Raw genomic sequence first — 72089 nt, forward strand, 5'->3', positions numbered from 1 at the left:
TGAATAAGAAAGTATTTATATAACACATTATTTGAAAGATTATTATTAGACTACTTCTATGTAATCCAGATATGTAGTAGTCATTGAAAAGTATGTTGTTAGGTAAGTAATTACAATTGAAAGCCATTACCAAGTACTTACTTTTTAGTCTTGACATGTTGTTTTCGAACTTTGTTTTTAACACAAACGATAAAATTTTTTTTGTCTCCCCGTGTTAATATAATGACTTAAAATGCTATTGTGTAAGTAAATTTTAGCATATTAACCCCTTACTTTTCAATGTAGGTTTTTGCTGGGGAGGTTAAAACTTTATTTTAAAGTCGAGAGATTAGACTAATATAAAAGATTTTCCAACTGATGGATTCTTCGATCTGTTATAAGGTTTCAGATATGACCATAATGGGAACACGATATCTCAAAGATCTGATGTGATGGGGATGTTCCAGATTCGGATTTAGCGCAGCACAATATTTTGGAAAAAATCATCGTCATCATCATTACAGAACATCAATTTATGATAAATAAATCCTCTAATTACTCTCAAATTCTGTAAATTTCAGTCCAAAATAGATCCTTATAATTTCTATATGATAATAATACTATTGCTAATGAAGCGCCATTAGGGACAGAAAATGCATTACGATTTCCTAGTGTTAAATGTTAATACTTGTGTTTGTGATACACAAAAATATTGGTGCTTCCGTCTTTGTATCCCTAGTCGGTCTATCATTTCTGTTTCGAAACAGATAAGTAGAATCGAATTTTAAAGTTTTGTAAGGATAGAACGTAGAATGTTCATATCCCCTTATTACCAAAGTCATTAGGTTCATTCATAATAATTTATAATTTTTATACAATATAAGTTCTTGAAAAGTTTGATAAATGATCCTGAATACGATCCTAATAATTTTAATTGTCAAGATAAAATTCAACACGAATTATAATCATTCGATCCATAATGGATCGACAATTAAGGAATTAGTAATTTGTAATTACTAATTAGTAATTTGTACTGAACCTGGTCCACGTTACCGGAACTTAAGTTAGCCAGTATTTCTCTCCATGTAATGGTAGGGCGTTTCATAAATTCCTCTATTATTAACAAATGAATCAGATTCTAAATTGAAAAAAAAAGTTCTGATTTTTTTTAGAAAATTGTTTTTTCACTATATCACGCTAAGGTCACTGTCATTTAAATTCGAATGAACAACAACAGATCCATACAAGCACTATTTAAATCACAAAAATTTACTGATAACATGATTATTATAATCTATTAATTAATACGTGCCTTCTGCAGCGAAACCCATTAAATTACGTTGAAGATTTAAAAACTGACAAATGAGCCCCTAAGTAGTAATGGTCATTAGTTGGAAAGTTTTTAATATTTTAATGAAAAATATATGCGATAGGGTAATTAGAAGTCACTGCGATGGCCCCTAAGAAGAAAAAGCTCAAAGCTGCACAAATACTTAGACCCTACCAACTTGTGGGTATGTACTACGTAGACAAATTTGTTTTTAACGGTTTATCTGTGTCGTATTCGGGGTTCATAATAGTCACAGTTTTTGAATTCGCTTTCTGCGGTTGCTTCAGTAGGTTTATTCATCGTTTGTTGTCATTTCTTTTATTTCACTTCACAAGTGTTTGTTGTTTTTATTTATATATTTTTGATTTTTAATAAATATTTTTGTTTTTTGTCAAGTTTTGTTGGAGGAAAAAGTTTTTGTTAAAAGTAACATTAGAGTGCAAATTCAGTTTAAACATTCACTTCGTTTGATCAAGTACACAATCTATAGAAGAGCCCGCCATGACTGCCAATTCAGCCGATAGTGTTTTCGTTGCCCGTTCAGAGGGTATTTCTGCCGAAGGTGTCCGTGATCAGTATGCTGATGGTAAAGCCGCCAAAGTTTGGGAAATTTTCATTGGTGACAAAAATTCCCGTACCGATAATTACAAACAGTTTTTGATCAATTTATTGAAGTCTAAGAATTGTAAACGTATTTTGGATGTAGCCTGTGGTACTGGGTAAGTAACTATTAAAATAACAATAAGGAAAAAATTGTATTTAAAAAATTCTTTCTAAATATTGGAAAAATAATTTACTAGAGTTTTGTATTGAAATTTAAACAAATTTGTATAAACATATTATTTGCCCTTTTAGAATTGTTTAACGATTTCAATATTTTTAATTAATTTAATTGATTTAATTAATATATCATTTGAAGGATTTATGAAATTCTCACTTAGTTTGCTAAACAGAAATACATTTTGCCAGTATTATTATCCTAGACAGCAATCCAGCGTAATCCAAAGATCCGGCAACCTCATGACCAGTTTCCTAACTGATTTACCTCGGAACGGAACGTAGACACTAACTGAACTTTTAGTTCTGCTAAGTTTAATCATTTAAAGGATTTTCATTAATTTTAAACTTTAGATTAAATAACGAATTTATTCATTTATTTATTTGTTTTTGTAATAACTTAAAATTTTGAACTTTTTACAGTGTTGACTCCATTATGCTATTGGAGGAAGGCTTTGAAGTTGTTTCGGTAGATGCCTCTGACAAAATGTTGAAATATGCTTTGAAGGAACGCTGGAACCGTCGTAAGGAAGCCGCCTTCGATAAGTGGAGTAAGTATAATTTGTAGATATTTTATTTTAATAAATTTTAATTAACTTTATATTTTACATATTATTTTATAGTTATTGAAGAAGCCAATTGGTTGACTCTCTATGACGAAATCAAGGATATTGTTCAGACTGGCTTCGATGCTGTCGTTTGCTTGGGCAACTCATTCGCCCATTTAATGGACTCATCTCCCCAGCAAGTGTTGCATAAACAAGCCATTAAAAACTTTGAAAAGTGCTTGAAACCCGGTGGTATGCTTTTGATTGATCACCGTAATTATGATAACATTTTGGAAACCGGTTCAACCCCCGCTAAGAGTATTTATTATAATGTAAGTTGATAAAAAGTAAAAATATTTATGATTTTTATTTTGTTAGTAAACAAGTCATTCATCCTTCTCTAACTTACTACGATTTGATAAGAATTATGTTGCGCTATTATGTTGAAAGTGCTAATATCATAATCTAATCAAATTCTTAGTCGAAAGTACAATCTGAAAGCCTAACTATTTGGTTTGGATACCACTATTATCTATCTATAAAAAGTACTTTCAAATGTCTCTTTAACCTTTACAAATTGTCAACCGATTAACCCAGATTTACTATCACTTTCAATATATCTTGACGTCAATACTCTATATAGAAGAAGAATTTTTTTTGCAAAAATAAATTACCTTCTAAACAATAAAGATAGTGTGAGTGACCTCTATACTAACCTTTTCCTTAATTATTTTGTTTTTTAAACCAAATAATACCCATATGCTTCAAAATATATTTCAAAAACTGGCACAAACTGGTAAATAATTAATATAAATTTGATAAAGCCACAAAGTAAATTCATAAATATTTTGAATGTACATTCATCATATGTGCGATTTTTTCGAAATCCCTTCTTATCAATCAGTGACATTGACCTTTAGTAGAAAACTCATAGGAAGAATCATGCAATTATTGGAACATGCTATAAAATTAAGTTTATTTTTCTTATAATAACATATGATAAAGACTCACGTTTTCTTTATAATCTCGTTTTTATAGATTTTTTTTATTATGTTATATTAATCTTATTATTGTCAATATTATAATTTCAGACAAGCCATACCGCTGATATTAAGACTTCCGTATTATTCTATTGCGGCAAACCAGCTATGGTTACCATGGACTATTTGATTGCTGCCAACAATTTGAGCAGTGAATTCCGTTTGTCCTACTATCCTCATGAATTGAAAAAATTCACTGAAATCCTTAAGGAAATTTTTGGTGCCCATGCGGAACATCAATTGTTTGGGGATTTCAAAGATCTTAGTGTTGTTAAAAATCCCGCCTTTTATATTCATTTAATTGAAAAGAATTTAAATTAGATTTAGTTTATAGTTTATTTAAGTAATCTCAAAGTCAAAATAAGTAGATAAATATGTTAAATTAAATAAATTGTTGTTATTTTAAATATGTATGTAAATGTGTACTTTTTATGTAGTAATCGTAAAAAACGGGGAGGATTTAAATAATTTTGTAAAAAAGAATGTGAAAATATTTATATGAAAATGAAAATTCATATCACGGACCAGGTTTATAATGTATCATCGGGCTAACAAATGTGTCTAAAATTTCACTTGATTGAAATCTGCAGTATGTATATTTGATATCAGTGGGCCCATTCGAGGTTTATTCGTTATTTTAAAGTTTATGCTAATATTCTAATAATTTTTATACTAATAACACAGGCCAAAAGCTTTGGAAAAACTTTTTAAATCAATCTGACTCGATACCACGTATTTTTAGCTACTGAAACAATTTTCTCGCAAAATGGTATTAAATATTTAGTTGATATATTACGGACATTTTATATACATAGTTACTAGCTATACCCAGTGTGCTTCGCTACACTCATCGTAATGGAATAAAATAAATATAATTATTGTAAATATATACAAGTATATCTGCACTATCAAAAAGTCCCCTTTTAGAGAACTCTTTAAGTTTAATTTTATGATTCTAGTCTCAATATTACAGAAATTAAAAAAAAAAAAACAGTTAAAGAACGAAAAAGTACCAGACAGTGCCTTTTTATAGATTTTTATTAAATCAGAATGACGCATGTTTAATTTTCAACCAGAAACCAAACAAATCACATACAGATTTTTATACAATCAGGAAGCTGCGTGTCCGATTTTATGTTTTTACGTTCAATATTATAGAAAATTCGAAAAGAATTAGAAAAGGAACAAAAAAGATACTGGTACCTTTTTAAATGTTTATTCAATTATGTTTACATATGTTTATATATTAAATATTTTAGAAACCTCAAAAGTTGAAGTACGAAAAAGTACCAATAGACCTATTTTATTTAATTTCATGTTCCTAAGTTCAATATTATAGAAAATTCAAAAAGTACCAGTTAAAGAACGAAAAAGTACCAGAAAATATTCCAGTTTAAATTTTCAATCACTCAAGTCTCTGATTGCTTAGTTTTATGTTTCAAAGTACCAAAAGACCTATTTTATTTAATTTCATGTTCCTAAGTTCATTATAATAGAAAACTCAAAAAGTACCAGTTGAAGAACGAAAAATTACCAAAGGGCCCGCTTTTATGAATTCTCATTAACTCCGGGATCCACATGCTTAATTTCATGTTTCTAGGATCAATATTATAAAAAACACAAAAAGAACCTTTTGAAAAACGAAAAAGTACCAAAAAGTCCCCTTTTATAGATTATAATTTACTCCGGGCTCTACATGTTTATTTTTATGATTCTGTATTTAATTTTATAGAAAACTCAAAAAGTACCAGTCGAAGTACGATAAAGTACCAAATTTCTTATAGATTCTTATTTATTCCAGGCTCTAAATGCTTAATTTGATGTTTCTAGGTTCAATTTTTGTAGAAAACTCAAAAAGTACCAGTCGAAGAAAGAAAAAGTACCAAAAAGTCCTCTTTTATAGATTCTCATTTACTCCGTGTTCTACATGCTTAATTTCATGTTTCTAGGTTCAATATTATAGAAAATTCAAAAAGTACATTTTGAAGAACGAAAAATTACCGAAAAGTCCTCACTTAATCCGGGCTCTACATGTTTAATTTCATGTTTCTAGGTTCAATATTATAGAAAATTTAGAAAGTACCTTTTGTAGAACGAAAAAGTGCCAAAAAGTCCCCTTTTTTAGGTTCTCACTTAGTCCTGGCTCTACATTTCACGTTTCTAGGTTCAATATTATACAAAAATTCAAAAAGTACCTTTAGAAGAACGAAAAAGTACCAAAAAGTCCTTTTTTATAGATTCTCATTTACTACGGTTCTAAATACTTAATTTCATGTTTTTAGGTTAAATTTTATAGAAAACTCAAAAAGTACCAATCGAAGGACGAAAAAGTACTAAAAAGTGCACTTTTATAGATTCTCATTTAATCATGTTTCTAGGTTTATTTTAAAGAAAACTCAAAAAGTACCTTTGTAGAACGAAAAAGTAAAAAAAAGTCCCTTTATTATTAATTTCTTGTTTCGATTTCAATATCATAGAAACCTCAAAAAGTACCAGTTGGAGAATGAAAAAGTACCAAAAAATATCATTTGGTACCGGTTTTCCAAATAACACCCCATTAGAATATTTTAGTCTTTCTAGATCTAATAAATTCATTGTGTCATCATTGTGTTTGAATAAAATCAAATTTCCCGTTTTTACCCCTTTTGGTACTATTTTCCTCACCATTAACGAAATAAAAATTCTGTTCCAAAAAGTTGCAACACCGTATTGGGAGCCCGTACCAAGTACCAAAAATAGGTACAATTTTCACCCCTTAAACGTCCGAGTATCCAAAAAGTACTAAATTCGTATTTTTATTTTTTCGTTAGGTTATGAGGAGTCAAAAATATTTTTTGTAGAATATTTTAGTCTTTCTAGATCTAATAAATTCATTGTGTCATCATTGTGTTTGAATAAAATCAAATTTCCCGTTTTTACCCCTTTTGGTACTATTTTCCTCACCATTAACGAAATAAAAATTCTGTTCCAAAAAGTTGCAACACCGTATTGGGAGCCCGTACCAAGTACCAAAAATAGGTACAATTTTCACCCCTTAAACGTCCGAGTATCCAAAAAGTACTAAATTCGTATTTTTATTTTTTCGTTAGGTTATGAGGAGTCAAAAATATTTTTTGTATGTTCATTGGTTTAAAAGATACATGGGGTGCAAAAAAAGTACCAAAATACAGTTTTTACCCGTTAATTCCCTAAAGGGGCCGAATTTTAAAAAAGTACCAGACACCTGTCCGCTTATTTTTTAAATGAACGACGATAAGTTTTAAACTGTTTTTGTGTCTTTTATAGTTTAGGAGATATGAGGTTACCGAATTTACCCGTTTTTACCCTTTTTTACCCCCTAAACATTCGAATTTACAAAAATCCCGTCTTAGTTGATCTATTTAGTGGGAGACCAACATCCAGTCCAAATTTCAACTCTTTAGCTTCAACCGTTTAGGCTGTGCGATCAGTCAGTCAGTCAGTCAGTCATTAACGTTAGAATTTTATATATTTATATAGATAGCAAGTAAGAAACTATAGTCAGGCGTGGCCGACCATATGATACCCTACACCAATTTCGAATATTAAATGTGATTCATTTTCAATAATAAAGCATTTATGTTGAATCTTACATAGGTTCCAAATAACCCAGCGAAAAATCTTAAAATTTTGGTAATGAGTAATCTAGATAATGAAGTTATTTAATACATTACCTGGTAATGAGTAGTTGTTATCAATTACATTACTTAATTTTTTTGAATGGAATTTGTAGGCAATTATCTAGAGAATCAGTCCAATTATCTAAAGCATCTATCCAAAGTTTGTGTTTCGAATCATAGTTGATATCCGTATTTTTAAAAGACGTAGAAATAACTTGTTAATGGAGCACTGAGTAAGCGGAAAGAGTAAGTAAGTAAGCACATTTGTACCCAGTTATTTTTTGAACCTCGTCGAACAAAAATAATCAGTTATTCACCCCAAAAGTAAGTACTTTCATATTGCTCCAATATTACTTGCCTGCTTACCGGGTAAGTAAAGTTTTTCCTGGGAATGTCTGTTCATGTACGGCTATATGCTGACTAGAAGAAATTAAAGATCCTATTTCAGTTTCCAAAGAAGAGTATGTGACAAATTATAACATACAAGGTGACCGTATCGAATCAGAAAGTGATTTTGAACCGACTGATATATTTAAGGACAAATATTTTTCCTGTTACAAACTTCAGCACATTGTGCCTAGTAGTAGTATACTAGACGTAGTTAAGAAAAAATGACCCAAATTGGAAGATCCGGTTGTATGGGGACTAGGGCAAAAATTGGTCCGATCGTTTTAAAATTTAATGTCGGGATTTATGTTTATATAAAACTTATTTGTGCCTGATTGTTTATTAATGAATTGTGGACGTTCAAATAACTTTCTGAAGGGGACTTTGTATAGGGGCTAGGGTCAAATGAGGCAAGATCATTACTAAAATTGGCAGGATTATATCAAACTTAGTCATTCAAGTCCTTTTCTGAAGGGGCTAGGGCTAGTGCCCGTTCTTGAAGAAAATCGCTAGCCAATTAATGTAGATATAGTAGGTCATTTAACATAATTATGAGGTCAAAAGCCTTATTCGGGGGTACGGTATGTATGTATGGGGGCTAGGAGAAATAATGGACCGATTTCAGCCATTTGCAATAGCGTTCGTACAGACAGACGGACGGACGGACATAGCTTAATCAACTCATAAAGTAATTCTGAGCCGATTAGTATACTTTAATATTTTTGGGTGTTACAAACATCAGCACAAACGCATAATTTAGATTTTTTTTTAATATTTCTTAATTAAGGGTTTTTGACACTAAATGATCTGAAGAATTTGTAATAACCGATTTTTTTTACCGATGTTTGTGTTTTATATCTTATTGGAATGATAATTGAATATATATGAAGATATTTCAATTATTTGGTGCTAAAATCCAAAATATTGCCATTTTCGGGATCAGGAGATAATAGTAGTATAAGTGACAATTATTTAAAAAGTTTTTTTTTTCATGGTAGTCCTGTGTAATCTATTAAATTGAATACCATAAAAATTTAATTCAAACAAAATCAAATTATTACGGATTTAAGTTTGATTATAGTGATTTGAAAGTTATTTGGGATAACTTTCAAATCACTATAATCAAACTATTACAAATTATCCAACAATTATGGATATTAAATCATGTCGTATTGTTTATTACCAAATTATAATAAATATTTATTACTTCTTTCATAAAATGTTTTCATACTATTATATGTAAATCCTTATAGTTAGCAGAGTTCATTGAGCTATGCCCGGCTGTCCTTATATATGTATGTTCCATCCTAATTTGACTGAACCATACGTACACTGTTTGGGATAGAAACAAATTCTAGTTTATAAAATAATATAAATTTTAGTTAAACTAACAGTGTGAAATTGATTATTCTTTGTTTCTATTTCGTTTTAGTGTTTTTCTTTTGATATAATTTACAAACCACACAAGCTTTTTAATATACAGAGGTATAAGGGATTTTTTATTGTTGCGTTTATATGTTTTTATTTAATGTTTCTTCCATATAAGAAATTTTTAAATATATACTTTATATTATATATATATATATATATATTATAGTAATTAAATTTAATTTCGGTAAGATTTGTTTATTTATTTTCAACCACCCATAATCGCTTCTCAATTCATGTCTCCATATCCAAATTTATTCAAAACTTATAATGTCATGCAATAGTTGATTTGAAAACTTGATAATCAAATAGTTAAATGACTAATTTAGTATCAAGTATTTGTTAAGTATGGCACCAAAAAATAATGCAATTATTGTTATTTCCACCAAAGAATCCATGTTTGTTTTTATATAATTTGAGAATTTTGTATAGATTTTTGATAACTTTGTTTGTAGTGTAGATGACATTTTTGACCCAATTAATCTTTTTGGATTTATGTTTGTTTTTCTAATTCAATTTTTAATCTTCAAAATAAAATTTTCGGTCAGCAACAATCCATGGAAGAGAAAAATGTCACTCGAACTGGGGTTGGTATTAAACTAATTCAATAAAGTACACACAAGTAATTGATTAAAATAAAACGCAAGACTTAATTAACTTTGTATTGGGCTTTGTCGAATGTTTTGGTCACTACAATATTATTTTCAGATCCAAATTAAAATTTATATTGAAAGTAGGGTATCTACAAAGGAGAACCCATAGAAAATTTTGAGGAGAATACTCATATACAAATATACCTTAGAAATATACATACATATGTATGTCTATATATACCCTGCCAGCAATTTTGTAGTCGACTACGAGAAAAATTCACTTCTAGTTTACTTTTATAGACTGACTATAAGCTAACTGCAATGTAATGCAGAGCTGTCCCGAAATTTTGTATTTGGCAACGTAAAGAACCGACTTTTAAATACTAACTACAAGCTAACTATAATGTAATGCAGAAGTGCCTCAAAATTATCTGGAGAGAATTAATTGTATTTCAACATGTTTTCTCTTGTTTCTCTATTATTATGATTTTATTTCTTAACTTTAGTAGACTGACTATAAACGAACAGCAATGTAATGCAGAAATGTTCCAAAATTTTGTATTTATTAACGTAAACAACCGACTTTTAAAGACTAGCTACAAGCTAACTATCATATAATGCGGGAGTACCCCAAAATTACCTGGAGAGCATTTTGTTTCGACATGTTTTCTCATGTTTCTTTATTATTTGGAATTTTGTTTTACATTTTTGTCATTTTCTTCTATACGTTGTGAAATTAGAGTCAGTAAATTGGAAAAATTAATTATATTAATTATATCTGCAACTAACTTTAAGTTAGTTAACAAAGAGTTACGTTTAAGCAAATTTTTTAGTAACTAACTTTAAGCTAGTTGAAAAGTCATGCAGAGTCGGACAATTGACTACTGCGTAGGACATCGCCATGTTAAAATAGTCAGTTGGCTCCATTAAAAATAATCCAAGAATCAACCATAACTAGTTGATGAAAAAGTCGGCTTTTAATACATTTAAAGTTAGTTGAGTTGCTGGCAGGGTTGACATACTTACATACATATTATGTATATATCGTTTTAAATGCAAATTTTCTTAGCTTGAGCCAATACAATAATATACATAAACTAGTTCTCGCAAAAAAGTATTGTATGGTTTTAAATTTACTCTCTAATATATAACAATTTACCTCAAATATATTCACTTTCAGAATGTAAATCCACGTTTTAAGAATGTTCACAATGTAAACGATAAAATATATTGAGATTTTTAGAGCGGGAACGACTTTTTTGTAAATTTTACAGACAAAACGACTTTATAAGCGAACTCTATGATTCATTAGATATAACGTACATTAATGAATAAGTCGAAGAATTTAGGTTTAAATGAATTGAAATTTTATAACACCCTCGATCAAGGTGCAATGTTCAACCAATAGTTTTGTATTTTCGAGAAAACATTGTTTTTGTAATTAAAATATATATGGTACTAACATTTTTATTATGTACATAATTAACAGATGTAGATTAATGTTATCACTTATATGTATGTACATATCGATCAAGTCTTGCAAGAAAAAGTAAAGGATGAAATTCATCAGAAATGCACCATTAACAGACTTCCAATAGCAATATCCGTCCATATGTTGAAAATACCATAGGGCAAGATCGGTTCACGATTTTACCTGACCCTATACAAGTGGAACCCGGAACACAGCTAGTTTTATAACTAGCGAAATATCTCTATAAAATTTGATGAAGGTCAATCCATAATATATCCTATCTCCCATATAAGGTTCCCCTCTCTCTACCAAGTTTTATGAGATTGTGTCCTAATTGAGCCTATCTCCCTTAAAAGACCCCTTCAGAAAATAACCTTAAAGCTAATTGGTAGCTTAAAGATCTCAGCATATTGATGAAATTTGGCATAAGCAAGCTTTATATAAAATAACTTATCTACCAAATGTTTTGACGATCGGTCCATAGTTGACCCCACCTCTCTCATATCTGGCTTAAAAAAGACAGTATAGCTATGAAATGTAACATAACCGAATTTTATAGCACAAAATTTTACCATCAGTAAATGATTTTAACGATTTTAACGTTATATATTTTTCTTCTATCTTCTATATATATACAAATTAATGTATGTATGTTTGTTTGGACATTATAGACCGCTAACTGAACCGAATCTTAAATACCCTCCACCAGCTACTTTTATATTAATACTTTTCTAATTGATCAAATATTTGTAGAAATAAGTTTTCTCATATCTTAAATAGAAAAATCCCTAGATTCAAACAGCTCAAATCTATTACAATTCCAAGATTTATTGAACATTACCAACGCTTGGCGATTTTTATTAATTTGCATGTATGCATGTGTGTGAAAGATTTAAGGATTTTCAAAATACATATATATAATTTTGTTCTACACAAATTGATAATGCAACTAGTTAAATACGGTTTTTGGGACAGGACCTAGTATAGGAGATATGACCAATTATAGACCGATCGTAAAAAATTCTTTAAGCAAAACTTCTGGACATGAAAGCTATATTTCAGTAAAATTTTGTATCTATATCGTAATTTAGTAATAAGTAATGTGTGTTATGAACCGATCGTGCAAAAATCTTGAAATAGAAATTTTATATCAATAGCTTTATTTGGTAATGAGTAATGTGCATTTAAGAGATTTTCGAAAGAGGACCTTGTATGGGAGCTATGTCCAATTGTGTATATAAAAACAAAATTTCAAAATTCTGTATCTTGCATGGGAGCTATGACCAAGGATAGACCGATAGCAAAAAAATTTCACAGTAATATTTCTGTTCATTTGAGCAATACTTGTACAAAATTTTATATGGATATCTTAATTTAGTAATGAGTTGTGTGCGTTTAAGTGATTTTCGGGAAGGGACCTTGTATGGGAGCTACGACCAATTATAGACCGATCGGAAAAAAATTTCACGGTAATATTTCTGTATGTGAGAGCAATACTTGTACCGAACTATATATGGATATTTTAATTTAGTAATGAGTGACATGCGTTTAAGTAATTTTCGGGAGGGGACCTTGTATGGAAGCTATGACCAATTATGGACCGATCGGAAAAAAATTCCACAGTAATATTTCTTTATATGTGAGCAATACCTGTACCAAATTTCATGTTAATATCTTAATTTAGTAATGAGTTATGTGCGTTTAAGTGATTTTCGGGTGGGGGCCTTGAGTGGGAGCTATGACCAATTATGAACCAATCGGAAAAAAATTTTAGAGTAATATTTTTGTGCATATGAACAATACTTGTACCAAATTTTATATAGATAACTTGATTTAGAAATGAATTATTTGCGTTTAAGTTATTTCGGGAGGGGACCTTGTATGGGAGCTATGTCCAATTATGGACCGATCCAGAAAATTTTTGCTCTGAATGAATTCTATTGACATAAGATTTTAATTTGTAAAATTTTGTAAAGATTTCGACTTTGTGACAGAAGTTATTAACAAAAAACCCATTTTCCGGGAATATGTACTTTTGTATGGGAGGTATATGAAATTGTGGACCGATTCTGTCAATTTTCAGCAGAAGCCAAGCTCTTGTGTAGAAACGAATGTATGCTGATTTTCATGGAATTATCTTTCATAGTTTTCGAGAAAATTACATCAGAATGTGTAAAAAATGCTTATTTTTTTCGAGGTTGTTTTAAATTTTGATTCATAACTTTTCCCGGTGTGAACCGATTTTGCTCGTTTTCAATACCAAACTGCCTAGGACAATAATGTGAATTTCGTTAATTTTTGTTGCTTCGTGTTAACGTGAGAATGTTTTATACAGACAGACAGACAGACAGACAGACAGACAGACGGACGGACATAGCTAAATCGACTCAGAATTTCATAAGGTCCTAGAATATATATACTTTGTTGGGTCTCAGATGAATATTTCTTGGTGTTACACACGGAATGACAAAGTTATATATACCCTCTATCACCACTGATGGTGGTGGAGGGTATAATAAGAGAAGGGGCTTATCTGAGAAACTTTAAGAGCTAGAATCCTGAAATTTTGCACGAACAACTTTAACGTGCATGTAAACATTTGGGTAATAAATTATCAGATTAGCCATAGGATTTAAATACAAAAATTGGTATATCTGGGAAACTATTGGAGCAAGAATCCTCAAATTTTGCATGGCCAACATTGAAAAACAAAAATTAATATATCTGGGAATCTGGCTTTAGGTCTCACGTATAAATTGATATTTTTGTGAACATTTAGGTAATAAATTGGCAAAATAGCCATAGGGCGTGTGAAACCTCCCATATGAAAAAATTCGTATACAGTAGGGTGATCGATTATTCGATTTTTTCCAAAAACGGGTTTTTGAATTTTTCTAATAGTAGACATTTGAAAAAAAACGGTTGATATTTTTTAAATTCAGAAAAAACGGTTAACCGGTTTTTCATTATAAATAACAAAATCTATTTCTATTTGAAAAATTTAGGTTTATGTTTAAATTTGAATGATAAAACATGGCCCGAACGTATTTTTAACAGTTTAAAAAATTATAATTTAGTTCTAGTTTTTTGATTTACATTATTTCTTTAATGTAAAAATTGGAAAAAAGTGGGACCCTTTTGTTAAACATTGTAATCCTAGCTTATTCTACATCCCTGTTTAAACAATTTTCATAGGCATTCCAACACTTGCATAATATTTTTGCCGCAAATTAATTATTGTAATAGGAATATAATCTTAAGATTGATACAATTTTATCAATCAGTTATTCCAATAAATTTAAAAAAAATTAATTTATTAGGAAAATCAAAAAAGTTTAACCAAAGGTGCGCTTGAAAAATATAATCTAGTTCCTGGACTCCAATATTTTAGACTAGCTGTATTATTCTTTACTTCAGAATTAAATTTAAGTAATCTTTGAATACAAAGCAAATAAAAGTATTCGAAAACAGTTTTTAAAAAGTAAAAAAAACGGGTTATTCGATATTCGAAAAATCAACATTTAGAAAAAAAAACGACACTGGTAAAGCAGAAAAAACTGGTTTTAAAGCCGGTTGAAAAACCGAGGCGATCACCCTAGTATACAGCAACATTTATACATGTAGTTTTAGAATCAATATATATATTTGGTTGAATATATTAAAATTTTTCTTCGCAAATTTGAACATTTGGAGAAAAATGGTCAAACTATTAAAAGTGGACATGGCACCTTTCATACGAAGTAAAAATTCTGTATAAATTTATGAGAGCTTGGTACATAATTAAAACAATCCCTGTTTGAAGGTCTTATTTCAACAATCACCCCGATTAGAAAAGTTTTTTTTTTAATATCACAAATTGTTACAATAAATTAATACATTTGATTAGATTTCTTAATTAATAATTAAAATATTAAGATTTGCGATCAAAATTAAACAGTTCGTTTGTGCATGCTAAGCAATGGTACATTCTTCAATTTCAAAGTAATATCTTCGACAAATTCTAAATCTTCATATTTAAATTCGGTTGTAAAACTATAATTTCTTAACAATTTGGCCAGTGACACCTTAGTCGATAACAGAGCATATCGCCAGCCTAAAAGTAGTAATATGTTAATAATGTTGATCAAATATGTGACGAATTCACTTACCAATACAGTTCCGTATGCCTTTGGTAAAGGGAATATATGCATAAGGGTGTTTACCCTCCATATTCGAAGGTAAAAAGTTGTAGGGATTAAATAAATGAGCCTCTGTTCCCCATATGTCTACTCGTCGATGCATATGAAAAATATCTATTGCTATTTGTACTCCTTTCGGTAAAATAACACCATTCGATAGACGAACTTCTTGAGACGTTTGTCGTGATACGATTGGTACTGGAGTCATTACACGCATAGTCTCATTAAGTACCATATCCATATAAATCATATCTTGAGTATTGCTGTAGCTAACTTCAAAATCTCCCTGATCGGGAAAGATTGAGAGGAGTTCTTCAAAAACTTTTTCTTGATAATTGGGAAACATGGCCAATAACATCAAAGTGTAGGCAATCGTATTGGCTGTCGTTTCAAAAGCCTTAAAAAATTACGGAATAAAATATTTTTTTGATCAATTAATATTAAATTCTAGTTAATTAATTTTTTTTAAATAAAATCATCTTACTCCAAAAACAATAACATTTGATTCATCTTCAACATTTTGCCAGGAGAAAATTCCACGCCTCATTAAATCTATGGCCAGATCAATAAATATATTTTTGGTACCGCTATCAGCATTATTATATACTCTAGACAATTTTTGATCAATAAGCTACAAAGAATGAAAATATTTAGGTGTAAAAAAAATTTTATGAATATTTAACTGCCTGTGACTCCAAATACCTTTCTTATAAATTTACGAATTTTCTTTTTGGCTCCATGATATGGTTCATAAATTCCCAAAAGCTTGCGTACAACACTACAACGTAGCCAGGGTGAGAAGCACATTTCTGTCATATTCTCTAAAACACTAGTTAAATATTATAAATCTCTTTTCATATTGGATCTATTATTATGTTGCCAAATAAAAAAAACTCACCATTGATAGCTGGACAATAGATCTGTATTCGATTCATTCGATTCCTGTGACACACTTTTTCCCATAGTTGTTTCTACAAAACAATTCATTAAATACCAGTAAATTCAAACAGATTTATACACCTACTAGTTGCTATATCCAGCGTAAATTCCTGTAGTATTTCCATCAAATCTACAGATTCCTTGGATTTCATCTGATCAATAGTTTTTAGTAATTTATTTATTTCCACATTGAATATCGGTATAAAACTTAACAAAACTTTATGACCAAATGCGGGATTTAATAATTTTCGATGAACACTCCACTCCGGATCTGTTGGATACATGATACAGTGATTGTAACATTTAAAATATTATTTCTACTGACCTTTTAAACTAAATAGCCCTTTACCAGTTCCATCATCTAACGCATCATAAATCACACCTTTGTTGATACAATAACGTGATGTCAGAATGTCTTGAACAATGGCCGGCTCACTAACAACCAGAAAAGGATATGGACCCAACCATGAAAATAATATTGAACCATATTTTCTGGTTTCTTTATTAAATGTCGAAAGTATATCTAAATGTTTGAAATACATGTTGTAATATAAATATAACACCACCTAATATGATTTTTATACCCTACAACATTGTAGTGGGGAGGGTATTATGCATTTTTGCTGACGTTTGTAACGCATAGAAATATTGGCTCTATACCCCCTTAAAGTATATCAATCGGCTTAGAACAATTTTCTGAGTCCGTCCGTCCGCCTGTTTATCCATATTTTCAGGGTGAATTTTACGATAAACTGGTTGTGAGAAACATTCGAGAAATAAATAGTAAATCTTTTACATTTAACATGATAATGACCCTGTCCTATCTTAGATGACACTCAGTCGAATTGAGTTGCAGGTCATGAAAGCAGTCTGTGAAATAAAATTGTCAACGGATGCGCTATTAATAGAACAGAACATATTCCTAAAAGGATATTCACATTCTCCTGACTGCGATACCAAACACGATCTATGAATGGTCAATATTCCGAACTAGAGTGGACCACTATTACTACTAGCAAAATATTCAAAATTTTGAGACCCATTTCGAAAAGATTGCTAAAATTTTATTTGGAACATATTGTACCGAAATCAAGATTTAAAAATACCATAACGTTTAACATCCCTCTTTGATAGTTTGATGTGGTTTCATTTCCCTATTTTAAGAAGAAAAATAGACAAAGATCTGATCTGAATGGAATACCGCGGCAGGTCCCATAATACAACATAGACATGAGTGCATCCTGTGTAAAAAAATTGTCAATGGATTGTCCTTGAAGAAAACTATTTCGTAAAAGAATATTTATATTCCCCTGCCAGCAGTATCAAACATAATCAATAAATGATCGATTTAAAAAATCAGTACTCTGAAAGTCCACCATAAATACTAGAAAAATATCAGAAAAGTTCTGGCCTCTTGACTCGCCTGTCCCTTAAACAAATTCGTAAAGGTATCTTAAAGGCATACACTATATGATTGGACGCAAGTCAGATAGAATAGACGAATAGTTATTTCAGATGTTGTTTTATCGAAGTAGAATCGGTACAGCTGTGAGACTGTCTCGCTCTATAGAGCGCATATTGATTTTGATAGAAGAAGCGAATGGTTATGTCTGGGATCATATTTTACTTAATGGTATCACAGTAAACCAATTGGCTTCCGAGTATTCTCGCTGAACAACTTTGTTAAGCATTTATGAGTATGGGAGGTGACTACGACATTAAAAAACTTATTTACAGTCGCTCCAAGCCAAACCCGGACATTTTAGTAAACTAAATTTAATCCCAAATATTGTGAAATTGGAATAGTAAAAAAACAATTGTTGTTCGATTTATCATTTTTGATCCTTTTTGAGACATTATGACTGCCATAAGACAACTTTATTTATAAAATGTAGTATGCCATCTGAAAGTCCATTCTGTCAACTTTAAAAGGTTTAACATCTGACCCATCTCGCACACCCAGTACTAAAGTGACTTAACTTAAAATTTTATTTTTGCGTTATTATATTCTTTAAGCCTTAAGTTTATACTTGAAAAACGTTGTCTTTCTTTATGTTCCAGAATTTGTTAAAAATTTGTTCCCTTTTCTGAAAAAAATGAGTTTAGTCATTTTTGTACTGGATGTGCGATATCTTCTTTCTTCTTCAAGATACATATCTTTATAACGAACTAAAATATTGGATCCACACATACCTGTGGATTTCTAATCGACTCAAAACTTTCTGATTTGATTTAACGATGTCTGTTCGTCCGGTAACTTCAACGGATGATATCTCATAAGTACCTCTTGCAGCAGGTTTTCAAATAATTCAAAAAAAAAAAAAAAAAAATTGTATAGGAAAAAATTTAAAATGTTTTATAAAATAAAATTCAGCTTTTGTCAACTGTTGTATCAAGCATTAGGTGAAGATATCTCGAAGAAGAATGATGATATGTCAGATATTAAGCCTTTATTGTCCCAAAAAGGGCCAAAAATGGTGTTTTGGATATGTGATCACATGTGATGGAGAAATTCTGAAGACAGATTCGGATTCAGCGCGTTAAACATTTTTCGGTCTGTTTAATTTAAACCAACTTATTAATAAACGTTTTTTATGTCATTCATAACGAGCATGTGTGAAAAGAAATACAACTAAAAGGCCTTTATTTTATTGTTATGTTTTACTCATTTTACGTTTTAAATACATGCATATTATGTACATATTTTATCACATAATTTTTTTCACATAAAACACACCTTCTCTACGCATTAAATGGATACCCATACCGATTAGAGGATAACCCATTGGTCCCGGAATTTTTAACATTAACGCATAGAATTTTCGGCGAATCCATAGCCAATAAATCCACAGAACAAGAATTAAACAAACAAATAAATACGGAATATTCATATTTGAACGTTGTGTATAAATGTCGCGCACTTTGCAAACTATTTTACTGTGTTTTGATTGATTGATTTTTATATAAAAATTAATAATTATTAATATGAGACACGAGCAAATTCGTTCGTGCCACCAAATTTACATGAAAATGTTAATAGACTAAATTAATGGGTTTTGTGATTTATCACATCAGAAATATTCGTTAACGTACATACAAACATTGATATTAAAATCAAGGAATTGCTAAGTATTACAACTACACATATAATTCTTTTTCTTTTTAATTCCACCTTTGTTTACTTAGTCATTGTTTTCGGAATTAAAAAGTGTACGTAATTGCATTTAGCGATTTTCATAGAATTTAAATGCCAAATTTCCGTTATTTGGAATTAATGTTAATTTTATTCGAAATCAACTTCCTTCTTTAAAGCAATGATCTTCTATTAAACTTTTATATAGTTATGTACTTCCGAACAATCAAATACATTAAGATAGTCCATTACAAATCTTGAATAAATCAGAAATTATATTTGAATAAAATTTAGAATTCCGTTGCTTCCTTATTAGTAAATTTATGAAAACATTAAAGCTACATCCCAACAGTCCTTAAAACTAACTGATCTTTCATAGCTCAAAAAATTGTGCAAAGGACTTTAGATAGCTATTTCTTCAATCTTTCGCAAAAACGTTTTTAAATTTTATTATCATTTACATATGTCTAGCCTACTATCCAATAATACTAACATAGGTGCAAATTTGATACAAATAGGAAGACATCGATTTTGAAAGTTGGGACACTTGAATCGAAATTGGCCATATATTAAAGAGAGATATTTGAACATTTAAGATAATTATGAACTCAAAAACCTTATTCGGGGGATACGATTGTATGGGGGCTATTTGTAGTAATGGACCGATTTCAACCATTTTCAAAAGGTCAAGAGATGAGTATGTGTCAAAATTCATCAAATTATGTTGAAAATTGCAACCTGTGCACTACAAATATCAGCACAAATGCATAATATCCTCCTCCACTACTTTAAGGATGTAGGGCATAATTACCCTACGGAATCAACGTTTGTAAAAACTTTACCACCCACAATTTTCTCGTAATATTACATTAAAAATTTTATGTAATTATAAAAATTAACTTACGTTTAAAGGTTAATTCGTTTTTTTCGATGTCATTATAAATATACATAGGTTTTTAAAATATATGTATGTATATCTCTCAAGTTTCATTTAAAGCGGTTGAAAACGGGTTCATAACAAATTTACAATGTTGCATAATTGAACTCCGACCTTTACAATTTTTTGGATTGCATTATTATACCCACCATCAAAAAAGATGGGGGGTATATTGATTTTGTCATTCCGTTTGTAACACATCGAAATATTGGTCATAGACCCACAAAAGTATATATATTCTGGGTCCTCATTAAATTTTAGGACGATCTAGCCATGTCTTTCCGTCTGTCTGTCTGTTGAAAGCACGATAGAGTCCGAATGGAAAGAGCTAGAGGGTTGAAATTTCACATAAATATTTTTATAGGTAAGGTTTGTTTGGTATTGAAAATGGGCAATATCGGTCCACGTTTTCGGATAGCCCCCATACAAGTGGCCCCTCGAAAAGCAGCTTTAACAGCCATAACTTGTTTAAAAATACGAATATAGCGATGAAATTCGACATAAGTAAGTTTCTTGTGATCCAAAATCACTATGCAAAATTTTATGAGGATCGGTCCATAATTGACCCTACCCTCCATATAAGGTCCCCTTCAGAAAATGACTTTAACGCTCATTACTGGCTTAAAAATACTAGTATATAGATGAAATTCGACATAAGTAAGTTTCATATGAGCCAAAATCTATCTAAAAAATTTTATGTTGATCGGTCCATGATTGACCCTACCCCCCATATAAGGTCCCCTTCAGAAAATGACTGCAACGCTCATTAATGGCTTAAAAATACTAGTGTAGCGATGAAATTCGACACAAATAAATTTAATACGAACCAAATTCTGTCTACCAAATTTTATAAGGATCGACCCATAATTGACCCTACCTCTCTATATAAGGTCCCCTTGAAATTCGACATATGTTTCATTCGATTCAAACGAGGTATGATGGTGGTGGTGGTATATAAGATGGTGGTATATAAGATTCGGCATAGCCGAATATAACACTCTTCCTTGTTAGTTTTTACTAAAACTTTGGATATTGTTTCCAATTGCTTTGAATTTTATATTTTGAAAAGTCTTGTAGGTTGAAATCGCAAATCTTCTTACGATTGCGCACTAAAGAACATCTACTTATTATACAATATCCAATCAAAATCGCCAATATTAGGCGAAATTTGATTGTCATTGTTGCATTATTACATTGACTACATTGTAGATCAATATTACTAATTAGATAATTTGTATGCAATTGAAATGCTTCGTACTAAGCTAAATGCGTGAATTATTACGTGGGTCATGATGATTTTTATGCAAATTATTTACGTATTTTCAACAATATTATTCACATTCTTATGAATTAGGCTTACGCATATATATAAGCCTATGTAAATCTATAAGGAAAAACTATTTTTGATTTGCACGAAATTTGTGGCGCTAAAAATTTGTACCAAATAGGAAGACTAAGGTTGCAAATAAGAAGAATAAGGTTATAAACAACGTTATAACTTTATAACGATTAAAAGTGGATACCAGTATTTATTAGGGTGATCGACTCGATTTTTCAACCGGTTTTAAAACCGGTTTTTTCTGCTTTACCAGTGTCGGTTTTTTCTTAATGTTGATTTTTCGAATATAGAATAACCCGGTTTTTTCACTTTTTAAAATCCGGTTTCGAATACTTTTATTTGCTTTGTATTCAAAGATTATTTAAATAAAATTTTTAAGTAAATAGTTATACAGCCCGTCTAAATTTTAAAAATATTCGAGTCGAGGAACTAGAGTATATTTTTCTACAGCTCTTTTGGTTAAACTTTTTTGACTTTCCTAATGAATTAAAAATTATTTGTAAAATGGATAACTGTTTGATAAAATTTAGCAATCTTAAGATTATATTCCAATTACAATAATTAATTTACGGCTGAAATTTTATGGAAGTGTTGGAATGCCTATGCAAATTTCCTAAACAGGGCTTTTAAAATAAGCTAGGATTACATGTTTAACAGAAGTGTCCCACTTTTTACCTAATTTTTTTATATTAAAGAAATAATGTAAATCAGACGACTAGATCTAAAGTTATAATCTTTTAAACTGTTAAAAATCATTTCGGGCCATGTTTTATTAATCAAATTTAAACATAAACATTAAGTTTTTCAAATTAAAATATTTTTTTTTTAATTGTAATGAAAAACCGGTTAACCGGTTTTTTCTGAATTTGAAAAATATCAACCGGTTTTTTTTAATGTCAACTATTCGAACTATTCGAAAACCGGTTTTTGGAAGAAAAAAATAGTTTAATATATGTATCAAAATCAGTATAAACTACGATAACATTGAATTTATAAGAAAACTATTTTTGTGCGATACCAATATAATGATATAAAATAAAATAGCAGTTACGACAATGTGAGAGTCGTTCTATAGTTGGATTCAGGTATTAGTTCTTCAATGTATAATATTTTTATCAAAATTGACACCTTCAGAACAAGTTCTAGGGAAGTTTTACACCTTCATAGAACTACTACTAAAACTACACATGTAATTATTTTTGCTTTAATTTTTAAAGATTTTCAATTACTGCAACATAACGTCTTTACTTACTTTTAAGTACGCTTATAATGACTTACATATAATCAGATATGTAAGAAAAAAAATTAAATCGAAATAACTTATTTAAGTAGTTATTTGTGAGCGAGCGTGTTAGATACTTGAATCCAAAGTCATCACTGTGTAAAAGTAATGAGTTAAAATGCTAATGAATTAATAGTGAAAAGCTTTTATAGCTTTTAAATTAATTTCTTTTCAATGTAAGTTTTTGCTAGACCGACGCATTGAAGAGCTTCTTTTTTTAGATATAAACGTTATTTCTTTACAAAAGTAACTGCTCAATGTGATATATTATATGAAACCCTTCCAGTTCTAAGGAGAAAGAATCAAAATTACTTGTGTAGAAGAGCAGAAGATGCTCTGTATACGGCCCTGTGCTGGGCTCAGCCGAGTAGCTGTCACAAGAAAGACAAGTATGTATATTGTATATTTCACAAGAAGTATTTATCGGCAAGAAATTGCCAGTGACATACAGAGTTATGTACTTAGATGTAATTCTTGAAGAGAATTAAAATGCAGACACCACATACAGGATACAATCAATAAGGCACATAAGTGCTGGGCGCTATGTTGGAGAATCATAGGCATGAAATGGGGTCTTAGTTCTACTATGATACATTGGCTTCATAAAACTATAATTAGACCAATTCTAGCTTATACTTCTTTGGACAAAAAGTATAATATCAAACTACTACAGGGAATTCAGAGTACATTCTGCTTGGGTATAAGTGGTGCCATGAGTACTGTGTCAACCATGGCTATGTAAACATTGCTAGATATTCCACCCTTTGAAATATAGAGATATAAGATGTGAGGCAACACTTAGAGCCGAACGCCTCATAACTTTAGGCGAACTGGCGAAAAGCGGTGCACTGATTGAAAATTTTTTAGGAATGACGTTCAGGAAAAAGAGTTTCTGAACATCGGACGATAATGCATTCAGTGAACACTATATAAGGTTTTTGTATGAAAAGGAGGGCACAATAGCCCCGTTAGTGGCCTAGGTGTATTTCTTCAGATTTGATCATGCAAAATGCATGAAAAATTTTTTTTTTTATTTTAAAATTTAAATTGATCAAAATTGATTTTTAACCGGATTCAGGAAGTTGTTTCAGATCAAAAAAATAATTAACAGAACAATAATTTTAAAAAGTTCTACAAATTTTAAGGTTGGCTATCGAAATAGTGATATCTATCTATCTAGCTATCTATCTATCTATCTATCTATCTATCTATCTATCTATCTATCTATCTATCTATCTATCTATCTATCTATCTATCTATCTATCTATCTATCTATCTATCTATCTATCTATCTATCTATCTATCTATCTATCTATCTATCTATCTATCTATTCTATCTATCTATCTATCTATCTATCTATCTATCTATCTATCTATCTATCTATCTATCTATCTATCTATCTATCTATCTATCTATCTATCTATCTATCTATCTATCTATCTATCTATCTATCTATCTATCTATCTATCTATCTATCTATCTATCTATCTATCTATCTATCTATCTATCTATCTATCTATCTATCTATCTATCTATCTATCTATCTATCTAAAAATGGAAACCCAAATTCCATTCATTACCTTATGACTATTTCAAAATGCGTTTCGACCTTGAAAATTTATCATGATAAATTTTATCTTATTAATAGCAAATATTTATCGAATTTTATAAACAGAGCATACGAAATAAAATATTCTCCTTTTTTTTCTCACAAAAACATTATTTATTTAAAAATTCTTACTAATAATTACTATTTAGTTAAAACTGTCTTTAAAAAAGTTTGTTAATCAATAACAAATAAATCAATTATTTTATATAATTTGTATTTGTATCTCAACGTCGAATTGCTTGTTAAATGTGTCTATTTATCTGTTGGTAAACTTATGAGTAAAATAATTTTATTAGAAAAAAATTAAAATTAATAATTATTCAACTAAATACAATTAAGTGAAGTAGATGGTAACAACGTACTACAATAAGTCCGAGTTTTGTATTTTAGAAATTTTTTAAAAAATCTATAAATCAAAAATTAAATTTTATTAATGAACACATTCATTATAGGTGGGCAATGCATCTGTTAGAGATTCTGCAAGAAAGAAAAAGAAAATAAAAATACATATTTATCTTTAAATAGTATAAAACATTACAAACTTACAGATATATAAGTATAAATGAACATTTACCTTAAACTTTATATTAATTGAAGAAGCATTTTAAAAATTTATTTTTTTACATTTAGAAATATTTACAAAGCAACTACATTAATCAAAATATTATTAAGCATATTACATATATAAGTAAGCATTTTGTTTTTAATTTTATTAATATGTTTAAATTGTTTATATTAAAAACATTATTACAATTATTTACATTAAAATGGATTAGTAAATGAGAATAATTTACACACTCATTCGTATTTATTTAAAAAATAATTATGCAAAAGCAATATTAATACATATAAGAATAAAAATTGTTTTCTTAAAATAAATACAAATACATACATACATACATTCATATATTTACAATAAATTTGATCTAAGATATTTATTAATTAAAAAAATCAACAGTCATTAATTGCTAAATAAAACCAAAACCAATTAAATAAGAATTTATTTTTTTTAATTAACTTCAGTTAAGTAAAACCCTAAATAAAATTTTTTAAAAAATAAAATATATTAGCTAATATTCAGGTAGGTCACAGAATTCCAATCTGTATTATTTCCGTATTGTTTGCCTCCTCAGAAAATAAAAAATTCTTACGGAATGAAACCACTTTCAGTTTTTAAAGTGGAATTAAAATTTGTATGGATTGAAAAAATTTTTCATAGTTTTTATAATAAAAACTTTTACTAAAAACATGGTTCTTGTTTTGATTAGTTAAAAAGTAATTCTGTGAAAATTAACGAAATAATTCGGAATTTGGGGAAGCTAAAACAAAAACGTGAGAATGATAATAATAAGGAATTGAAATCATTCCGATCGAAATGTGTGACGTATCTGATTCATATTCAAAATTTTTAAAAGTTTAGGAATACGATATGGAAATCTTTATTTTTGAATTCTCGGGAGTGTTATTGTGTATTTCGATTCGAAAGAACAAATTTTTGAAAGTCAATTTCTTACAATTTTTAATGATTTTTTTTTCTAAATGAGTTTCAAAATAATCTTCTAAGATGACAAATTAATATGATGTTTTATAAACATTTTGTAAAATAAAAATTTATTTATGAATAAGGCCTTAAATGTATTACCCTTCAAACTTACGTTATCCAACATATAATGGTAAAAACCTAATTTTTAATACTTATTGAAATGGTTTCTTCAGTAAAAGAATCCCCAAAAGTATTACTTATTTAGGTACATACACTTAACGAAATTCGTTACTATTCTATAGGAGTATAAAATTTAAAATATTTAAAAAAAATATATTTCAGAAATTTTCAATAAAATTTAAATATATAATTACAGTGGCGGTAAAAATAATTGCAATTATAACAAAGGCCGACAAATTTTTAACCCAAAGACCAAATTGTACTTTTTTAAATTTCAAGAAACGATGTCTTAAATATCAGGCGTGATAGTCAAAATCTGAGATCAGATTTGGATTCAGTCTCAGGGTTTCATCAATATAATATTTCAAATTAATAGTTAAAGTCTTTTTTTATTTCATATTTCGTTTTTTTTTTTTTCAATGTTTGAATTCAAGTATGGGTAATTTCAAAAAATTTCGAACAAAATAGTGGGATTTTGAACATGACCCTTTCCGATTTCGCTGAAATTCGGTACATACATTCTTCGTGTAAATACGAAATTTTAAGTTTCCAAAATTTCTAAATTCTTTTCGGTGTTCAAAGTTCATATTTATTAGGACTTTCTTCAACAAGCATTAAATTTGACATCGTATATTTTCTAAATTATCTATCCGATTTTAATCGTTTTGTACCCTAATGAAAGCCTATATCTTTTAGTTTAACCATAATTTATTTGGAGAACTTTCGTAGTTATACAAAGAAAGTGTGTACAAAATTTCATTAAAATGGGAAAAAGTTCGAAAATTTTTGAAATATCCCGAATATTTTATTTTCATTAGCCCAATTCACAATAGTGTGTATTAACACTGTAAAATGTATGCAATTGTGATGATTATTTTCTAGTAAATGTGAGCGACTTTATCTGCTTATATTTACAACATTTGTAAAACTCAACCAAATTTCACAGCTGATTGCAGGCTTTTTGCTTAAAATCCATAAAAAAAAATTAATTTCAAAACGTTTCATCGCAAGTAATAATTCAGTGCAAAAATTATTTTCTCTTTTTGCGTTTAATCAGCATTTCGAACAAGCACAATCAACTCTCAAGGTCTCTCGGCTTCAATCCGGACATACAGACGGACGGACAGACAGACGGATATGGCTTAATCGTCTCCGCTATCTATAAGGATCCAGAATATAGGTATATACTTTATAAGGTCGGAAAATTATATTGAGGAAATTACAAACGGAGCGAAAATCAGGACCAAACCGAAATAATCAAAACAAGCAAGAAAGTTAGTCGGCCTTGGCCGACCACGTGTAAGAGGGATTTATTATTATAAAAACGTTGGTTATGTTGAATTTCATCGTTAAAGTTAATTATGGACGTTTAATTCATTTTCCAAGGGGGAGTTTGTATCTTGGCTAGGTTTAAAAGAGACCCGATCATTATAAAAATCAGCAGTATCATTTACGCTTATATAGAATTTTTGAAGAGATGTTAGTATATTTGACGGGTGTATGAGACAAAATCTGTGGGCCCGGTTGTATGGGGGCTCGGCAAAATAATGTACCGATTTCAACCACTCTCTTTGGGCAGAAAAACACGTATGTTACAAAATTCATTTTGAAAATTACTATCTGCACCTTGCGCATGGACAGCCAGAAGGACGGACAATTCTTAATCGACTCCGAATTATTTCGTTTCTTTCCATTTCTGTATTATTCGGTTCTATTCAGAGTTCAAAATTTTGGTAATTTTGTTTCAGGTTAGAAAGTTCAGGATCTTCATAGCCAAACCAAATGACAACTTTGATTTTGCCACAAATGTTTTTAACTGTATCCATCCTTCTTAATTTGTATCACCCATTTCACTTATTTTGAAAACTAAAAAATTCTGAAAGCTTCAGGAACATTATTACTTCGATTAAGTACTTAGAACATGCGGATCCATTCATGCTCTATTTAGGAAGTTAATAGAAAAATGTACACTACTGTTAACAATATTTCATAGTCACGTTTATACGAATTTCATCAAGTGTATGTTTGATGAATTACAATCTTAATAAATCGAATATTTGTACTGACGCTGTTGTCTTTGCGTTAATGATGCGTTACTTGTACTCGGTTGGGAGTTACAATAAGCATTCGGTTCATAATCAGCATGAACAAGCGTTTTTGACATGCAATCATTGTTTGAAATTAAAGCGGTATAAGCATTTACATTTATATCATTGTTAGTATTATGCACATTTTCATTAATATCATTATTATTATTATTAGAATTAAAATTATCACTACAACAAGTTCTACAATTGGAGCTATTGCAACTAACACTAGTGTGGGAAGCGCAAGCAGATTGTTTAGAGACATTAAAATAGTCAAGAGTAGAAAGGAAGCGTTTAAAGGCGGTAGATAGTTTTATGTCAATACCTGAATCAGCCAAACGAGCTTTTCCATTTGTAGTCGTTGATTCGTTAGTGTTGGACTGTCGATGCTCTACAGATCCATTGCCATTGACAGTGACTTTGGAATGTCCATTCATTAAAGGCACTATTTGTTTGGATTCTAAATCATAAAATAATTAAAAATTTGTATGTTAAACATCTAGAGTATTTGTATTATACTTACCAATATTTTTTTCCACATCTTCATCTTCTTCGCTGCCAGTTGTACCATTTCCAGATTTGTTTATTGCAACAGTTCCGTTCTTTCCTTTCAAGGGAGATTCATCTTTAACAAAACGCATTAAGAATAAGATGGCAGAGCCCACAATTGGTGGTATGCCAGCCAATATGAGCGGCAGTGTATACGATCCCAATTCATCGTAAATTCTTCCGGCTATTGGAGGACCCACTGTGAGGGGTATTGAACTTAAGCCTAATAGGAAGCCAATAGCTTGTGTGGCACCAGATGGACCACATATTTCGTAGGCAATGGGTCCCAGCAGTGATATGAAACAGCCGTCGAATAGGCCCATTACTAAACTAAAGACGATTAACAGAATGTATGAACTGGTAAGCGGCAGTAACAGGGTCACCACACCAATACACACTAGTGACAACTGTTGTAGATAAATTCGATTTACACCAGGAAGATCTGCTATGGCTCCAAATATCAGTCGTCCAAGGCCGGAAGTAATGCCAATACACATCACCGGTAGATTTTCACTTTTTCCCGGAAAAACAGTCTGTACAAATTTCATCATATGTACGTAGGGTACGAAATAACCAAAGAGGGCCAGTGGTACACACAAAGCCCATATGACGTACTTCTTTTTCTTCCAGATATCAACGTTTATAATGGATCTCAACAGCATGTTTGCCTTTGAACGTCCTGGTTTATTCTTTGGCGGTTCTGGTGGTGGATGCAGTGGTTTGTATACAAATGAACAGATGATTATAAAAGCAGAAATCAGACTCATTATTCTCAAGGTTACTTCAAGGCCATAGCCTTTTATTAAATAGTCTAGGCCAGGCGGCAGTATGACGGTGAATACACTGGATCCCGCAGTAACAAATCCACTCACTTTGCCTAAGTAACGCTTAAAATAATGTCCTAATATGGCCAGTGTTGGAGTGTAGGCTAGGGCAGCGCCAAAACCAAACATTATACCGTAGGTGATGTAAAGAGCACCAATATTTTCAGTAGAAAATGAAGAAAGCAATAGCCCACCAGAGGATAACAGACCACCGATTAGTGTTGTCAAACGTAGACCAATCTTGTCCGTTAAGCAGCCGGCTACTGGTGATAAAAGGAATGTTGTACCAATTGTTAGAGAACCAACAAGTGCTATAATAGAATATAAGATAAAATAACATTTATATTAGAGTTTTTAAAATTTATGGTCTATATACTATTATTAATTAATTTTTAGGCTTTAATTTCAAATTTGAAATTGTAAGAATTAGAAGACGCGCGGGTGCTTAGCCAGTTTTTCTACCGAGCGTATCACCAGATGACGAATAGGTGGTAGCAATGGACAACCAACCATATCCCAGATATAGTTTTACATAAGTTGATAGAGGTCTATCATCTTAGAATCTTGTATTACCTGCGGACCAAAATTTAGATACGGGTTCCTCTAAAACAAAAAAAACATCTATGAACAAAAGAGTACTACGATTGTGACTTCCGACGCAGACAAAGCGCCAAGTATATAGCATTTAATTGGAAGAAATGTAGAATGGAATAAGAGGAACGTAATGGGAGATAGCTCGAAGCCTTTAGTTGAGGGGTTCGACCCTGAATCCTCAGATGATAATAACAACACCATCATACCAAATCCCATAAAGGATGAAGTAGAGCTAATGGTAAAGGTTTACTGAACCTAAAACAAGTTGAAGAAGATGCTTTGCGATCACTTCTAAAATCAAACGACTACGTCAAGAAGGTATTTTTTATGTATATAAAAGCTGGAATCAACGAATTGATTCATAATTAACATACATATGTATCGTAAGAGTACATATGTATGTTAATTGTGTCCGGCGGACCTTTATATAGGATCTAGCTGAAATCGTGAGTAGGATCGGTCTACTATCAACTGCGGTTGAACTTAGCCAGACCTTTTTAGAAATAAGAACACACTTTTATGGACCCACATTTGGATGTATGTATTACGAACTGGATGACCATAAAAATTTATTGTGAGAAAAATTGCGTTTTGGTTTAAGAATCGAAGAAGAATCAGATTTCGTGTGAAAACAGCGTTTAATATTAAAAAGTTGGTTAGAGTTCGTCTAAACATGGCAAATTTTGTAGCAAATGACTTTTGACATTAGGGGAGGTATCAATTAGAAGTCTAGTATTTCAGACATTTTAATTTATATTATTAATCCAATATAACATTCTTGTTAGTTCTTCGTTGGCATTCAAAAAATGTTTTGGTGCTAATTAAATTGGATTCGTTATTCTACAACCGATTTAGTGTATTGACATATGTAAGTAATCTTTAATTAATGTTTTTTTTTTCTATGAACCTAATTTCACATCAATCAAAAGAATTGAAAACCTCATATACGCACAAATCGTGTTATTAATATTTCTAACAAAGTATGTTTCTTTTGTAATTAAAGATCTGAAAAAAAGTAAAGAACTCATTACGAATTCAAAATATTTGTATGGTTTACAAAAAGACAAATCGTTATTATTAGCACCATTAGTCGTAACCACAGTTGGCCATGTCATCAATTGTTTAAAGCCGACAAATAACAAATCGCATTCAATAGAGACGTTACCAATTAAGAAGAAAATTTTTTTTAGATGTTAAATTAATTTAAAAACAGAACAAAATATAAAACAAATATAAAGAGCATTAGATTAGACCAGTGGCTCCCAAGGTTCCATTTAATTCAAAGTATAAATTATTTTTCCCCAATGAATTTTCATTCAGACAACTGAATGAATCCCGGTACAATATATTAGAATTTTCATTCAAAAAAGTATTTTTTTCTAAGAATGGTTAAAACAAAATAACATTTTCGGGATATCTGATCCCATTTTCAACGTTGTTGAAAATCTGTTCGAGATTTCTCGTGCTATGAACCATATTTTAAAAGGAAACGACAATAATTCTCTCAAAAACATCGGTATACAGATAAAAATTTAAGTTTTGAAACAAAATAACATGAGACATGCTACAGACAAGTTTGGGAACTACTGTACTAGACAGTCTGCAAACAAATGCTGAAGGCAAAATTCATCACTGGGTCCAAAACAAATCAAAATAATGCGCAACAGCACGGCACCACATTTGTAGCAAACGCACTCACTGCGCGCAATTAATTTAATTATCGTTTGCCGCTGTTTCTTCTATTGTCTTTAAGATTTTGCATGTAATCGGTTGAAGTCAGTATGTCAGCTAAGATTTACTTACTCTCAAAATGATTGTGGCAAGTGTGCAATTAACAAATATTTTCTGAAATAAATATATTTACAATTGAATTATGTTTACAACACATGAGATTTGATTTATACTCGTAATCACAATCAAATAAACTTTGGCGCTTTCATTTATTATTTAGAAGCATTTTGACAAGAGTTTTTAGAGCATTTAAAACTTATTCAATTGAAAGGAAAATGTTTTAATTAATTCTAATTTCTGTATGCGTTAAGTGTGCGTTCACAAAATATATTTATTTTATTTAATGATCTTTCTTCTGCAACATGATAAGAAGAACAATATAAATAAATAATTTTATTTACAAATTAAAAGATTGCATCTTTTAACTTGTATTCATCTTCTATGGCCTAAAAACACAGAATTTAACTGAACAATCAGAACACCTAGAAATCCATACGTCTAACATGGAAGTGTGATGAGTTCATCATAACGTTTGTTTTATGTCGAAATGTAACTGATATTGACATGCATTTCATATAAATATTACATTTAATTTAGCAATGACAATGTAGGAAATACAAAATTCTACTTTGCCACTTCGATTTATACAATTGTTGAAATTTGTAGCTGACGGTGCATAAAATTTAAAAAATGTTAAACACAAAGGTTTGTGCAATGTATGCACTTTTTGTATTGCCCCTGAGATTCTTGATCATGTTACATATTTGTTTTCAATTTTAATAAATCAGAATGCTACACAGAGAACACAGATTAGTTGAGGCAAGAAAATTTTTATTCTATTTTTTATATATTTTTCATTTTTCTTAGCTAAATTCATGTCAGATCATCAATATTTATACCCTACACCACTTTAGTGGGGAGGCTATGCCGAATTTTAAATACCCTCGACCTATAAGCTACTTTTTATGAAAACCCATCTCAATATTTTGAGAACGTATTTCATAAATTGTGAAAGTTTACATTTTGCCTCCGTGATGAGGGTGCTACCGTTTAATAATTGCTTTATACATCTATGGAGCTAATATTGATCAAGCCCATAACAAATTTATGGATCTTTTATGGGAGATATGACCAATTATTGGCCAATCTGAACAACATTTCGCAGAAATCGATGTCGGATTTTATCCTTATATACTTACTATATGTAAATGAAAATGAAAGTGACTTAAGGAAGTGGACTCTATATGGGAGACAAGACCAATTATGGGCCTATCCATAAAAAAATCGGAGTGATTTGTATATACAAAAAACTTTTTTATGTGGAAATTATGCGTTTTTCGGAAGTGGATCTTTTTAGACCAATTATAAACCGATCCGGAAAAAAATTGGTAGAGTCACACATATATGTATGCACATAACATATCGCCACCTAAAACGCAAACGGCCCTATCTAACATTTTTAAAATTATTGAAATTGGAAAGTTTTTTTCTATCATCGCGATTTATTTGTAGTAAATAAACAAATTGTTTAATAGTGAAACCTATCAGTTATTATGATAGTTGACAATGGCGTATATAAAAATGGATAAATTGGATTTTGTACCTTTAATATTTACATGTTTTTGAAGATAGGGCCTTTTGTTTTTTTGTCAATCGCTAATTTTGGTCGGAGAAGTCCAATCACTTTAAACACATTCATCGCGAATTATATACCGGTATCTTCGTAATGAAATATGTGCGTTTACGTAGTTATCGAAAGTGGACCTTATACGAGAGCTATGCCCAATTATGGACCGGTCCAAAAAATATTTCTCAGAGTGATATATGTATACACAGAACATATTTATGTCGAATATCATTCGAATATCTTTTTCTTAAATAGTTATGTGCATTTAAGTGATTCTCGAAAGAGGGCCTTCTATTTGAGCTATGACCAATTATGGACCGATCCAAAAAGATCGGTTGTCAGAGTGGTTTATGTGTACTTGACATTTCTGACTTAATTTTTGCACCGATATCTTCATTCAGTAATGAAGTATGTGCACTTAAGTGATTGTCGGAAGTGAACTTTATATGAGAGCTATGATCAATTATGGACCGATACAGATCTACGTTGGTAATATGGTTTCTGTCTATATTATATACATATATATGTGCAAAATATTTTTGGTAAAATTATTAACGATAAATCCGTTTTCGAGAATATTGATAGTTTTGATTTTGAACATAATCCCTGGGCGAAAAAAATTGCGTGTGACAAAATATATCGAATTATCTTCGGTGATTTCTGAGTAAACTGCTCGAGAATTAGGAAAAAACTTTTTTTGAGGTAGTCTGAAATTTTTATACCCTACACCACTTTAGTGGGGAGGGTATATTGGATTTGTGCTGATGTTTGTAACATACATAAAATATTCGTCCTAGACCCACCTTAAAGTATACCAATCGGCTCAGAATCGTTTTCTGAGTCGATTAAACTATGTCCGTCCGTCCGTCCGTCTGGCTGGCTGGCTGTCCATGTAAACCTTGTGCGCAAGGTACAGGTCGTAATTTTCAAGATGATTGGATGAAATTTGGCACGCACGTTTTATTTGACCCAAGGACGAAGCCTATTGAAAATGGTTAAAATCGGTCCATTATTTCACCTAGCCCCATAGAACAGAACCCCCCGAAAAGGGCTTCTGAGCTCATAATTATGTTAAATATACAGATATATCGATAAAATACGGCAAAACTAAGTTTTATAGAAGTCTTGATAACCCTGCCAAATTTCATAAAGATCGGGCCCCATTTGACCCTAGCTCCCATACAAAGTCCCCTTCAGAAAATTACTTGAATGTCAAAAATTAACTTATAAACACAAATATCGCGATGAAATTCAGCACAAAAAAATGTTATATAAATATAAATATATTCACAAAATTGTATCGGGCTTGGTCCATATTTGCACCTAGCCCCTATATAAAGCCTGTTTCTGAAAATTATTTTTTCATCCATAAATTGCTTAAATGTATCGGAACAAGGTAATCTATATATATAAAAGAGTAGCGTTACTGACCGACTGATCCATCATCGCACAGCCCAAATGGCTGAACATAGAATCATGAAATTTTGACAGTAGATGTGTTTTTGGTTATGTAGATTCACAAAGGAGGGACTTTTGGAAATTTGTATATTTAGAGGTAAAAAACGGGTAAAACAGGTTTTCTTAATTATCTCACACAATATTAGAGATACAAGAAAAAATTTAAATGCACCTGTATCTACTCTTAAAATGAGCAGATGGGTGTCTGGTACTTTTTTGAAATACGTACTTTTAAGGTGAAAATGTGTAACAAAGGCGATTTTGGTACCTTTTTTGGCCCTTTATAACTTTTTAACAAATAAACTTAATAAAATATTTTGGATATATCTTCCAAAATTATGAGACACCTGTTTCGTACTTTTTATACCCTACACCACTTTAGTGGGGAGGCTATATTGGGTTTGTGCTGATGCTTGTAACACACAAAAAAATTATACTCACTTTAAAGTATACCAATCGGCTTAGAATCATTTTCTGAGTCGATTATGCCATGTCCGTCCTTCTGGCTGTCCATGTAAACCATGTGCGCAAGGTATAGGTCGCAATTTTCAAGATAATTGGATAAAATTTGGCACATTCGCTCAAGGACGAAGCCTATTGAAAATGGTTAAAATCGGCCCATTATTTCACATAGCCCCCATACAACAGAACCCCCGAAAAGGGCCTTTAAGCTCATAAATGTATTAGGTTAGGTGATGTTGTGTCAGTTGTGCCAACGATTGAATGCAATTGTATTAAATATACATGTATATCTATAAAAGGCAAAATTAAGTTTTATTCAAGACTATATGACCTTGCCAAATTTCATGAAGATCGGACCTTATTAGACTCTAGCTCCCATACAAATTCCCCTTCAGAAAATGTTTTGAATGTCCAAAATTAACTTATAAACATTAATATAGCGATAAAATTCGGTATAACTAATCTTTATATAAACATAAATTCATGTCACAAGAAACGGTCCTTAAATGGACCCGAACCCCCCGAAAAGGGCTTCTGAGCTCATAATTATGCTAAATATACAGATATATCGATAAAATATGGCACAACTAATTTTTATTGAAGTCTTGATGACCCTGCCAAATCGGGCCCCATTTGACCCTAGCTCCCATTAGGGTGATCTACTCGATTTTTCAACCGGTTTTAAAACCGGTTTTTTCTGCTTTACCAGTGTCGGTTTTTTCTTAATGTTGATTTTTCGAATATCGAATAACCCGGTTTTTTCACTTTTTAAAAACCGGTTTCGAATACTTTTATTTGCTTTGTATTCAAAGATTATTTAAATGAAATTTTTAAGTAAATAATAATACAGCCCGTCTAAATTTTAAAAATATTCGAGTCGAGGAACTAGCGTATATTTTTCTACAGCTCCTTTGGTTAAACTTCTTTAATTTTCCTAATTAATTAAAAAAATTTATTTGTAAAATTGATAACTGTTTGATAAAATTTTATCAATCTTAAGATTATATCCCAATTACAATAATTAATTTACGGCTGAAATTTTATGGAAGTGTTGGAATGCCTATGCAAATTTCCTAAACAGGGCTTTTAAAATAAGCTAGGATTACATAGTACCTTATGTCCCACTTTTTTCCTAATTTTTTTTATATTAAAGAAATAATGTAAATCAGACGACTAGATCTAAAGTTATAATCTTTTAAACTGTTAAAAATCATTTCGGGCCATGTTTTATTAATGAAATTTAAACATAAACATTAAGTTTTTTGAATTAAAATATATTTTTTTTATTTATAATGAAAAACCGGTTAACCGGTTTTTTCTGTATTTGAAAAATATCAACCGGTTTTTTTTAAATGTCAACTATTCGAACTATTCGAAAACCGGTTTTTGGAAAATGTCGAATAATCGATCACCCTAGCTCCCATACAAAGTCCCCTTCAGAAAATTACTTGAATGTCGCAAATTAACTTATAAACACAAATATCGCGATGAAATTCAGCACAATAAAATATTATGTAAATATAAATATATTGAAAAAATTTTACCGGGCTTGGTCCATATTTGCCCCTAGCCCCCATATAAGGCCTCTTTCAGAAAATTAGTTTTTCATCCATAAATTGCATAAATGTATCGGAACAACGGAATATTGAAGATAAATGCTTTATTATGAAAAATAAATCACATTTAATATTCATAACTGGTGTAGGGTATCATATGGTCGGCCACGCCCGACTATACTTTCTTACTTGTTATTCTTTACGTTATGAACCGAATTTATTGATTATAATACCAATATGTTTTGAATAAGTTTGTTTAATTTGGTTGATTTCCATTGCTTAGTTTTAACGTGAGCATGTTTTAGGCAGTCAGACGGGCATAACTAAAGCGACCCAGAATTTCATAAGGATCCGGAATATACATATACATATGTATACTTTGTTGGGTCGCAGATTAATATTTACACACGGAATAACAAACTTATATACCCTCTATCATCACTAATGGTGGTAAAGGGTATAAAAATACAATAATAATAAAAACTTTGAAGAGAGTACTAGCTCAGACAAGAAAATTATCGAAATCCGTAAATTTGCAACCAAATTTTAAATAAAACAAGTAAGAGTGTTATATTCGGCTATGCCGAATCTTATATACCCACCATCAAACCTCGTTTGACTCTAATGAAACTTACTTATGTCGAATTTCATCTATATACTCGTATTTTTTAGGCCAGTTATAAGGGTTAAAGAAATTTTCTGAAGGGGACCTTATATAGGGGGGTAGGGTCAATTATGGGTCGATCCTCATAAAATTTGGTAGACAGAATTTGGTTCATATTAAATCTATGTCGAATTTCATCGCTACACTCGTATTTTTAAGCCATTAATGAGCGTTGCAGTCACTTTCTGAAGGGGACCTTATATGGGGGGTAGGGTCAATCATGGACCGATCCTCATAAAATTTTGCATAGTGATTTTTGATCATAAGAAACTTACTTATGTCGAATTTCATATATTCGTATTTTTAAACAAGTTATGGTTGTTAAAGCTGCTTTTCGAGAGGCCACTTGTATGGGGGCTATCCGAAAACGTGGAAAACGTTGCCCAATCAATACCAAACAAACCTTACCTATAAGAAATATTTATGTCAAATTTCAACCCTCTAGCTCTTTCCATTGGGACTCTATCGTGCTTTCAACATACAGACAGACAGACGGACGGACAGACAGACGGACAGACATGGCTAGATCGTCTTAGAATTTAATGAGGACCCACCATCTTTTTTGATGGTGGGTATAAAAATATGTATTTATGTATTTAACATTTAATGTTACTAATTTAGTATTAATTATTCAATTGGCACAACTTTTACAATATATGTACATACATGAGTACATATTATAATTCATTCATTATTGTCTATTTTTATACACACATGCATACAATTGTATTGTTTTTTGTTCAATTTCACACTACAGTTTCAAATTTAACGGTCAATGTCAAAATAGTCCTTGATATTGAATTCGTTTATGTTTTTGGCACACACTTATGTTATACTTAAACAAATTCAATATTATGTGGCAAACACTAACCAAAATTTCATCATTTGATAATACACAAAAAATACAACTAAATACATATGTACATTAGGGTGGCCCAAAAATGCTCGTTGCTGATCATAGATCTAAGATGCTATTTCTCAAAATGTTTGTTCTGACGTAAATATTTGGTGACGTGGATCAAAGAATAACAAGGTCCTTTTTGAGGTTTTTATGATTTTTTTTCATATTTGGTACCAATTTGATCTACATTTAACAATTTATCCTAAAAAAGATATTTGCTATCGTTCTTTTTTGTAAATAAAATTTTTAATGTTTTTTCGAAACTAGCATTAACAGCGCCTCTGAAAGACCTTACATATGCTATCAAAATATCATTCTTTTGCATGAAATATGAACAAATTAAAGGTCCTTAAACTCACCAATTATAGTCCCCAGGAGAACCGCAATTTTTGAATTTTAACTTTCATTTTCAGTGGGAATTTGAGTATTTGTTCTCCATTATAAACGGGGCCACCCTAATCTACACACATAAATATTCATGTTTTTTAAAGTAATGCACATGCATGACGATACTATATCTTCCGTCTTTTGTAATTCACCAACGTGTTTGATGGAAAATTGCCAATGTAAAATTATTTAAAGTATTTTCATACAACATGCTCTTAAAGCGCCACAATTTATTTTTAGATACGTTTCTATTCTAAATTGTACTTTTTTATCGAAATTTTCTCAATTACTCGTAGAAGAATTGAAAGATGCCAGAATGTAAATAAATGTGGGGTAGTGTCGAATAAAAAATAACCCAAAATAAAAGAAAATAAATAATATCACATTTCTGTTATACCCTATACTATCTGTTATACCATATACTATATGCCAAAATTATCTTTGCTAAATCGTCATAGAAAGCACAAACACATAATATCCTCCCCACTATAGTGGTGTAGGCTATAATTTGACGCTAGATACCTTATAAAGGCAAAAAACGTCCAAAAATCACATTTAAACATATATAAATATATTAAAAATTCACTATGTAAATGATGGATTCGTAAAAGCTACATTTCCTAAAATTCGTGATATTAATAAAATCGTCTTTCTTGCTAAATAATGTTCTAATACCAAAGTGTGTTCAACAAAGTCGTCCAATGTTAAAGAAAATGGATCACTCTATCGAGAAATGTTCACACAAAACTTTGACCTATTATTGACGATATGAATACCGTTAACATGTGACTTAAACAATAACGGCTTTAGGCATAATGAAAAACGAGCTGCTAATTAGCTTGCTGCTAACTTTTGTATGTGTAAATTCCCATAAAGGAAAGTTAGCAGCTTGTTAGTCAGCAGTTAGTTTGTTTTAGGCATAGGGCCGTAAATCTTTTTCTTGATCGTATAAGTTTTAAGTCTTTCATTACTACAAATTAAAATCCGTAAGAAGTAAAAAAATTTTTTTGCAGAGCAATTTGTAAACCCCTGGAGAAACACAACTGAACGTAAAGAGCAGGATCCGAACTATTATTAAGTTCGGATGTGTCATTACATTAAGTAATTCAAATTACAATTACTTGTAATGTGTAATTCAGCAATAACCACTTACAAATATTTGTAATTGTAATTAAAGTATTACCTATTACAGTTTCTTGTAATTGTAATAATTATCTTCAAATTTTCTCATTTATCAATTATTGTGTGTAATTGTACAATTTACAAGAATTACCAATTGTAATCGGTAATTCTTCAATTATAATTATTTCTAAATTAATGGTTTGACATCCTCCAAGCCAGGATATTATTGATCTGCATATTAGAAGGAGTGATTTGGAGTCAAAAAATTATGTTATAGCATAATTAATAATTAATTATAATTAACAAATCTGGCATCATGAAAATCAACATCTAATACATACATATGTATGAACATTAGGGTGTTCGGTGGACCACCTTTTAGGAGGAATACCTCTAAAGCGATTCGTTTCAATATACATATTAAATACGAAAAAAATAAAAAAAAACATTTTTTTGTGAAAAGGTTCTCAGTTTTCAAAAAAAATCAGCAATCTTATCGCGGGAAAAATAGTTAAAATTTTTGTTATTGAATTTCTGGTCCGCAAAACGACATATATTGTATTATAACGCGCATATAAATTTAAAAAACTTCTCAAAATTCTGAAATAGACTAAACCAAATGCCAAACTATTTTTTAAACATTTTAAAAAAATCGAAAACAATTAAAATTAATCAAATTACTATTTTAATTAGCAATATTTAAAATCCCTATTTTGGGTCATCCTAATGTACATATATACATATGTAGATATCTACTTATATGTTATTTTTATGCATATACATACATATGTACATAAATAATAATATATAAAATTTTCTAGTATGATGCAATATTTTTAAAAGATTACGCCAAATACTAAGGTATATATGTACATTGTAAATATTTTAAAATATAAAAAGAATTTCAAATTGTTATAAAATTTTTTCGTTAAAAACGTGATTTTTTAACAATGGTAAAATGCATTTCTATTAATACAAATCTGATAATATCACGATAATGAAGAAATTACGAGAAGCTTAATTTCTACATACGAAATAATTAAGTTATAAAATGTGAGCAAATATGAAACAAAGTAAATATTTTTTGTTTATTAAGTAATAAAGAAATTTGAAGAAAACTTTTGGTAAAAGTTGAAGCTTAAAACTGTTTTTATTATTAAACCCAATTTAAAATTTTGTTATATAAATTGCACATTCATACATAATATGAATTATTTAAATATGAATCAAACAACAATTTATGTTCAGGTGTCCGTCAATATTCTAAAGAAAATGAGACATTTAAATTTAAATTTTCAGTACGTTTGTGTGAAGTATGTAAATAGATGCGTAATGCTAGCTTATCATAATTCCTTGAAAATCTCAAATTTCCATCATATACATATGTACATACAGTTGAATAAATATCATATTGCGGAACTTGTAAGAATAAGTGGCAAAACTGTTGTCAGCCAATTGCATACACTTGCGGGTCTTCATCACATAGTCATATCACAACTGCCAGACAATGCAACAGTTTTGTAGTAACTGGGTCAGTAGTAGACATTTTAATGTGCTTTTGATCAAATTCGAGAGAAAAAAGAATAAAGAAAACCAAAACTTTTGTTTTCATTGTTTAGGTAAGTACTGTGACCAACAAAAGTAATTATTTTATGAAGGAAAAGGTTTAAAATTGGTATATTATTCCTATTTTTATGGGAAAATTCCCTCGGCAGTTCACATAATTCCTTTAGAGTATTAAAAGGCATTTTTCTCTGTCAAACGTTTATGATATCACTAATTAAAAGTTAATAGTGGATTTACTAGTTTTTTATCTTTAATTCATAGGACTTATAAATAAATGGGGTATCATAGAAAGAAAGTTCCTTCAAACAGGAACAAAATACCTATAAGGATTAAAGTAAATTCACGATGTATTTGTGACGATTTTATATACATATGTACGTAGTGGTAAAAAGTGAAACTTTCAATTAGGGATAACGTTAAATATGATGAATCCAACTCCAAACACTCTATGGTATGTATTTGAAGTAAACTAATAATTCACTCAAATTGTCGGAAACTGTGAGATATTGATATAGTCTAGTCTATAGTCTAGTCTGCAGTCTAGTCTATAGTCTAGTCTATAGTCTAGTCTATAGTCGAGTCTATAGTCGAGTCTATAGTCGAGTCTATAGTCTAGTCTATAGTCTAGTATTATCGAGTCTAGTCTATAGTCGAGTCTATAGTCTAGTCTAGTCTACAGTCTAGTCTATAGTCTAGTCTATAGTCTAGTCTATAGTCTAGTCTATAGTCGAGTCTATAGTCTAGTCTAGTCTACAGTCTAGTCTATAGTCTAGTCTATAGTCTAGTCTATAGTCTAGTCTATAGTCTAGTCTATAGTCCAGTCTATAGTCTAGTCAATAGTCAAGTCTATAGTCTAGTCTATAGTCTAGTCTATAGTCTAGTCTATAGTCTAGTCTATAGTCTAGTCTATAGTCTAGTCTATAGTCTAGTCTATAGTCTAGTCTATAGTCTAGTCTATAGTCTAGTCTATAGTCTAGTCTATAGTCTAGTCTATAGTCTAGTCTATAGTCTAGTCTATAGTCTAGTCTATAGTCTAGTCTATAGTCTAGTCTAGTCTAGTCTAGTCTAGTCTATAGTCTAGTCTATAGTCTAGTCTATAGTCTAGTCTAGTCTAGTCTATAGTCTAGTCTATAGTCTAGTCTATAGTCTAGTCTATAGTCTAGTCTATAGTCTAGTCTATAGTCTAGTCTAGTCTATAGTCTAGTCTATAGTCTAGTCTATAGTCTAGTCTATAGTCTAGTCTATAGTCTAGTCTATAGTCTAGTCTATAGTCTAGTCTATAGTCTAGTCTATAGTCTAGTCTATAGTCTAGTCTATAGTCTAGTCTATAGTCTAGTCTATAGTCTAGTCTATAGTCTAGTCTATAGTCTAGTCTATAGTCTAGTCTATAGTCTAGTCTATAGTCTAGTCTATAGTCTAGTCTATAGTCTAGTCTATAGTCTAGTCTATAGTCTAGTCTATAGTCTAGTCTATAGTCTAGTCTATAGTCTAGTCTATAGTCTAGTCTATAGTCTAGTATAGTCTAGTCTATAGTCTAGTCTATAGTCTAGTCTATAGTCTAGTCTATAGTCTAGTCTATAGTCTAGTCTATAGTCTAGTCTATAGTCTAGTCTATAGTCTAGTCTATAGTCTAGTCTATAGTCTAGTCTATAGTCTAGTCTATAGTCTAGTCTATAGTCTAGTCTATAGTCTAGTCTATAGTCTAGTCTATAGTCTAGTCTATAGTCTAGTCTATAGTCTAGTCTATAGTCTAGTCTATAGTCTAGTCTATAGTCTAGTCTATAGTCTAGTCTATAGTCTAGTCTATAGTCTAGTCTATAGTCTAGTCTATAGTCTAGTCTATAGTCTAGTCTATAGTCTAGTCTATAGTCTAGTCTATAGTCTAGTCTATAGTCTAGTCTATAGTCTAGTCTATAGTCTAGTCTATAGTCTAGTCTATAGTCTAGTCTATAGTCTAGTCTATAGTCTAGTCTATAGTCTAGTCTATAGTCTAGTCTATAGTCTAGTCTATAGTCTAGTCTATAGTCTAGTCTATAGTCTAGTCTATAGTCTAGTCTATAGTCTAGTCTATAGTCTAGTCTATAGTCTAGTCTATAGTCTAGTCTATAGTCTAGTCTATAGTCTAGTCTATAGTCTAGTCAATAGTCTAGTCTATAGTCTAGTCTATAGTCTAGTCTATAGTCTAGTATAGTCTAGTCTATAGTCTAGTCTATAGTCTAGTCTATAGTCTAGTCTATAGTCTAGTCTATAGTCTAGTCTATAGTCTAGTCTATAGTCTAGTCTATAGTCTAGTCTATAGTCTAGTCTATAGTCTATAGTCTAGTCTATAGTCTAGTCTATAGTCTAGTCTATAGTCTAGTCTATAGTCTAGTCTATAGTCTAGTCTATAGTCTAGTCTATAGTCTAGTCTATAGTCTAGTCTATAGTCTAGTCTATAGTCTAGTCTATAGTCTAGTCTATAGTCTAGTCTAGTCTAGTCTATAGTCTAGTCTATAGTCTAGTCTATAGTCTAGTCTATAGTCTAGTCTATAGTCTAGTCTATAGTCTAGTCTATAGTCTAGTCTATAGTCTAGTCTATAGTCTAGTCTATAGTCTAGTCTATAGTCTAGTCTATAGTCTAGTCTATAGTCTAGTCTATACTATAGTCTAGTCTATAGTCTAGTCTATAGTCTAGTCTAGGTCTATAGTCTAGTCTATAGTCTAGTCTATAGTCTAGTCTATAGTCTAGTCTATAGTCTAGTCTATAGTCTAGTCTATAGTCTAGTCTATAGTCTAGTCTATAGTCTAGTCTATAGTCTAGTCTATAGTCTAGTCATAGTCTAGGTATAGTCTAGTCTATAGTCTAGTCTATAGTCTAGTCTATAGTCTAGTCTATAGTCTAGTCTATAGTCTAGTCTAAGTAGTCTAGTCTAGTCTAGTCTAGTCTATAGTCTAGTCTATAGTCTAGTCTATAGTCTAGTCTATAGTCTAGTCTATAGTCTAGTCTATAGTCTAGTCTATAGTCTAGTCTATAGTCTAGTCTATAGTCTAGTCTATAGTCTAGTCTATAGTCTAGTCTAGTAGTCTAGTCTAGTCTATAGGTCTAGTCTATAGTCTAGTCTATAGTCTAGTCTATAGTCTAGTCTATAGTCTAGTCTATAGTCTAGTCTATAGTCTAGTCTATAGTCTAGTCTATAGTCTAGTCTATAGTCTAGTCTATAGTCTAGTCTATAGTCTAGTCTATAGTCTAGTCTATAGTCTAGTCTATAGTCTAGTCTATAGTCTAGTCTATAGTCTAGTCTATAGTCTAGTCTATAGTCTAGTCTATAGTCTAGTCTATAGTCTAGTCTATAGTCTAGTCTATAGTCTAGTCTATAGTCTAGTCTATAGTCTAGTCTATAGTCTAGTCTATAGTCTAGTCTATAGTCTAGTCTATAGTCTAGTCTATAGTCTAGTCTATAGTCTAGTCTATAGTCTAGTCTATAGTCTAGTCTATAGTCTAGTCTATAGTCTAGTCTATAGTCTAGTCTATAGTCTAGTCTATAGTCTAGTCTATAGTCTAGTCTGTAGTCTAGTCTATAGTCTAGTCTATAGTCTAGTCTATAGTCTAGTCAATAGTCAAGTCTGTAGTCTAGTCTATAGTCTAGTCTATAGTCTAGTCTATAGTCTAGTCTATAGTCTAGTCTATAGTCTAGTCTATAGTCTAGTCTATAGTCTAGTCTATAGTCTAGTCTATAGTCTAGTCTATAGTCTAGTCTATAGTCTAGTCTATAGTCTAGTCTATAGTCTAGTCTATAGTCTAGTCTATAGTCTAGTCTATAGTCTAGTCTATAGTCTAGTCTATAGTCTAGTCTATAGTCTAGTCTATAGTCTAGTCTATAGTCTAGTCTATAGTCTAGTCTATAGTCTAGTCTATAGTCTAGTCTATAGTCTAGTCTATAGTCTAGTCTATAGTCTAGTCTATAGTCTAGTCTATAGTCTAGTCTATAGACTAGTCTATAGTTTAGTTTATAGTCTAGTCTATAGTCTAGTCTATAGTCTAGTCTATAGTCTAGTATATAGTCTAGTCTATAATCTATTCTATAGTCTAGTCTATAATCTATTATATAGTCTATAATCTAGTTTATAGTCTAGTCTATAGTCTAGGCTATAGTCTAGTCTATAGGCTAGTCTATAGTCTAGTCTATAGTCTAGTCTATGGTCTAGGCTATAGTCTGACCTATAATCTAGTCTATAGTCCAGTCTATGGTCTAGGCTATAGTCTAACCTATAATCTAGTATATAGTCTAGTCTATAGTCCAGGTTACAGTCAAATCTATTTTCTAGTCTATAGTCAAGTGGAAAATTAGTTTAGTACTTTAAAATCTAAAAAGTAATATTTTTGTTAAAATAGTATATATTTCATGTACTTCTGTTCATCACTGTTATTGTTATTTTAACCATATTGTTTTTCAATATTTAATTCTTTAAATTTGTCAACAAACAAATTATTGCAAATAATGCAGCAAATGGCCAATGACCGTTAGAAGTACATAGAAATTCAAATACATACAAATAAGTACATATGTATTGAAGACAAACTAAACCAAAAACTTTTTGCATTCTGACTTGTAACATAAAGACGACAACTGAAATGTTCGAATAAGGTTGTATATCTTTGAACAATTTGTGAATGTACGTAGTAATTCAACGCAGCGTATACGTATTACACATGAATACAATTCTTCATACTCTAATGAATATGAGTAAATAAGTCTTTTACTGGTATGTTTGTTCATATGTAAGTAGTATTTTTATTTTACTTATGGATACAGCCATACATTCATCCATTCGTTCGTTCATTCATTTGGTATGATTATGAAAAATTCCAAACTATATAATGCGGATACATATTTCACACTAAACGTTAACATGAACCTTGACAAAAGTCTTGAATCAATTGAACTTTTCATTTCATTCATAATATTTTTTCAAATAAAAATACAAAGATGTGACAAATATACCGTCATATACACACACATGTATGGGCATAAATATATATTTTTTTCTGCTTCAATATTTTATGAGTTTAGCACGCAAAATTATTCGTTTAAGCCGGTACTATTTTTTAGTATTGAAAGCGAAAAATGATGATATTTTGAACAATTAAATTGATACTTTTTAGAGGAGTATGTTTCATGTCACTCACATTACTAGAGTATCATCTCATCGTAATTTTTTTTCAGAAGTTTCTGCAAACATTAAAAAATGCTTTTGTAATTCAATTAAATGTGAACAATTGATTCTATAAAAACACGTGAACAATAAAAAACACAAATATTTGTACAAATATCGTTGAATGTGTCTGGAAATTTGATGTTATTACAAAAATATTTAGTACTATTGAACCCGACATACAAACAATTGAAAAAGTAGATACTTTTCTCTTTTAATTTATTTAGGAAAACAATTATTGAAGTGCTATTTAAAGGCCAATGACGCCTCATGATAGTCTACTATTGATAGTCCATTTATTCTCCAACCAAATAATCTTTATATTAAAGTAATTTGTAAAAAATTTGAGGACTCCTACCTGTTATAGTTTCCCAAATACACAAACTTTAGTATAAAATGGATATGGGAGGCCCAACGCCTACTATTGGAAATTCAGACAATTTTTCAACGCCCCATATTGCTAGAATCATTTCCCCCAAGAGTTCACATGAATTTCAAAGTTTGATGATTCTAGCTCTAATAGTTTCAATGATATACGAATTTAATTTACATATTCTTTCCGATATTCTCATTTAATATTTTTTCTTTATATGGGAGGTGCCACGACCACTATAGCCAGCCACTCATTTTTCCCCCATACGTTCATATGAACGTCAAAGTTCAGTTTCGAAACAAAAAGTGTTTAAAGTTTTTTGTGGTTTAATTTACAATTCCCATGATTTGTTATTCAAGAAATGTCATAAAATATTCAAAGCCATTTTTCTCGAAACCATATTTTTGAGTTATGCCAGTGTTGTAGTAAATGAGCGATATGGTTTAATATTAATTTTGTTCTACCTACCTAGCTCTAATAGTTTCAATGATATACGAATTTAATTTACATATTCTTTCCGATATTCTCATTTAATATTTTTTCTTTATATGGGAGGTGCCACGACCACTATAGCCAGCCACTCATTTTTCCCCCATACGTTCATATGAACGTCAAAGTTCAGTTTCGAAACAAAAAGTGTTTAAAGTTTTTTGTGGTTTAATTTACAATTCCCATGATTTGTTATTCAAGAAATGTCATAAAATATTCAAAGCCATTTTTCTCGAAACCATATTTTTGAGTTATGCCAGTGTTGTAGTAAATGAGCGATATGGTTTAATATTAATTTTGTTCTACCTAATCTACTAATTTCGGTAAATAAATTTAAATTTTTAGATTTTATTTAAAAATATATTTTTTTATAAGAAAAAAGTAGGATTGTCACGTGGTCATTCATTATTCGCTTTTAAAGAGACATATTATAAAATGATCATATGTATATTGTACATAAAAACTGAAAGACCCAAATAATAAGCATGGAGTCGTTATCAAGTTATTTTAAGAATTATGAAATAATAAATTTAAGAACAATGAATTAAAATCGCAAAGATTAATTGATGTTTCATCGATGTTCTTATTAAATTAATCTGTAAAACATGAGCATATATGAAAGTACATACATATATTTGTATATACATGATAAGAGTAAAAATAGGGAAGTCCGTTCACATCGAAATGACAAGACAACTCTTTTAATTTTTCTATTCAGAATACTATCATCAATTCGAAGCTGTAAATAATAAGACTATTTATTGTAAGTATAGCGTTTTTAACAGTCCAATTGAAACTCGATATTAATTTTGCGAAATTTTTCGAAATCTGAAAAGATCCGTCTTTCGAACATAAATGTTGATAATCTGTATTTCTATTTTTAGTATAACCATAAATGAACTAAAAATGTGAACTTTTTTAAAATTGAATAACAAATTATTGAAGTTGCCAAATCTAATCGTCTAACCATTTAGCTTAAATGCTATTTTAGCAAAATTAGCAACACTGTTTGCATAATTTTGATATCTTTATAACATTGTCAGTCTGGCCTATGGGATTATATTATAAAATTGTTTACATGTAGACAAAACTAAATAACAAACACTAATCATCAGTGATAATAGAAAATGTGCAAATTTGTTTAATTAATAAGAATTATGATTGTGTCTTATTAATTTTACTTTCGTAATTCTTTGATTGATTAAATTATGACGCATTTGTGAATAAAAATAAATAATTGATAATACCCTTCAGTTATGGATAAATGATATTTTTAACGTCATAAGCGATTCATTAATAACCGGATGAAGACTTGGTGTGGGAAATTTTATTTTGAAAACATATTTAAAAGAAATTATGAAAAATGTAGGATACTTTTTGTTGTGAAATTTAAAGTGGAAAACTTCGACAGGAATAGCGGGCATTGACACCTCGCATACAAATACAATGTTCCAAATCCACCATTAAAAACTGGTCATATATCGATATAAATTTGAACATTTCGAAAGATGTTCTTCAGTGGGACTTGTGTCAATTGTGAAACGAACTTTTTAGAATTCTAAAGAGTGATTAATTTTTAATAACAAAAACTGGACCGATTTTCCCCATTTCCGATGAGCAAACTGCGTTAATGAATATTTGTAAAAATTTTCAGCGCTTTAGGTCTTCCCGTTTAGGACCAATGGTGTTTTCAAGATGGAAGATCTTCTACATCCTTTTAGAATCTAATAAGTACCCATAATACTACCAATATTTAAGTGTGTTCCAAATGACAAAGTTAATATTTCGGAGTGTTATTTGATCATTTTAGATCGTAAATAAAAAATAATTCATGTATACTCACCAGCTTTACTAGACGCATCTTTATCACCCTGTTCTTCTAGACGATCTGTCAGCAACGAATGTATGACTCCATATGTGTTTATAATACCGAATATCACACCATTACAGAGAAATGCACTCACCATAACCAACCATGCTCGCATGCCCCCATCTGGAGGCTCCTTGCCGTGAATATCTCGACAACATGGCGCCTCGATATGCACTTCGGTTGGTGAATTACTGTTGTTCTTACACTTTTTATTGTTGCATGTTTTGTGTTGTACTAAACTGACACCGTTTGTGGTTTCCTTTGAATATTGACCATTTAATATGGGTTGACTGTTGCCATTGGTTAATCTGTTATGCTGATCGCTATGTACAATTTGTCCATTCGTATGGGAGGACTTTTCGTTAAGAGGTTCGTTTTCTGTCATCTTTAGATGGTCTGTTGGTTATATGAGTCAACAAAATATTGTCTGTAAATATGTATTAAAATTATTATTTTAAATAAATGTTTTTGTAATCTATATTTAATAAAATAAATTGTACTTAAATACTTATACATATCGTACTACAATATCAATGTTTTCCTTATTCTAAATTTGCTTAAATTTGCAAATAATTTTACAAAAATTTTACAAAAGTGCGTTCAATTTGGTTTTAAACGTGATTTTTGCTTATATAATAACTTAATCTTACATTAATCTTAAAGACTTATGAAAACACACATTGAGGCCATTTACACATCTGTATGTATAAGTATGTAATTCCGATTAGATGTTATAATCAGTAAATAAAAAAATTATATGTTGTTCCGCATTTACTTAAGTAACATCCCAGCAAAAACTTGGTAATGTCATTCAATTGTAACCACTTACATATTAAGATACTTTTCAAACGTCTTATTAATAATGTGTTATATACTTTCCAATTCATTATTCATCCTCTTCATGAAGACACTGACGCTATATACATTTTTTCGTACGATTTACATTGACTACTATTTCTGATTACTTCTAAGCGATTGTGGTATTTCACCGTGTTAAAATAATGACTTCAAATTTTAGCATTTTAACCCCTTACATGGTAATGCAGGGTCTTACTGGGATCTTCTTCCATTCGAAAAATAAACGTAGTCTAGGTTCAAACTTTAGAATAGACTTTTTCAACTACTAGATCGGATTAGGTTTTATTTTTATGTATCGTAAATTTAATTGATACACAATTTATAACAGCGTACTATTATTTATTACTTTATCACATATAATTAAAGACTACTTATTAATTAATAATACAATATTTTTCCTTTTTCGAAAGTAGAGTAAAATTTATGATAATGTGTGTTTTTGCTACTATGATCATGCTTCACATGATCACTTTTTTTGCTCTACTATTTTACCACATACATACATTGTAAATATTTTCAATAAAATGATACAACAATTTACAAAAAATTTAAATTGCCTATTTATTGTGTAAAAATGCTTTCAACAATTTTAAATTAATTGTTATTGATAAAATAAATTTTTTAGCTTTATTGAAGAGAATTTAAAGAAACTGAACTGAAAATTGGTTTTGCAAAATACAGAGAGAAAGTGACGAGTCATGTGGAATTTTTTCCCTTGAGTTTGCAACTACGCTACCAAAATATTACGCCTAAAAGAGTAAGAAAGAAGTACTGAAAAAGAACTTCTGAAACAATGAATTAAACTTAGGCTTGCCATAGAAAGAATTTTCCTTTTTTTTGTATTTCGTTTCATTAGTTCAGAATAATCTTTATGGACATAATTTGAGGTTTAAGAACAAAAAACTATCCAAAAAGTTGACTCTTATAAACTTTTATTCCATCAGGAATCTATATATCCGAATTTAATATTTCTATATTCAATATTATAGAAAATTCAAATTATACCTTTTGAAGAATGAGAAAGTACCAAAAGGTCCCCATTTTCATTTATTCCGAGCTCTACATGCTTAATTTCATGTTTCTAGGTTCAATATTAAATGAAACTCAAAAAGTACCTTTTGAAGAACTAAAAAGTACCAAAAAAGTCCTTGGTACCTAAGTTCAAAGGCGTCGATCGGCTTGGAAATAAGTCGGAAATAAGTACATCGAAGTTGCCAATGACGGAGCTATCTTCCAGGACAAATGGGTGATAATCCGTCAAAAAATGGTGGAGGTGTACTGAAAAATTCTCAAGGAAAATCGCGGTCCATCTCCGCTAAATGACAATGCTGGCTGGTACTTAAGCCACGAACGAGCGCTCAACAAATTTGCTTAAATTAGCGGTGACTTCTCTAGTGGAAGTATGGCCCGGCGCTAAACTCGATGTGATCTCGGTCAGTGAGTTATAAACAGACATAGGACATAGAGTGATTTTGATATACAAATTGTAACATAGTTGCCCAGCAAAAAAAGAACTTCCAAAGAAGCGAAAAAGAGGTAGAATTTACTCTATGGAAGTACTGAAAAAGACCTGAAGAAGTGATGATTTTAACATAGGCTTGTCATAAGACGGATGTCCTTTTCATTTGATTTTAAATTCAGCATTGAAAAAATAGAATTATTTTCGCTTCTTCGGGAGTCATTAAACATCACTTCCACAGAATATAAAAAATTCACTAATTGCTACTTTTGAAGTGGTGATAAATGTTATTCTTTTGTAAGTACTTCGCTGGGTGATATCGGTAAAATGTATATTAATATTTGTAAATATTAATGTCCTGGATAAATAATGCAGTATAAGTAGTTCAAAAACAACTAATGATATGCAAACATAGTTTCTAACTAAAATGTAGGATATTTGATTGCCAACAGAAATGTAGTAGCATCTAAAGTCTTAAGGTATGAATTAAGTTTTTTTTCATTTTTATGAGAAAGTTTAGAAAAAATTTATTTAAGTTATCAGAGTTATTTTTAGTAATATAACTAGTGGAAGGTGACAATTGACACTTTTCCAACTTTAAGGATGTCAATAGTATTAAGGGAAATTTTGAAAAAAATTATAAATAAAACAGTAAAACCTCATTTTTATGAGTCACGGGACTAGTTCATTAAAATCTTTGGCAAATACATAAATCACACATAGTTAACCATCGAAAAAAAATTCTTAAAATATAATATTACAAATTTGCCAATTTTTTTAGAATTAAAGAGATTCAAATGAAAACGTCACAAATTATACTACATGTACATAAAAATTATTACATTTTTAAAATGTGTTTTTTTTACAAAAATAAACGAGAGTATTACGAGAACTGTTATCAAATGCATGCAAAATACCTAATATATAAAAATAAATATTTAACAAATTCACTCACTCGCTTCGCTCACAACTAATCTTAAAAATACACGTGTTAAACACTTTATTGCACGCTGGCAAACTCTTTCACTCACTCCCTTTCTCTCTCCTTCTTACTCGCTCGTTCACTTTCTTTTCGGTAGTAGAATCACACTGTAATTGTGCAATGTGCAACAATAATATTTAAATTTATTGATTTTCCCTAATTTTTATTGCAAATATGTATTTGTTTGTTTGATTGTTTTAAATTTGAATTGAATTATTTATTTTTATGTAACCTTGAATACGAACAATTTACGACAATTATATTTGTTTAATTTTATTATTTTGTTTATTGTTGTTGTTATTATTTTCTAATGCACAAGAATAAATAAATAATAAAAGAAGACACACAAATTTATTTTAGAAAAATAAAACCGCACAGTTTGTTTTTTGTTTTTACGTAAAAATTAAATATTTAAATAAAAAACTACCGATTGATATTTTTACATAGAATTGTTGTTAAAACACTCATTTACACATTTATATATTAATACGTACTCTATTACTTTTATATTTATTTTGTTATTATTTAGTTAATTAGTGCGTTATTATTTTTTGTATTTTATTTAATTTATTAATTTTATTTTGAAAAAATAATAAAGAACCGAATTTAAGCGAACCCACCATTCATTGTGGTGGTTGGAAATAAAGTAAAACAATTTCATATTCTCACTGCGACAAATATTGCTTCGCAAATGCGCTACATAAATCAAACGGTAGTGTCGATATCAATTAGGCATTTGTATTTATTTAAGTTAATAATTAACAATTTAAATAAAAAATTACTTACCGTAATATATTTGATTTTAATGAATTAACTTTATCAATACAGAAAGAATTTAAATTAATGTTTTTATACCCACCATCAAAAAAGATGGGGGGTATATTGTTTTTGTCATTCCGTTTTTAACACATCGAAATATTCATCTAAGACCCATAAAAGTATATATATTCTGGATCCTTATTAAATTCTAAGACGATCTAGACATGTCCGTCCGTCTGTTGAAAACACGATAGAGTCCAAACGGAAGCAGCTAGCGAGCTGATTTTGCACAAGTATTTTATATTGATGCAGTTTGTTTGGTATTGAAAATGGACAATATCGGTCAACGATTTCGCCTAGCCCCCATATAAGGTCCCCTTCAGAAAATGACTTTAACGCTCATAACTGACTAAAAGAAACATCTATAGCAATGAAATTCGACATTAACATATTTTATAGGAAATTTAATATCATTGTAAAATTTTATAAGGATCGGTCCATAACTGACCCTATCCCCCATATAAGGTCCCCCTCAGAAAATGACATTAACGCTCATAACTGACTAAAAGAAGCAACTATAGCGATGAAATTCGACATAAACATATTTTATAGGAACCTTAATACCATTGTAAAAGTTTATAAGGATCGGTCCATAATTGACCCTATCCCCCATATAAGGTCCCCTTCAGAAAATGGCTTTAAGGCTCATAACTGTCTAAAAGAAGCATCTATAGCGATGAAATTCGACATAAACTTATTCTATAGAAACCTAAATCGCTTTGTAAAATTTTATAACGTTCGGTCCATAATTGATCCTACCCCCATATAAGGTCCCCTTCAGAAAATGGCTTTATCGCTCATTACTAGCCTAAACTAAAATCATTGTAGAAAATTTAACGAGGATCGGTCCATAATTGACCAAACGTCCCCCCTAAACAAGATCCCTCTCAGAAAATAACATTAACGCTTTTTACTGCCTTATAAATACAAGTACAGCGACAAAATTCGACAAAAATTTCTCTATACCTAGATGTAATAAATGAGAAAATTGTTTTGATAATAACAAAAGCATCGATTCTTAAATATCAAAGTTTAGAAGCATTCCTTTTTAGCAATGATTTGATGGTGGGTATACAAGATTCGGCACAGCCGAATATAACACCCTTACTTGTTTTTTTTTTTTAATTTTATTTTTCTTTTTTAACTTTTAAAAAACTTTAAATTCTGATCATATATGGTTAAAACATGAGAAAAATCCTCAAAACCTAATATTTTTGACAATATTTCGTTCAAGATAACTATATATATCGTACATATATAGTTATGTCGAACATATAACATTTTTCTAAACATAATGCATATCAAATGAAAGATCTTTCGAGCATCTTTCATTGATATACATATTACCTATATACATATATAGGTATAGATTATATATACATAGGATCCGAAATAAATTCAAAATTCTGCTCACAGTATTATTTAATGCAATCTTGACTCTAGGAATGTCCGAAAGTGCGGAAAATCTCCTGTAAGAAGATAACGATAAAAATATTATTCGGCAATATTTTTAGATGTTGCCGTGCCTTTCGACAAGGTTTAGCACATAGGTCAAATAAATAATATTTAATATACTTATACTGCCTATTATTTAACATAAAATGCTCCGATTATGTAAAAAGTGATTATGCGTTCAACGCTGGTGTTCATCAGTGGAGTGTTTTAGGACCAACACTTAACCTACTGTACACCTCTGAATTGCCTATATCCAGTAGTCATGTGGACTTAAATGTAGCATCTATAAACCTTGCTTCTTATCTCAGACCTGTGGAGACCTGACTGAAAAGTTGCAGAATTGAAGTAAACGAATTCAAAAGTTTAAACATATGTTTTCACTTAGGAGAGGAAGCTACCCTATTGAGAAACTAAACAATGTAAAAATCCCACAGTCTGATCACATGACATATGCACCTTGGTATTCACTTGGAAAGAGGCATCAATTGGCTTCGATATATGTATACACATTCTTCGTTATTACGTTAATAACCAAATAAAGAATATTTGGAGTACATGATCCATTAATGTAATCGTAAAACCTCTTCCACGTGATCTGTGGCAAGGACTATATTTTTACCCTTCACTACCATCCAGTGATGCCAAGTGTAGGGATTTTTCCCTTTTTGTAGGAATTTTTTTCAAAAATTTCACGTGTAGGGAAAAAGGGAAAGATTTCTTACTATTGTCAAATTGTAGGGATTTTTCAATTTCATAGTTTTTAACAACTAAAAATATACTCTTTCATGTATTAAACTTTTAAATTAAAAATGAAATCAGTTTTAAGTGTATCGTTAGTAAAAATTCCGCTTGTAATTTCTACAATATATATACCTACATATCGCTACAAGACTGGCATAATCCAAAATTCGGCTTTCTTGAACTAAGGTCTTCAAAACATGCGGCATACTAAAATCTTTCATATAGATTTATGAAATTTCAAATATGTCTATTATTTTCGATGTGAAATCGATTTTTTGTAAACGTAAAAACTAAAACCCACGTTTTTGTGAATATTAGACAACTAAATATTTAATTTCAATTTAGATGAGAAACATATTAACCTCAACTATCTGAATCTGGATTTTTAAAACCCCTTGATTTGTTTAAAAGTTATTAAAAAAAATAGTTAAATGTCATTAAATATTCATATCCATTTTTCTTGAAACGACTTTTTGGATTATGCCAATCCTGTAGGGCGATATATTCTGACTCCTTATAGATAGAGTAGTCGGGGGCTTAATGCAGTAACTCAGGATTGAAAAAATGAATTTAATGTTCTGAAAATTTATAAAAGTAAACCGCAAAAAGTAAACGCAAAAGTAAACCTTATTTAAAATAATTATTTTATGAAAATTTTTTTGTTGGAGGTACATAAAATAAATTTTTATCACGATTCGATATACTGCCATAAATCTTTCAATTGTTTTTTTTTAATCTTAACTGAAGAGTCAGGGTTGGAAGATTTGTATGATGTAAAATTGAAAGAAAAAATGAAAAAAAAATACATACATATATGTATATTATAAAACGGAGCTAATATTTTAGTTTTTGATGTTATTTTTGTATTTTTTTAAGATAAACTTTGAAAAAAATGGAAAAAAGTAGTGTAGGGAAAATAAAAAGTGGGTGTAGGGAAAAAAGGGATTTTTTCTCATAAGCGTAGGGATTTCTGAAAAAAATCTCCTGGCATCACTGCTACCATCAGTGGTGATAGAGGGTATATATAAGTTTGTCATTCCGTGTTTAACACCAAGAAATATACATATGTACCAATAAAGTATACATATATATTATGAAATTCTGAGTCGATTTAGCTATGCCCGTCTGTCAGCCTCAAACACGCTCACGTTAAAACTAAGCAAAAGAAATCAGCAAAATTCGCTGAAAATATTCACCAATTTCCTATTGAAAATCGGCGAAATCGGTTCACAACGTAAAAAGTTATGAGTTAAAATTTCAGACTACCTCGAAAAAAAATTACTTTTTTTTAAGAAAAAAAAAGATATAATAATAATATTCGACATAAATATGTTTTGTGTATACATATATCACATTGCAAATATATTTTTTGAATCGGTCCATAATTGGGCATAGCACCCATATAAGGCCCATTTCCGATAACCAACTAAACGAACATATTTCATAACTGAATGAAGGTATTCGTCATGAATGTGTTTAAAGTAGTTATGAATCGGATGGGTCTATAATTGTTCACAGCTCCCATATGAGGTCTACTTCCGAGAATCACTTAAATACACATAACAATGAACATAAATTAGTTATATCTGTCATATAAGATCCACTTTAGAAATTCGCATATTTCAATGATAAATAAAGATATAGGAATTAAACTCCGCATAAATAAAAAATGTTCATGATTATATTTTGTGAATACATAAATATTTATAAAGATATAGAAATCTTTGTAAAAAAAATTAGATCAATGCATAATTGGTCATAGCTCTCATATAAGGTTCTCTTCCTTAAGTCATTTTTTCCAATATACATACTATTTCATTCTCTACTGTGGTAATATAGGGCTTACGAAATTCATCGAAAAGTTTCAATCGGATATTATTTTGAGATATAAAAAAAATGATTATTTCAAACCCAAAATGTATAAAAGGTTAATTTCTAAGAAGATTGTATGTTTAAAAAATTTGTCTTTAATTTATTTTATTTTTTATGAGAAATTCGAAATATTTGACCTTTGAACATGCGGTTTATGTTTTCGTTAAATTGCAATACCTACTAGCATTTTGTTAATATAGCACCGAAAAATAAATCGGCTACATTTGTTAAGTTAATGTTATCACTATTAGCTAAACTCTATAAGAACTACATACAGAGTATCTGATTAATTATTCTGATAAGTTGTAGGGTAATTTGCAAATCATCATTTACACCTTAAAGTGTAATTGTCTTGATATTGTTATTGTAAGTATTACGTCTAAAGTTTATCTCTGAGCAACTAAATAAAAATACAATAACAACGTGTATGCATATGCATTTTCTATACCTAATTTTAGTGGTAATAGTAGTGTAGAATTTTGTAGTTATTTGATTTTCATCGGAGCAAAAGGAAATTTAAACTTGTAAACGAAATGTAGCATAAAAGTTAAACCACAATGTTTTTGTTGTCGTGGTTGACTTTTTGTAACAAATTTTCAATGGTAATTGTTGTACGGTTTTACTTTTAAACTTCACCCTCTTGAATATTTTTCAATAATAAAATCCATGTTGTAGTCATGGCAACGTCCCGCGCCCTTTTATCGGTCACATGTTTCAATTTCGAACGTCAAAGGACATTTGAACTGTCTAATGATATAACCTTTACTTCCTTTTTAACTCAAGTTTCATGTACCTTAGAAAAGGGAGGCATAAAAACAGCAAATCGCGTGACCTGCATGTGTTAGGGAATGAGTGGAATTTAAGTAAATTTTATTCTTTACTTACACAGTTACTAGGAAAATGCATAAAAAAGTAAAAGTGTTTCTTTATGTAAATTATTATGCACTAACACAGTGGGCAAGAAGCAAAAGTTATTGACAATTCTAAGTACAATGATTGCTTTTAACTGTTTATAGTTTCAATACTTTTAATAAAGGAAGCTTGTTGCTTTCTAAAAAAATAGATTTATGTCATGTTCTCACGTGTAGTAGATTATTTAATTTGCTCCCTGAATTACTATTGCATATTAACACCACTCGTTCGTAATTTTATTTGACAGTTAAACCGCCATGTTGTTTTTTCATTGATTTATTTGTAATTTTTGCAATACTTTTGTTAAAAAAAACGATATAAAATAGTAAAATTTTTGTACATCGTATATACATAAATAGTGAACTTTGAGGTGAATTTCGGATTGAGGGCTTTGGGTAATGGACCGCTCTCTACAGAATTTAAAAGAGTGATTATTGTTTGAAAACAAATAATTTCATCAAATTTTATCATAACAACAATTTTTTTAAGATATGATCTGATATGGACCGATGGTCATAGAATTCTGTAGAAAAATTTTGGTTTCTATAAAACTTTTTTATGACAAATCTCATAGCTCTACTGCCATTTTGGAGCCAGTTATGAGCCATTTTCTGAAGGCCATTTTCTGAAGGCACCATATATGGGAGGAGGGTCAATTATGGATCGATCCTCATAAAATTTGGCAGTCGAATTGGAGTTAGGTGAAATCGTTGACCGACTTTGATTGCATTAGCTAAAAATACTTGGACAAAATTTCTAGTTCCTTCTGTGACAGATATGACTATATCGTCTGAGAATCTAATAAGGATCTAGAATATACTTATATACGTTTATAAGTCTAAGGCCAAAGTTGAGTATTTTTTTTTTTTCCTCCACACAATCTTGGAGCACTCTAATTTGTCTAAAATAATTTTAGTATAGTTTGAATATCGTCAACTCAATTTAGAAAGGTTGTATCCCAGCGAAAAAAAATCGAAGTACTTCCAAAAGATTTACATTTATCAGCACCTCAAAAGTAGCACTAAGTGAATTTTTTTTAGCATCTGTGGAAGTGATGTTTATTGACTTCAGAAACAATTCCATTTTTTAAAACTGAAGATATATTTTTTTACCGAAATTTTTTTGAGTTAAAAAAAAGGCCCTTTTCCCTCCGTGGATCCGTGCACCTACTTAAGGCGTAGTGAATTTGTAATCAAATAAAAGGGACATCCCTCCTATTACAAGCCTGTGTTAAAATCATCACGTCTCCAGGTCTTTTTCAGTAATTCTGCAGAGTAAATTCTACTTCTTTTTCGCTTCTTTGGAAGTTTTTATACCCTCCACCACCATCAGTGGTGATAGAGGGTATATATAACTTTGTCATTCCGTGTGTAACACCAAGAAATATTCATCTGAGACCCAACAAAGTATATATATTCTTGGACCTTATGAAATTCTGAGTCGATTTAGCTATGTCCGTCTGTCCGTCCGTCCGTCCGTCCGTCCGTCTGTCTGTCTGTCTGTCTGTCTGTCTGTCTATCTGTCTGTCTGTCTGTATAAAACATTCTCACGTTAACACGAAGCAACAAAAATTAACAAAATTCACCCAAAATATTTATTATTGCCCTAGGCAGTTTGGTATTGAAAATGAGCAAAATCTGTTCACACCGGGAAAAGTTATGAATCAAAATTTGAAACAACCTCGAAAAAATAAGCATTTTTTACACATTCTGATGTAATTTTCTCGAAAACTATGAAAGATAATTCCATGAAAATCAACACACATTCGTTTCTACACAAGAGCTTGACTCCTGCTGAAAATTGCCAGAATCGGTCCACAATTTCATATACCTCCCATACAAAAGTACATATTCCCGGAAAATGGGTTTTTTGTTAATAACTTCCGGCACAATGTCGAAATCTTTACAAAATTTTACAAATTAAAATCTTATGTGAATAGAATTCATTCAGAGAAAAAATTTTCTGAATCGGTCCATAATTGGACATAGCTCCCATACAAGGTCCCTCCCGAAAATAACTTAAACGCAAATAATTCATTTCGAAATCAAGTTATCTATATAAAATTTGGTACAAGTATTGCCCTCACATACAGAAGTATTACTGTAACATTTTTTTTCCATCGGTCCATAATTGGTCATAGCTCCCATACAAGGTCCCCTCCCGAAAATCACTTAAACGCGCATAACTCATTACTAAATTAAGATATCCATATAAAATTTGGTACATGTATTACTTTCACATACAGAAATATTACTGAGAAATTTTTTTTTGATCGGTCCATAATTGGCCATAGCTCCCATACACGGTCCCCTCCCGAAAATCACTTAAACGCACATAACTCATTAACATATTAAGATATCTATATAAAATTTGGTACAAGTATTGTTCATATGCACAAAAATATTACTGTGGAATTTTTTTCCGATCGGTCCATAATTGGTCATAGCTTCCATACAAGGTCCCCTCCAGAAAATCACTTAATTACTAAATTAAAATATCAATATATAGTTCGGTACAAGTATTGCTCTCACATACAGAAATATTACTGTGAAATTTTTTTCCGATCGGTCCATAATTGGTCATAGCTCCCATACAAGGACCCTTCCAGAAAATCACTTAAACGCACATAACTCATTACTAAATTAAGATATCCATATAAAATTTGGTAAATTTGGCTCATATGCACAGAAATATTACTGTAAAATTTTTTTTCCTATCGGTCCATCCTTGGTCATAGCTCCCATGCAAGGTTCCCTCCCGAAAATCACATAAACGCACATAACTCATTACAAAATATTGATATCCATACATTTAGCACAAATATTGCTCTTATATACATAAATTACACTATAAAATTGTTTACGATCGGTCCATAATTGGTCATAGCTCTCATACTAGGCCCCCTCCAGAAAATTACTTAAATGTACAATATTCATTACCAAATAATGATATAGATACAGAATTTTGAAATTTTGTTTTTATATACACAATTAATCCCATACAAGGTCCTCTTTCGAAAATCTCTTAAATGCACATTACTCATTACCAAATAAAGCTATTGATACAAAAATTCTATTTCAAGATTTTTGCACGATCGGCTCATAACACACATTACTTATTACTAAATTACGATATTGATACAAAATTTTACTGAAATATAGCTTTCATGTCCAGAAGTTTTGCTTAAATAATTTTTTACGATCGGTCTATAATTGGTCATATCTCCCATACTATGTCCTGCCCCTAAAACCGTATTTAACTAGTTGCATTATCAATTTGTGTAGTACAAAATTATATATATGTATTTTGAAAATCCTTAAATCTTTCACACGCATGCATACATGCAAATTAATAAAAATCGCCAAGCGTTGGTAATGTTGAATAAATCTTGGAATTGTAATAGATTTGAGCTGTTTGAATCTAGGGATTTTTCTATTTAAGATATGAGAAAACTTATTTCTACAAATATTTGATCAATTAGAAAAGTATTAATATAAAAGTAGCTGGTGGAGGGTATTTAAGATTCGGCTCAGCCGAATATTGCACTCTAACTTGTTTATTATAAATTTTGTAGAGATTTTCAGAACATTACAAATATTAATACATGATATACACTACATCCCACTAAGTAATCACAAAGCACAAGCAATGGTCTAAGCTTTCTTTTGAGCAAAAAAAAGTACAACAAAAACGTCCATTTTGAAAAAGAGGGGAAAATCAAGTGCCAAATATTAAAAAAATTTTATTCTTGAGTTAAAAAATATTTTTTTTTGATGGATATACCACTCACATCCCATTATGGGACTATAAAGCCCTTTAAAGAAAATTGTATAAGCTTTCTTTTAAGCAAAAAAAAAAATAAAAAAGGCCCATTTTGAAAAAAAAAATTAAAAAATATATATGTATATAAATTTTTTTTTGGAAAGAATAAAGAAATATCTATCTGAACTCCTTTGGATAATTTTTGCTAGGACTAATAGGTGAAAATTTCATCTCATCTTTTCTAATAGAACAAGCTAAGATTTAAATATTTTAAATCTGTTACACTTGCAAGTTTGTTCGCTGCATTATAAACACGATTTTCTATAATATTTTATAGCGCCTTTAAATATGCTTTAAAGATAATAACTTCCAGTTATGCATGTGTGTGAAATATTTAAGGAAATTTAAATATGTATGTGTACTGTTGTTCAGAATTTGTTTATACTAAATTCAGTTTACTAAAAAAACTACAATTAATTATATACGGTTTAAGTGTTTTTACAATAATATTTCTGTAAATAAAAGCTATATTTCTGTCAAAATTTGTAGCTATTTGGTAATAAGCGATGTGCATTAAAGTGATTTTCGGAAGAGGATTGTATGGTAAAAAAACATTTAAAATAACATTTTGTATACAAAAGTAATGTCTGTGTCAAATTTTGCATGGATATCACTGTTTGGTAATGAGTAATGTGAATTTAAGTGATGGACCTTATATGGGAGCTATGACCAAATATGGGCCGATCGTGAAATTTTTTTAAATAAAATTTTTGTAAACTAAATTAATATTCCTGACTAATACTGATTGGAAAATTCTTAGCAAAACTGAAAAATAAAATACTCAGTGAACAATTTTTTTCATGATAAGGAGGTATTTCTTCGGATTTGATGTACTATACATCCTCCTATCAACCTAACCTAAATTAATATTTGTGCAAAATTTTGTAAGGATATTATTATTTAATAATGAGTTATGTGCGTTTAAGTGATTTTCTGAAGGAGATCTTCTACAGGAGCTATGACCAAATATGGACCGAACGTGAAACAATTTTAAAATTACATTACATTACAATTTTAAAATTACATTACATTACAATTTTAAAATTACATTTTTGTTTACAAAAGTAATATTTGTGGCAATTTTTTATAGAAAATTTGTATAGATACCATTATTTGGTAATGAGATATGAGCGTTTAAGTGATTTTTGGGAGGGAACCTTGTATGAGAGCTATGACCAAATAGGGACCGATCTGATATAAAAGCAACGTTTGTGCCAACATTTGTTTGGATACCATTACTTAATAATGAGTTATGTGCGTTTAAGTGATTTTCGGGAGGAGACCTTCTAGGGGAGCTAAGACCGATGGACCGATCATGAAAAAATTGTACAGTAGCATTTCTGTACATAAAGGCAATATTTGTGCAAAATTTTGTATGGATATCATTATTTGGTAATGTGTAATGTGCGCTTAAGTGATTTTCGGGAGGAGGCCTTGTATGGGAGCTACGGCCAATTATGGACCGATTCAAAAAAATTTTCCTCTGAACTCAATTGACATAAAACTTTTACTTGTAAATAAAAGTTGTCATTCCACCGGAAGTAATTAACAATTAATGCATTTTCCGGGAATATGTAGATTTGTATGGGAGGTATATGAAATTGTGGACCGATTCCGCCCATTTCTAACAGGAATCAAGCTTTCATATAGAGACAATTATGTGCTGATTTTTATAAAATTGTATCGGATAGTTTTTGTGAAAATTGTATTAGAATGTGCTAAAATAGCTTAACTTTTTCGGAGTTTTTTTTTTAATTTTGATTCATAACTCTTTCCGATGTAAACCGATTTTGCTCATTTTCAATACCAAACTGCCTAGGGCAATCTTTTGACCGAATTTCATTAATTTATTTAGCATCGTTTTTACGTGAGCGTCTTTTACACAAACAGAGAGTCGGACGGACAGGACATAGCTAAATCGACTCAGAATTTGATAAGGACCCGGAATATATATACTTTGTTGGTTCTCAGATTAATATATCTTGGTGTTACACACGGAATGACAAAGTTATATATACCCTTTATCACCACTGGTGGTGGTGGAGGGTATACAAATTAATGTGACTATATGAATATTTCTAGGTGTATTTGCGTCTCATGGTTGTCAAAATATTTTTATTGTTATTATTATTGTTTAAATTAATAATAAATAAAAAAAATATTTTTACAGACAAACCCTTTAACTAGTTAATTAAAAATATATGTAGTTCATATCGACTCTTAAACACCTTACGTAAAATAACTATGAAGAAGAAATTGTATTTTTAAAATAGCCCAATTGAGCATAACAAGCTTGTAAAAAATAATTTAAAATATGGGTTAGTATGACATTGAACATTACTAACAGATGTAAAATATTACAAACAATCGAATAATATTTTCCAACATTCAATTCATTCTTAATTACCAGTGTAGTGCCAGCCACTTTCCGTTTTTTAACCATTAAAGGGTTCTCTGTAATCGTGTTGTCTGCTATATTTTTTAGTTTGTTACTAATCGTTGAAAGAAAGACTATACATACTTATCATTTCTGTAGTTAAATAAACGATAAAACATGTGTTTATTTGTTTGTACAGGATAATTTTATTATTTATCAATAAAAGAATTGACTCAATTAGATAATTTATTGCACAATCTAACGTACGAATTGCCATATTCAATTTTAGAGTAATTTTATATTTTTCAAAATAAAAACATATTTAGTTAGTGGTACAAATATACATACATATTAGGGTGGGTGCCATTACTCAACATTTTTAACCTGACTTCAAAATTCGCTCCTAAGAAAATATACAAAAATTTGGTGTCAGACCAGACTATAGACTAGACTAGACTAGATAATTAGATTATACTATAGACTATACTATAGACTTTACTATAGACAATAATATAGACTATACTATAGACTAGACTATAGACTAGACTATAGACTAGACTATAGACTAAACTATAGACTAGACTACACTAGAATATAGACTAGACTTTACACATGACTACACTTGAGACTATACTGTATTCCAATTTGATTTCTGTGGCCATTGATTTTGAAACTGCAGAATACATTGGAAATCATGCTTTAATCATTGGATGGAAAAGAACAAGAATAAACATAATCTCACACTTCAATAATGCTCTAAAAGTACATTTGGATGATCGAAATATGTTCTTTAAAATAAGTTAAAAATAATTTTTCTCTTTGCGTATAATCAAAAGTATGCTTTTTGCTGAAAAATATGCGAAAAAACAATAATTCTATCAGAATCCTTTGATGTCGTGATATTTCAAATTTTCTGATATTAAACATTCATTGAATTCATGAAACATTCATTTGTTTTGGATTTTAATTTAATTCGGAGTTGATGAAAAAAGCCATTATTCGAAAGGAAATTATTAACCCATAAATTAACATTATTTATCATAACTCCTATACGGATTACAACAAATAAAACATACACCGTCCGACACTCAAAATTAGACACAAACCTGATGATATACTAAAAACTTAATGGAGAAAAACTGCGTTTTTAGTTTTTCATTTCGTGATCATGTGTCCTTATTAAAGGACTTCAAAGCTTTAAATAGTACATTTTTCAAAAAAAAATTAAATACTTCTACTGATCAGACTATGTATGTCAAATTTGATGTCAAGCGAACAAGAAGAATTGGAAAATATTTTGTGTTATTTTTAATTTATTCTGTAAGGAACAATAGATGTAAAAAATGTCTTTCACAAATTTTTTGAAAAAAATTAAAACCTAAGTAGATATTAAAGGATAAAAATTTTAAAAGACATTTTTGACATCTTTTTATTGTGACAATATAAAATAAAAACAAGTTAGAGTACTATATTCGGCTGAGCCGAATCTTCAATACCCTCCACCATCTGCTTTTATATTAATACTTTTCTAATTGATCAAATATTTGTAGAAAAAAGTTTTCTCATATCTTAAATAGAAAAATCCCTAGATTCAAACAGCTCAAATCTATTACAATTCCAAGATTTATTGATCATTACCAACGCTTGGCGATTTTTATTAATTTGCATGTATGCATGTGTGTGAAAGATTTAAGGATTTTCAAAATACATATATATAATTTTGTTCTACACAAATTAATAATGCAACTAGTTAAATACGGTTTTAGGGGCAGGACCTAGTATGGGAGATATGACCAATTACAGACCGATCGTAAAAAGTTCTTTATGCAAAACTTCTGGACATGAAAGCTATATTTCAGTAAAATTTTGTATCTATATCGTAATTTAGTAATAAGTAATGTGTGTTATGAACCGATCGTGCAAAAATCTTGAAATAGAAATTTTATATCAATAGCTTTATTTGGTAATGAGTAATGTGCATTTAAGAGATTTTCGAAAGAGGACCTTGTGTATATAAAAACAAAATTTCAAAATACTGTATCTATATCATTATTTGGTAATGAATATTGTACATTTAAGTAATTTTCTGGAGGGGGCCTAGTATGAGAGCTATGACCAAGTATGGACCGATCGTAAAACAATTTTATAGTGTAATTTATGTATATAAGAGCAATATTTGTGCTAAATGTATGGATATCAATATTTTGTAATAAGTTATGTGCGTTTATGTGATTTTCGGGAGGGAACCTTGCATGGGAGCTATGACCAAGGATGGACCGATAGGAAAAAAATTTCACAGTAATATTTCTGTGCATATGAGCAATACTGGTACCAAATTTTATATGGATATCTGAATTTAGTAATGAGTTATGCGCGTTTAAAAGATTTTCGGGAAGGGACCTTGTATGGGAGCTATGACCAATTATGGAGCGATCGGAAAAAAATTCCACAGTAATATTTCTGTGCATTTGAGCAATACTTTTACCAAATTTTATATGGATATCTTAATTTAGTAATAGTTATTTGCGTTTAAGTTATTTTCTGGAAGGGACCTTGTATGGGAGCTATGACCAATTATGAACCCATCGAAAAAAAAATTCACAGTAATATTTCTGTATATATGAGCAATACCTGTACCAAATTTTATGTGGATATCTTAATTTAGTAATGAGTTATGTACGTTTAAGTGATTTTCGGGAGGGGACCTTGAGTGGGAGCTGTGACCAGTTATGAACCGATTGGAAAAAAATTCACAGTAATATTTTTGTGCATATGAGCAATACTTGTACCAAATTTTATATAGATATCTTAATTTGTTAATGAGTTATGTGCGTTTAAGTGATTTTCGGGAGGGGACCTTGTATGGGAGCTATGTCCAATTATGGACCGATCAGAAAAACAATTTATCAGTAATATTTCTGTATGTGAGAGTAATACATGTACCAAATTTTATATGGATACCTTGTTTTTGTAACGAGTTATGCGCGTTTAAGTGATTTTAGGGATGGGGCCTTGCATGGGAGCTATGACCAATAATGGACCGATCAGAAAAAAATTTCACAATAATATTTCCGTGCACATGAGTAATACTTGTACCAAATTTTATATGGATGTCTTATGTTAGTAATGAGTTATGCGCGTTTAAGTGATTTTCGGGAGGGGACCTTGTATGGGAGCTATGACCAGTTATGGACCGATGGAAAAAAAATATCGCAGTAATACTTCTGTATGTGAGGGCAATACTTGTACCAAATTTTATATAGGTAACTATATTTAGAAATGAATTATGTGCGTTTAAGTTATTTTCGGGAGGGACCTTGTATGGGAGCTATGTTCAATTATGGACCGATCCAGAAAATTTTTTCTCTGAATGATTTCTATTGACATAAGATTTTAATTTGTAAAATTTTGCAAAGATTTCGACATTGTGACGGAAGTTATTAACAAAAAACCCATTTTCCGGGAATATGTACTTTTGTATGGGAGGTATATGAAATTGTGGACCGATTCAGGCAATTTTCAGCGGGAATCAAGCTCTTGTATAGAAACGAATGTATGCTGATTTTCATGGAATTATCTTTCACAGTTTTCGAGAAAATTGCATCAGAATGTGTAAAAAATGCTTATTTTTTTCGAGGTTGTTTCAAATTTTGATTCATAACTTTTCCCGGTGTGATCCAATTTTGCTCATTTTCAATACCAAACTGCCTAGGACGATAATAAATATTTTGGGTGAATTTCGTTAATTTTTGTTGTTTCGTGTTAACGTGAGAATGTTTTATACAGACAGACAATAATACAAAATATTTCCCAAATCTTCCTGTTCGCTTAACATCATATTTGACATTGTTTGATCGGTAGAAGTATTTTAAAATATTTTTTTGAAAAATTTACTTTTTTAAAACTTTGAAGTCCTTTAAAAGAAACACAGGATCACAAAATGAAAAACCAAAAACGCAGATTTTCAACATTTAATTTATAGTTTCAGACGTATATTATCCGGTTCATGTCTAACTAATTTTTTCTCTTTTTGTCGAACGGTGTATTATATTTACGATTGATTAATGAAAGTTTTATTCAGATGAAGGAGTTGGAAGTTTAATAAGTATTACACCAGTATTATAACTTTGAAAAATCCTAAATAGGGGTATCTTAAAATGAACTAAATTTTCTTTTTCGAACATCAGTATCTTATTTGTATTCCACACAAATGGGTCCACCCTAATACATACATAGATATCTATTTTTGATAGCGCCTCTATTAATAATGTAAAATGTTGGTAGAAATACAGTGAAATTGACATTTCATATTAAGATCGAAAAAACAACTAATAATCATTTCCTTTGCCAATATAAATATGTACATATGTATATATAATTTTATGTTCTTTTGAAAAGTTTAGAATCATTGTACTAAAAAAGTAGGACGAAAATTATTAAAGTTTTATTTTCATGCATTCTCCTTTTCCTGGAATTAACAAATAGCTTTCTTTTGAGATACACTCGATATAACATATGATAAAATGATTTGGATCCCAAAAATATCTGGCAAAATAGTTTTCAACAAACAAAGAACAGATAGACAAACAGACAGACGAGCTTTACTTGCTTTTTAAATCTCATAGATCTTCGACGACATGTGCCGATTTCAATTAAATTTATCAACCATTTATTGAACTGCATATTTACATGCTACACACATATTTATATATGTACATATGTATGTATGTAAATTAGGGTCACCCTTAATATGGAGACAAATTAAGTACTCACGTTCCCAAAGAAAATGAAAGATTGGTTCATTCTAAGATACCACTTCTCAAAATTTTTGTACTGTGGTCAATAATTGTTGAGCAGGGTCAAATGAAAATAAGGTCCTTTTTAAGTTAGTTTCAATTTTTTATGTTTCGCTCAAATGAATGATATGAAATTTTCATATCATACGAAAGGTCTTTTGCCATTGAAAGCGTCTTTCGAAAACCTTTCATGGTATTTTAAAATGAACAAGATTTTTATTTTGGGAACATCCTAATGTACATATACATATGTATTGTATTTGTAGATCAATCGTAATAATTAATTTAAATTTGATTTAATTTTTAACCGTTTTTATCGAATGATGTAAAAGTTCCAATTTGCTGCATCATATCATAAGTAAAAAAGAACGGCTGTACGTAGATAATATCAATCACACCCTGACACACAATCATATTTTTTATTTTTTTGCACAATCGAATAAACAATATTCCAAACTCCAATCAAATTGACGGATGCAACCACTTTACAGTTCAAATCTTCGTCTTTCTTTGGAAAATTAAGCAAATATACATACGTTCATAAGAATTTACAATATATTTATTTTTTCTTTACGCACTCTTAATTGACACATATTATGAAAATTATAACGTATCTTTAATTTCTAATTCTTGGAACATTTTATTGATGGATGTACAATGTGCATATTAAGATACATACATATGTTAGTAAAAATAAAAAAGTAATAAAAATACTTAAAAAAATCTGAAAAAAAGTTTTTAACTTTCCTAGCTAAACCCATTAAGTTGACTTTTACATTAAATTATCATGATCAGCACCTTTTTATAAAAAAACACAATTTGTCAGAATTTTGTTACTTTTTATACCCTCCACCATCAGTGGTGATAGAGGGTATATATAACTTTGTCATTCCGTGTGTAACACCAAGAAATATTCATCTGAGACCCAACAAAGTATATATATTCTTGGACCTTATGAAATTCTGAGTCGATTTAGCTATGTCCGTCTGTCCGTCCGTCCGTCCGTCTGTCTGTCTGTCTGTCTGTCTGTCTGTCTGTCTGTCTGTCTGTCTGTCTGTCTGTATAAAACATTCTCACGTTAACACGAAGCAACAAAAATTAACAAAATTCACCCAAAATATTTATTATTGTCCTAGGCAGTTTGGTATTGAAAATGAGCAAAATCTGTTCACACCGGGAAAAGTTATGAATCAAAATTTGAAACAACCTCGAAAAAATAAGCATTTTTTACATATTCTGAAATAATTTTCTCGAAAACTATGAAAGATAATTCCATGAAAATCAACACACATTCGTTTCTACACAAGAGCTTGACTCCTGCTGAAAATTGCCAGAATCGGTCCACAATTTCATATACCTCCCATACAAAAGTACATATTCCCGGAAAATGGGTTTTTTGTTAATAACTTCCGGCACAATGTCGAAATCTTTACAAAATTTTACAAATTAAAATCTTATGTGAATAGAATTCATTCAGAGAAAAAATTTTCTGGATCGGTCCATAATTGGACATAGCTCCCATACAAGGTCCCTCCCGAAAATAACTTAAACGCAAATAATTCATTTCTAAATCAAGTTATCTATATAAAATTTGGTACAAGTATTGCCCTCACATACAGAAGTATTACTGTAACATTTTTTTTCCATCGGTCCATAATTGGTCATAGCTCCCATACAAGGTCCCCTCCCGAAAATCACTTAAACGCGCATAACTCATTACTAAATTAAGATATCCATATAAAATTTGGTACATGTATTACTTTCACATACAGAAATATTACTGAGAATTTTTTTTTCCTATCGGTCCATCCTTGGTCATAGCTCCCATGCAAGGTTCCCTCCCGAAAATCACATAAACGCACATAACTCATTACAAAATATTGATATCCATACATTTAGCACAAATATTGCTCTTATATACATAAATTACACTATAAAATTGTTTACGATCGGTCCATAATTGGTCATAGCTCTCATACTAGGCCCCCTCCAGAAAATTACTTAAATGTACAATATTCATTACCAAATAATGATATAGATACAGAATTTTGAAATTTTGTTTTTATATACACAATTAATCCCATACAAGGTCCCCTTTCGAAAATCTCTTAAATGCACATTACTCATTACCAAATAAAGCTATTGATACAAAAATTCTATTTCAAGATTTTTGCACGATCGGCTCATAACACACATTACTTATTACTAAATTACGATATTGATACAAAATTTTACTGAAATATAGCTTTCATGTCCAGAAGTTTTGCTTAA

The 72089-nt window shown here is 30.2% G+C and overlaps 3 protein-coding genes across 7 annotated transcripts; 1 reads left to right on the top strand and 2 right to left on the bottom strand.

The window, feature by feature from the left end:
• The first annotated feature begins 1575 nt into the window (after positions 1 to 1575).
• LOC119605752 (glycine N-methyltransferase) lies at positions 1576 to 4087 on the top strand. Of its 2 annotated transcripts, XM_037959033.1 has the most exons (5): positions 1576 to 1595; positions 1706 to 2028; positions 2510 to 2637; positions 2710 to 2966; positions 3726 to 4087. In XM_037959033.1, the coding sequence occupies exons 2-5, from the start codon at positions 1811 to 1813 to the stop codon at positions 3993 to 3995; spliced, it is 873 nt and encodes a 290-aa protein (XP_037814961.1). In that variant the 5' UTR covers positions 1576 to 1595; positions 1706 to 1810; the 3' UTR covers positions 3996 to 4087. The 2 variants fall into 2 exon arrangements, with proteins under 2 accessions (XP_037814961.1, XP_037814962.1); XM_037959034.1 differs by lacking the exon at positions 1576 to 1595 and having other exon boundaries at positions 1703 to 2028.
• Positions 4088 to 14986: 10899 nt separating this feature from the next.
• On the bottom strand, positions 14987 to 19223 carry LOC119605757 (probable cytochrome P450 313a4). 2 transcript variants are annotated; one of them, XM_037959044.1, is made up of 8 exons: positions 19076 to 19223; positions 16634 to 16831; positions 16394 to 16579; positions 16268 to 16340; positions 16072 to 16198; positions 15854 to 16000; positions 15340 to 15766; positions 14987 to 15284 (listed from the first exon to the last, which is right to left on the bottom strand). In XM_037959044.1, exons 1-8 carry the CDS (start codon positions 19197 to 19199, stop codon positions 15121 to 15123), a joined length of 1446 nt encoding a protein of 481 aa, XP_037814972.1. In that variant the 5' UTR covers positions 19200 to 19223; the 3' UTR covers positions 14987 to 15120. The 2 variants fall into 2 exon arrangements, with proteins under 2 accessions (XP_037814972.1, XP_037814971.1); XM_037959043.1 differs by having other exon boundaries at positions 19046 to 19223.
• Positions 19224 to 24829: 5606 nt separating this feature from the next.
• Positions 24830 to 53659, bottom strand: LOC119605747 (monocarboxylate transporter 10). 3 transcript variants are annotated; one of them, XM_037959026.1, is made up of 6 exons: positions 53519 to 53653; positions 52998 to 53131; positions 49699 to 50152; positions 28883 to 30043; positions 28685 to 28819; positions 24830 to 25086 (listed from the first exon to the last, which is right to left on the bottom strand). In XM_037959026.1, the coding sequence occupies exons 3-6, from the start codon at positions 50108 to 50110 to the stop codon at positions 25040 to 25042; spliced, it is 1755 nt and encodes a 584-aa protein (XP_037814954.1). In that variant the 5' UTR covers positions 50111 to 50152; positions 52998 to 53131; positions 53519 to 53653; the 3' UTR covers positions 24830 to 25039. The 3 variants fall into 3 exon arrangements, with proteins under 3 accessions (XP_037814954.1, XP_037814957.1, XP_037814955.1); XM_037959029.1 differs by lacking the exon at positions 52998 to 53131 and having other exon boundaries at positions 53519 to 53659; XM_037959027.1 differs by lacking the exon at positions 53519 to 53653 and having other exon boundaries at positions 53074 to 53438.
• Between the last annotated feature and the right edge of the window lie 18430 nt (positions 53660 to 72089).

Source organism: Lucilia sericata, unplaced genomic scaffold (assembly GCF_015586225.1).
Source record: "Lucilia sericata isolate MDLA Ls3-8-SP2 unplaced genomic scaffold, ASM1558622v1 Contig000515F_arrow, whole genome shotgun sequence".
NCBI classification, from domain to species: Eukaryota; Metazoa; Arthropoda; class Insecta; order Diptera; family Calliphoridae; genus Lucilia; species Lucilia sericata.

Coding starts and splice junctions, on each gene's coding strand:
- LOC119605757 (XM_037959043.1), bottom strand. CDS start 19,199: ATGAATATTCCGTATTTATTTGTTTGTTTAATTCTTGTTCTGTGGATT. Junction 16,580..16,633: donor AGGGCTATTTAGTTTAAAAG/GTCAGTAGAAAT, acceptor TGTATCCAACAG/ATCCGGAGTGGAGTGTTCAT. Junction 15,767..15,853: donor CAAATGTTATTGTTTTTGGA/GTAAGATGATTT, acceptor TAATTTTTTAAG/GCTTTTGAAACGACAGCCAA.
- LOC119605752 (XM_037959033.1), top strand. CDS start 1,811: ATGACTGCCAATTCAGCCGATAGTGTTTTCGTTGCCCGTTCAGAGGGT. Junction 2,029..2,509: donor GATGTAGCCTGTGGTACTGG/GTAAGTAACTAT, acceptor AACTTTTTACAG/TGTTGACTCCATTATGCTAT. Junction 2,967..3,725: donor CTAAGAGTATTTATTATAAT/GTAAGTTGATAA, acceptor TTATAATTTCAG/ACAAGCCATACCGCTGATAT.
- LOC119605747 (XM_037959029.1), bottom strand. CDS start 50,110: ATGACAGAAAACGAACCTCTTAACGAAAAGTCCTCCCATACGAATGGA. Junction 28,820..28,882: donor AGATGTGGAAAAAAATATTG/GTAAGTATAATA, acceptor TTTATGATTTAG/AATCCAAACAAATAGTGCCT. Junction 25,087..28,684: donor AGCTCGTTTGGCTGATTCAG/GTATTGACATAA, acceptor TCTTTCTTGCAG/AATCTCTAACAGATGCATTG.